General features: G+C 41.0%; 1 protein-coding gene across 3 annotated transcripts; it reads right to left on the reverse strand.

Annotated features, from left to right (window-relative positions):
• Window positions 1-7,916: 7,916 nt before the first annotated feature.
• On the reverse strand, window positions 7,917-16,511 carry LOC108927366 (transcription factor Sp4-like). 3 transcript variants are annotated; one of them, XM_029259790.1, is made up of 7 exons: window positions 15,879-16,511; window positions 15,433-15,518; window positions 14,425-14,796; window positions 13,284-14,184; window positions 11,327-11,531; window positions 10,208-10,407; window positions 7,917-9,888 (listed from the first exon to the last, which is right to left on the reverse strand). In XM_029259790.1, the coding sequence occupies exons 1-7, from the start codon at window positions 15,883-15,885 to the stop codon at window positions 9,644-9,646; spliced, it is 2,016 nt and encodes a 671-aa protein (XP_029115623.1). In that variant the 5' UTR covers window positions 15,886-16,511; the 3' UTR covers window positions 7,917-9,643. The 3 variants fall into 3 exon arrangements, with proteins under 3 accessions (XP_029115623.1, XP_029115621.1, XP_029115622.1); XM_029259788.1 differs by having other exon boundaries at window positions 13,284-14,796; XM_029259789.1 differs by lacking the exon at window positions 15,879-16,511 and adding an exon at window positions 15,730-15,758 and having other exon boundaries at window positions 13,284-14,796.
• Between the last annotated feature and the right edge of the window lie 55,578 nt (window positions 16,512-72,089).

The following is a 72,089-nucleotide window of genomic DNA, read 5'->3' on the forward strand; positions in this document are numbered from 1 at the left end:
GCTTTCCTATACCAGATAATGAACATCGGTTGTTGATTGTTAAGAGACAATCAACATGGAAATTTAAAGTAGATGCAGGACTGCAATGGACTTGGGAAGAGAGTGAAGAGAGAGCAGGAAGGCTTCTACAAGTTGGCTACAGGTTTGGATTAAAATAGTCTTTTTCCATTGTTGGTTTTGGTTATTGATGTTTCTGTTACACTTTTAAGGGTTCATGTCCCTGGTTATTGTTAATAAAAGTCAATAGAAGGTTTTAAGAAAAAAAAACCCTGCTGAGCATTGCTTCTGTACCCCTGTTATGACCATGACTGCCCAAGAATTGGCCAATAATTGGTCACATGTATACACATTTTGTAGGAAATTGAGATGACACTGAGTTAGCATACTTTTATCAAACTTTGGAAGCAGTGCGGTTGAACATTGTAGTCAGTGTACAACGAAATTTATTTGCCTGCTAAATCAAAATTCTGCAGGAATCATATCAAATGTTAGCAAGTAGTTTGATGAACAATGAATTTGTATTACAAATGAGGAGTATTTGATTCATAACCAGGTCAACTGAGCTATACCACCTTATTCTGTCTTGTACTAAACCTCATTGCATTTAAGATGCTTTTAATATATATTTATTTCAAGAAGAATAGGAATCACCTTCAGCTACAGTTTTCAAAATCACTCTTTGCTGTTTGAAGATGCTTGTAACATTAAATTTAGATGGTGGTGTTTTTGAAGTTCATTTTAAAAAGTCTTGTTAAATATTTCCGTGAATCAGGCATGACTGCAATACACATATGAATGGAAAGACCAACAGCCTTATGAGCAAGGAGTGTGGACGCCACATCCCTGGCATGTGTGTCTGTGATGCATATGGTCGTGATCTTCGCTGTATTGCCAGGCAACTGCTCCCCTAGCAACAGACTGATTAGGATGTTCAGCTGACTGATGTAGACAGATAAAACAGAGACATCTGATTGACTAAAAGCCTGAATAATTCCACAAATTCACTCAGAATTTTAAAAAAATCTAATAAAACTGTCTCTGAATTATACATATTGTAATAACATACTCATTTCTGACAGCTGTTGTGGCACTGAAGCCTTGAGAGCTGCACAATGGCTTGTTTCTTATTGTATGAAATGATTTTTAGCGTAGTTCTTGTATTCGAGACATACAGCACATTTAAACTCAATGGAGTCTTTAAGGCTGGTATCATTGCATGTTTATTATGTAATCTCTGGGCTCCGTAATTACCTTTAGGGGTAGCAGGTGGCATAGTGGTTAGAGTTACTGCCTTTTGGCAAGTAGAACCCATGTTCAATTCCCACTTACTGCTGTAGTGCCCTTGAGCCAGGCACCTAACCTGAATTGCCCTGCGGTAAAAATGGGTAAACCATTGTAACTTAAAATTGTGAGTTGGCAAAAAGTGTCAGACAAATGTATTTATTTCTTGCTGGTGCTTCTGAGGGCTATCTTACAAGCCAGGCCCCAGACAGTTTCCACATATCCAGTGATGGCTATTGTCACATGCTAGTCTCTTTGCCTTGATCACAGCTCTACAATTCTGAATTTCTATATATTCCTCCAAGCTACGTACAGATTTAAGCTTTGTTACCTGCTTACGTAGTCTTTCTTGCTTAAAAACTATATAGACATACATATTTTCACAGTACCTGTACAAGATATTCTTTGGGAATATATCATAACATGAAATCTACACAAATCAAGATACAATAGTATAATGAAATGTCCATTCACATACAGGATCCTGCTCTCCAGTGGGTCTGGGGTTTGAGTCCTGCTTGGGGTGCCTTGCGATGGACTGGCATCCCATCCTGGGTGCGTCCCCTCCCCCTCCAGCCTTACGCCCTGTGTTGCCGGATTAGGCTCCGTTTCGCCGCGACCCCGCTTGGGACAAGCGGTTTCAGACAGTGTGTGTGTGTGTGTGTGTGTGTGTGTGCATTCACATACAATACATCAGTCAGTGGGTTTTCCTAGTCTGCTTCTTCTTTACTGTCACTATTCCTCATTGTCAATGAGTTTGATAAGAGAAAAATGAGTCCACTACAATGACATGTGAGTGGAAAGGGACATTTACTGGTTCCTTACCAAGGTTTCCCTTTCTTGCGTTGCTGTTCTCCAGTCCCTCCACCCTCAGATACAGCCAACCTGCGGAAACTGCTAACATCATCATCAGTGAAGGAAGAGTCTTCCTGAGTCCAAAAGCAGTATGTACAACATCAGAGCTCCAACAAACAGAAGACAAAGAAAAAAGTGAGGCCAACGTGGAGCATAAAGAACAGAAGAAATGGAATAGCAATGCCTTTACTCTAGTGGGAGAAAAATTATTGAATGGAAGCTTCATCTTCAGTTAAGTTCAGATAGTAATTTTATACTGCCTAAATTCAACCAGTGATATTCGAATGCCTTTGAGCCATTCAGTCACACATATAAATACTGGGTCAGTAGGAGAACAGTAAAAGTTTAACCATGACCACCAAACAGACAAAAATAGTACAAGGACTGTATTACAATCCGCATTCAATTAATATAGTTCTTACATTTTTGCAGGAGTGAGAAAGCAGTCTATTGTCTTTGTAGCAGTAAAATGTGCTTCATTTGACCATTTGTCAACAGGGCACAGGATGAGAAAAAATGGGTTTATTGTGGAAACTGTACAGAAGTTGCAAGCACTTTATGGTCTCTCTCTCACACACACACACATTGTCTGAAACCACTTGTCCCATACAGGGTCACGGGGAGCTGGAGCCCAACCCAGCAACACATGGCAAAGGGCTGGAGGGGAAGGGGACACACCCAGGACAAGACGCCAGGCTGTAGCAAGGCACCCCACGCGGGACTCAAACCCCAGACCCACCGGAGAGCAGGACCCAGTCCAACCCACTGTGCCACCGCACCCCCCCCCCCCCCCGCTCTATAATCTGACTTTGACAATTTCCCTTCCATAACACTAGAAGTGTATGTAGTATAGTTGGACTGAGGGAAACATTTTGGCCTTTTTGCCTTCCAGACATTTGGCAAATCCAGTCTGAGAAAGGAACAGCATCTCTCAGACAGTTTAAAGTCTGCCATTAGATTTTTTACATATCTTTTTAAAATGTACAAGCCAGATCCTCCAATGTATTAAATACCGCTATGACAGTTTTCCTTTGTGGTACTTTCAAACACCAACTTCCACATAAATCTAAGTCCACATCAAAGATTTAGTTTGAAGGGTATGTGATTCAGGGGAAGGTTGCATGTTGAAGTATGCAGTCATTTCAAATAACAAAAACAGAGACATAGTTAGTTAGGATTACATAAGATTCACATTTCTTGATAATTATGTGATATTTAATTGATATTGAACTATTGGAGCAGCAGGTGGTTATTACTCTGCCTTGTAATTAAAGAACTTGGGTTCAAATTCCACCTCCTGCTGTAGTACCCCTTGAACAAGGTAGTTGACCTGAATTGATCCAGTAAAAGTTACCCAGCTGTATAAACTGGTAGATCATACTAAGTAACTTGTGAATCACTCCAGGTGGCTCTCAGTTCACTGCAGCCACACGTGCAGCAGTCTATTGATCAACGCGCTGTGGTTCTCGCCTTGTCCAGAGGCTTTTGAAGGGAAGTGGCATTTTGTTTGCTTTACAGAATCAGCCACAACTCCAAATAGGAAGGGAAACAAAAGTTGCACCACAGCTGTAAATTAAATCATTTATCTCCCATTTCTCAGACAAGACGAATTTAATGGGGAAGGGGACGATGGCAATAAAAGCAGCATAAACATTGGGAACATGTTTACATTTCAATCGTTTCCAAAATATTCAGAATGTAAGCACTCCAATATCCAATACTGAAACGAGCAATTTCTTGAAATGTAAAAAATTTTGTCCCCTTCTTTGTCATTTTATGCAGAACTACTGTGCTGGAAAAGAACTAGAATGTGGGACGGGGAAAGCTGCTTTGCACAGAGAACCCGTGTAAATACGTTGAGGACTGATCCGGTTTCATACCAGTACATGCAACAGAGGTGAACAATGACAGTTGCAGGAGCACAACGTTCTCTCAGGCACAGTCCCTATCAATCCGAGGCTCAATACAGCTTGTTGACAGATTTCTTTCCCCTGGCGCAATGTGGAGAGACCATCTGGAGAAAGACAACACAGCATTCCTGACCACCTCCCACACACAAACAACATAACTATACTACTTCAAAATGAATTCTGTTTTATTTTAAATAGCGTCATGTGACTGCAGACTTGCTCTCAGTTCTGTAACTCTATGCATGTGGAAGTCTGTAACTTGCAAATAACAGACCCCTTCTTGGCAAGCTTTGGCAGTTGTTTACAAGCGCTGATCTTACTGATCTTTCCTATGCATGAAGATCATAGACATCGTGTGTCCTTAGTGCTCCGGCAGAAAGCAGTAATGCGTTGACTTGAAAAAAGGTTATTCAAAGGTGTGTGTGTGTCTGTCTGCCTGTCTGTCTGTGGTGAAACTAAGAATTTGCACTTGATAATTGTAACTGGTGATCTAGATATTAGGAATTTAATGTAACTGTGATTTACTGTTGCATCTTGTAATTTCTTCTTGTTCCAGGATAACACAGTAACATTCAGATTATAAAATGGAGGGTTCTAGTGGATCAAGCTGAACAGCCATGCCCATGTCTCCAACTCCCTCTGTGGGATCCCCAGCTCTTCCTAGTGCAACTAAGAGATTTAATATTGTCTTGGATCTGCCCCAGGGTCTCTTTCCAGTGGGATGTGCCCAGTATAACTCCAGCAGGACCCTAAAAGGGGCATTCTTATGACATGCATAAACCATCTCAACAGACTCCTTTCAATCTGGAGGAGAAGCAACTCTACACTGAGGCTCTCCCAGATTGCCAGTGTCTTCACCCGTTCATGGGAATTGAACATAGTGATCCTTTGGAGAAACCTCATTTTGGCTACTTTGCATCCATGGTCTTGTTCTTTCAGTCATTAACAGAAACGCTTGACCGTACGTGAAGACGGGGAGGTACACAGCAGTAAACTGACCACTGTGCGATGATTCAGCTCTTGCTTCACCTCCGCAGATCGATACAGGGCCCACAAAACTGTTGAGATCACTCTAGTCTGCCCTTCAATCCCCTGTTTCACCTTTTACTGCAAGTCACTCCTGAGTAGGACCCTAAAATACTTGAACTCCTCCACTTGGAAGTCATTGATTCAGACCAACTGTATCTACTGTTCTCCACGTCCCACACCAGCAGATGTTCCTCACCCTTCAGACAGATGACATTCCATACTCTCAGAGCTGGTTTCCATTGTCAGGGTTACATTCATCCAGGTCCATTAGGATTACCTTAAACCTAACCCTAACCTTAACCTTAACCCTACATTAGCCCATGCCTGCCATCTGATGCCTAATACCTGATCTAGTTAGATTTCACAAGATAAACAGTGTTAGGACTAAACGGTACTTAACTGGATAACAGCCAAGGAATACTAGGTCGCGTAAGCTTTCAGTAACACCACCCTCAGAATAGTATTTTGTATTTCACTTTTTACATTTTTTTATATTTTTACCTAAAAATTTAACTTATTAAACAACAATGAAAACACTTGATATAAGAAGAAATGAATGTGACTGAATCCTAAGCATACTGTAAGGACACAAGTACTGGGTCAAAGTTTTCCTCATGCTTCAGTGATTTCAGAATACAAAAATTATGACTGAAAAAAATTATTGTTCATTGTTATGCCACAGTGATAAGAAACAACTTCATAACCATAGCTGTCAACGGAGATTTTACCTAAGAAAAATCACAAAGCAAAATGTCTGGAAAATGAACATTTCTGACAACATGCAGACATGACAGGATGCAGGTCCTGGACACAAACAAATGCATAATATTACATCTTACTAAAGCCCATCGTCAAATACTAGACAGTAAATCAATGTCAGTTTGTAATAGAAGGACTGGAAACAAGAGACTTAATGGTAGTTCTTTCTCTTGCACCTGGGGGATTGTGTGAAGAAATGATCAAAACCTACAAACTGAAGGAGGGAAATTACAGGGGTGATAATCCCACTCAGAGATAATTACCAAGTTTTTACAGTTTTGTCTGGAAGTTCTTCCTGAAGTGCTTTCAGAAGCCCCAAAGTCTTGGGGGTCAGGTTCTCAGCATCCTCGGTGGAGAAGAAACCTCTTTTGACACACTTTGACTGAAGAGCTCCAGCAACAGTGCGTTTAAGTTGATCTTAAAGGCCACAGTGGATGTAGACCAAGCAGAGGACATAGAAGAGCAGGGCAACAAGGCACTCTATGCAAAGGGACTTCTCCAGCACAACCAGACTTTAGAGGAGAAGCAGGTGGAGTGTGGATTTCCACCTCCTTGGCCTCCTGCAGAGCCACAGCACACTCCAAGCATCAATTATCTAGCACCCTAGCTGTGGAACTAGAATGTCGCACTTTCGTTCTGAATATAATTATTATCATTACAACTTGTACTGCAATCTAATAACCTTAGTAGCGTACAGAAATTTATTTTAAGTCTGGCAATTTTTTAAAGATCAAAAAGGAAGTGAAAACTGTCATTGCACCATGCCATTAACTCCTACTCTTCTCCTACTGCTAGAGAAATCTACACTGCTGTTTCTAAAGCTGGGCACTAGCAGCTCTCAGAAGTCACCCAAAAGTTCCCCATCTGGATTGCAGGACCATATTTTCCACATACATTGCATGCTGTTGCCTTGTATAACACAAATTACGCTATACTCTTTGGCATGATTCTTACATTTTTAACTATTCTGTAAATGCAAGATCATAAATTGTGTGATTGATAAACAGAAGCACACCATGTGAAGTTATATCTTCAGGAAAAAAAAAAAACCATGCCAGTTGTTGCCAACTTTTAGCAGTTGTGCTACTTTGGTAAAAGTGTTTTTTTTTTTCTGCTCAGTAGAAAAGAATTACATCCTTATTTGGAAAGTTTGGGAGGCTGTGTAGCATTATGTATTCATCACCACAATAATGGAACTTTTTCATCACATTATCATTCAGTTCTAGGGCAACCGATTGGAATAAACAAACATTCTGTTCAAGATTGCGATCCTGAAATAATTCAAGTAATTATTGTGATCTGCATTTAAGCATTTTTGTATGTACTCAAATAGATGCACACAAAAAACTATTGAATTAAAAGTAGTATTGAAGTATAAAAGTATTGTAATGTAAAGTATAGCACAGTAACAGCTACTGGACAGGCTAAATATAAAATTGCACACCCTGAAAGACACCTGTATGTCTCTGCTATGGTCTTACATATAATACTCCAACGTTTATATTGCATATGAAAACTGAATCCCAATTCACTATTTTTAACTAGTGGCACATTGTTTCCTTTGTTATGATCCAAGAATAATGGTCTCGTAATGTTTCAAGCTGTGAAAGCCTTCTTGAAACGCACAATTCAGTATGTTCTTAAATTCAAGTGTATGTAGTCGTGACTGAAATAAAGCAAAAAATGTCACTGAAACATCCACATTCCGTAAATATCAAATTAATTCTGTAGTTTCATGATCCAAAAGAATGCTCGGTCTTGGATACATTTCAAACATATTCATTATACAAATAGCAACATACTGAATAAACACCAACAAATATAAGATAGAAAAGAATTAAGTATTTATTCACTTAGTTGCAAATTATGCAGGCAACCTTATTTTTTCATTGACAAAACACTTTTGTACAAATTCATTGGTTTAAAAACGTCAAGAAATTGAAGTTTTTAGGCTTTTCTTGCAAAAAATACATATTAAACATCATGGTGACACAAACGAAAGTTTTTAGAAAAAGATTTACAAATGAGATGTCACTAGAAAATATTAAATGTCACACAAAATGTTACGAAAGCCATCTGAATTATTTTGGTATCAATTTTTTTTCTTTTTACTTTTTAAATGTGTAAGAAAAAGCTTGGATAAACAGATGCTAAGACTACACATACATAAGGATCACAAGGATTAAAATAAATCTTTACAATAAGCAGAAATAAAAACATGCTGCACAATCTCCCGACAACAGCTCACTATACACGGTTTTAAATTTGCAAAGGCAAATCTTAAAAATAAAGATAAATAATAAATTAGCAATGCAAGGTCATCTACTGCTTCCCAAATATGAACAAAAGTAGGAGGAAGATACCGAATATCTAGACAAACACAGAAGCAATTTATAATAATATCAAAGTGGTAAATGGTCCGCTCTACAACAAAGCAAGACAAGTGGCATCAAAATTGCAACAAGAAGAAAGGAACAACAAAAAAGCATTCAAAAGATTTACTTCAACATACAGTACATTATTGCACGCCTATTCCCTTAGGTGCAGCTGCAGCTTCTTCGGTATGGGGTGGTATTATACATCCCTTAGAAGTACACAGCAGTGGATTCAGGCAGTGCCCTCCAGGAATAAAGCTATTCACTGGAGACTACCTCCCACAAGCTCGAGGGCATGACTGAATCTGCAGTATGCGTATTATATTTACATGTGTGTATATATATATAAACATCTATACACACACACACACACACACACACACACACTTACAGTGTGTGCGTACATATATATATTAAGGCATAGTAGTACATACCATGTAATTGAATAGCTCAAAAAAACTGAAAAAATTGACACATACATATACACGCATATGTGGATGTGCCTAGTAACACGTATATCTCAACGCACACATCTTACTCAGCTCAACAGAGCAATGCCTGCTTTTCACATAACAACACAATGCTTTCCACTAATGTAAACATGATTTCAAGATTGTCTTTATAGTATCTCTTGCTAAATCTGTCTCAAGTATGCCATCAAAATATTAAAATGTCCATATTTCCAAAATTTTTTTATTCCAAGTACTTTTTGTTGATTTAATGTGTGCTTTTACTTCATTTTAAACATTATTGTTATACAAAAGGAACTAGTTAACTCTTGATTGAAGAGTTTAAATTACATTTTTTATATTCTCATAATAAGTAATCTATAATGATCAGTTTGTCATAAAGACAAATGTAAGAGCTTTCAATAAAATTTTCTTCTTCAATAAAACATTCAGAGGCCCATATATTTAAGTTACCTCTGTTTTAATACATAACCCACTTGACAGCTGTAAAGATAATTCTATCTGGTGCTTCTGACCTTCAACCTGTAACATGTTAACTGCCTTCTTGTACCTTAAACTCTTTAACCTTTCTGCACCTGAACCATTTAACCTGATTAATGACTGGAACCACATGTGACTCCTTTAAAAAAACTAAAAGGAAAAAAAAAAAAAAAAAAAAAAAAACACACCTCATATACTCAACAAATATTTCAGTCAAAAGCAGAAATACATTCGGTGCATAGAAGTAGATTTTGTTTTCCTACAAAACTGACTATTCATATTGGTATAGCTCTTCACACTTAACCATTCTCTTTGTGCTTATCTTACTCATTAATACAGACATCACTTATCAATATCATTTTAAACTCATAAAATTGTCTGAAATGCATTTCTCTCTTATCTCTAGTCCACTTCATGTGTTGAAAGATATGCAATTACTACGTGCAAAATGGTGAACGGTGCCCTGGGTCAGGACGCGGATTGGCTAGAACTCATCTATGTTATTGGCAGTGTTGGGCGTAGCCGGGTCTGAGTCCTGGGAGAGCGATACGGAGGCCACCATTGCCGGAGAGCCCAGCACCTCATTGACAGTCTCCTCCATGTCCTCTGTAGTGACAATGGCCAATGCTGCACCCCCTTTCTTGTTCTGGTGGGTCTTGATGTGCTTAGACAGGTGGTCACTTCTCATGAACCTCTTGGAACATTCCGGACACTCAAATCTCTTCTCTCCTACACAGCGAGGATAATGAAGTTAAATTAAATCATCATCATACATTTTCTATAGTATGCAATTAAAGTATCAAAAATGTTGTATTCCTTGGCATACAAATACAACTGGGACCAAAAGTCTACTTGTAACTCCATTTTTTGTAAATCCAAAATCACTTACAGTAAAACAAAAAAGTAAAATAGTAAAGATCTCTAAATTAAGCATTACATTCTGTGAAAACATCAAATAAAGCTGTAACTTTTTAAAATACATTTTTAATAAAATAAAAAAACATAAATTGTTCCTACACTCGTGTCTGCGTGTGTGCATCTCCCTTACCAGTGTGCGTCCGACGATGTCGCTGCAGCTCGTCACTCCTGGTGAACCTCTTTCCGCAGAAGATCCAGTTGCAAACAAAGGGCCGCTCACCCGTGTGCCAGCGCAGGTGTGCCCGCAGGTGTGATGTCTTCCCATACACCTTCCCACAGCCTTCCATGTGGCAGATGTGCTGCTTCTTCTTCCCTGGCTCACTGCTGTTTCTGAGGCCAAAAAAAAAAAAAAAAAAAACACACCAGGTGAGCACACCTGATGACCACCTCACTTGAATGGTCATTCTCCTGAACCCTCCATCCATCCATTCATCCATCCCTTATTAATAACCACTTATCCAGCTCAGGACTGCAGTGATGAAGAAACTAACCCAGAAACATAGGGATGTGAGGCATGATGGCACACCCTGGATGGGATACCAGCCCATCAAATGGCAATCTCTCTCATACACATACGCACGTCTTTGGACTGTGGATTTAAAGCAGAGCGCCAAGGAGAAAACCTTTGCAAATATGAGCAAAACATGCAAACGCCACAAAGACTGAGCTGGATTCAAACCCACATCTAAACCCACAGCCCAGAAGCTTGTCATAGATTTTTAAAGATTACTTAGATGCTCGTTTTAAAATTCAATTCAAAATGACCTTTCTGTGAGTACAGACAAACAGGCAGATACATTTTGCCAATAGTGAAATGGAAATACATTTGTCCCTCTGGATAGCACTAATGTATTACTCAAGGCTGACATACTAAGTTACCTTGGTAAAAGATGTCAGTTGGACAGATAATAATAAAATATGTTTTTGTCTGAATTGCAAAACAAGAGGCACAAGACACACAAATACACAATACATGCAGCAAATACAGTTTTATGGACACTATTAACGTTATTTCTCACTACAAAGATTACTTTTTGAATCTGAAATAAAGTGGAAAAAATTCAGCTTTTAAAAAGGCTTTGTGTTCCTCAAACCATCACATTCAGCTACTTTATAAACTCTCGGTAAGAACCTTGTTGTGCTGCACGTGCTTTTCTGTAATTTAATGTAGCGCCTAGCACTGTCCTGATGACAACATCCACACCATAATCACTGCTGCAAATCTAATGTGGGAAAGGAAAGAACTTGCCTCCCCTCTCCATCCCGGCAGTTTGGGCAAGAGCAGGCCACCCGACGGAGCCTCTTGCTGGGCTGCACTTCCTGGTCTGAGGTGGTCTGGTTCTGTTGTATCTGGACTTGGGCGATCTGGTCTGGACTAACAGCGCTCATGTTCCCCATGGCCACCGTCACAGGTGTAGGTTGCACCTTCACGCCATCCTGGCTCTGCTGCTGTCCTGGAACAAGCAAAGCCCACAATGCCTGTACTTAGCATGGAGGTGAACCTGAACTGGTGATTCACACTATCACTCCTAACTTGTGCCTGTAGAAGAGCAGCACTGTAATTACCTTCAACAGACACACTGGAATATTGTCATGTCTCAATCATTTTCATAATAAGGTGGTAGGGGTTAGGAAATGGACATGTGACCTAAAGGCTGATGATTGGAGTCCCGCTCCCTGCTATTGCTGTAGTACTCAGAAGCAATATACACACCCTAAACTGACCCAGTAAAACATCCAGCTATATGAATGTGTTAAATATTGTTAGGTGCAAACTACCTACCAAAATAATAAAAATTACCAATACATTTTTGTCTTGATATGTGTTAACACATTTATATTTTACTTTCACGTGTGAAAATACAATACATGTCTGTCTACTGACATATTATCTTGTTACTGTTTTTGACCATGGAACAATTAAATCTATATGACCACTGGTATTTTTATCTGATGATAGATAGTGAAAGATTTCAAACATTTTAAGAAATGAAACTTAACATTTTTTTTAAATTACACTTAACATACTTCAATATTACATGAATGATACAATAGCCTCAGATCTTCAAGTCCATAATGCTATTTTAGCACAAAGTACAAAATACCCACAATACATAAAGATACTTTGATAATCACCAGCAGTTTTCAGTGAAAATATATTACAGATTTATAAGACTACTTATCTTTCAAAGTAACTGCTACACAAAAATTAAACAATGTAACAGAGAAAGAAAACTGATCAGAAGTGACATGCAAGAAAAACAGAAGATAAATTTATTTTTTAAATCAGCTTTGCTTGGAAGGAATGACAGAAGTTGCAGAGCAGCTTCTGATTGGTCAAGTAAGAGCTATCCAACAGCCAATCAGCTGGCAGTGTGTGCAACAGCGTGCAACATCAAAACATTAACACAAGACCCAAATCTAACAAGCCAATTTCACACATTCCTACCTGAACAAAAGTCCATAAAGGCTATGAGCTTTATGTCTTAGCTGTAATTTGCAAAAAGCTCTGATCACAGTATATTTGTTATCATAAACAATACATTTAGACAATGGATGAAAATCCTATTTTTTATTAACACAAACATACAGTGCTATTCACAAGTACTTTTTACTATTAATCTTTATTTTGCCAATTCAGCTACAATGTGCAACAATGAAGTTTATAACGATTTACCCATTTTTAGAGCAGTTAATTCTTACAGTATACATTTAAAAGAAAGTACATTCATTATATTTATAGGTGCTACTGCAGCAGAGGGATTTGAACCAGAAACCTTTACATTGTAAGACACCAGACCTCACCACTATCCTACCTACTGAATTTAAAATATTGAAAATAACTAGTTACAAACTCTACAAAGCCAGGATCCAGCAACTCAAAACTATCTGCTGTGTCACAAAAAGTTTCTTCAGCTTTACCACCGTAAAAAAAACGGTATACAACACATCAAACAAAAACACAAATTCTGCAATCGCTGACACCAAAAACAACAGCAAATGTATTCTTGCGGAAAACCTAAGCCCCTTTATTCTTGAATAAAAAGCTTCCCTAAGGAATAATCTCATCTTTCCCACTGCGTATAGAAAATCACCTTATTATATAATTCGCAAACGATACCATGTATTAATAGTTCTCCGCATAGCGACATGATAGATAGAAAGGAAGCTGATCTGAAGATTACACCTGTGGGGCGACGTCTTACCTGTGATCGTGACCGGAACTCCCTGAAGCTGCACCCCCGCGGCCCCCAGGTTCGCGATGTTCAGGGTCTGAATATTGGGCACTGAGGTGAGCTGCGCGGCGTTCAGGGTGATGGGAGCGCTGCCGATTGCGAGCGGCGCGATCTGTGCGAACGCGCCGCCGCTCGCGCCCGCCGTCACCGGTGTCAGCGTTAACTGCTGCGGCACCCCGGCGTTCTGCACCTGCACGCTCTGCAGGCCCTGGAGGTTCTGCAGCTGCACCGTCTGCCAGCTGATCTGGCCCGAGGGGGTCAAGGTGGGCGCACGAATGAAGACCTGCGCGGGACTCTGCACCGCCTGCAGCTGCACGTTCTGCAAGGGCTGCGCCTGGATGGTCTGGCCCGGCTGCAGCTGGATGGCCTGCTGCGGGAGTCCCTGGATGAGATGTTGCTGAGGCTGGTGGATTTGGATCTGCTGCAGGACGGGCTGCCCGACGATCTGCACTTGCTGGAGCTGGCCGGCGTGGTCCTGCGCTGGCGCGATCCCGTTCGTCTGCACCTGGCTCGAGCTCTGCGCTTCACAATCAGACGCCTGCTGGTCCTGCGCCTCCTGCTCCACCGCGCTCTCGGCGGCCGACGGCGTCGTATTTAACAGTCCGCCCTCCGCTGAGCAGTCGCTCCTGGCGGCAGCAGCGCTACAGGTGGAGTTGCCGGCGGACTCCGTTGTCGCGGAGACGGATGTGGAGAGGGGCGTGGCCACAAGCTGACTCCCGTTGGACATCCCCCCGTCGGTGGGCTGCACCAGCTGGACCGGCCCACCGCCAGTAGGCACGCTGTTGATCACAGGCAGAGCCAGAGTGACTCCGCCTATGTTAATTGGCAGCGTGGTCACCACCTGAGCCTGGGCGCCCGGGAGCGTCTGCAGCTGAACAGGGAGAGACACGTCGGGACGCAGTTGGAAAGGGATCACCCGGTTCGGAACATTCTGAGAGACGAGGCCGGCCGAAGAAGCGGCCCTTTGAGCAGAGGCGAAGAGCGCCTGGTTACTTCCGGCGAGATGAATCGGCTCCGACTGCAGTGTCAGCTGGCCGTCTACGGCCTGAATCTGCGGAATCACCTCATACTGGATGCTGCCCGAAGCCGAAGGGTTCGGCATGCTCTGTACCTGAATGACCTGTAATTGCTGCTGCTGCTGCTGTCCCGCCGCCGCTGCATGACTAGGGCCGATCGCTTTGCCCTTTCTGCCCGGGGTGCCCTCATTGTTATCCGCGGTGCCACCCGACACCTGCGCGCCAGCCGGGGTTACGGGCTCCTTCGTAATGGCGGGTGACGCGGCCACGATCTGCCAGCCGCTCCCGGCGAGCTGTGCGGTGACGAGCTCCAGCGGCTGGGGCTGGGGCTGCAGCTGCACAAGTCCCTGGCCGGGGTCGATGATAATCTGCTGCGGCTGCCCCCCTCCCGCCTGGCCGTCGCCCGGAGCGCCGCCTATTTTGCTGCATGTGGCGGCGAGCAGAGCCAAGGGGGACGGCTGGGCGTCCTGTACCGACACGGAGGAGACAGAGCGCTCATTGTGGGCGGGATCACCGGACCCGAGTGGGTGTGCATTAAAAAAAAAAAAAAAAAAAAAAAGAGCCTTGCTTTAATTGTACGGATCCTTAATAAACAGTGGTTTTGAACTTGTGTCACATGCAACATCCAGGCCAACGCTTCCGTTTCATAAACATGCACACGCGCTGGGCTCCAAAACGTAGTTTCACTTAAGGTAATTCAAGACGATCATGACGATGGAAAGTTCATATTATGCAAAAATTATTTCGAATTAAAATCTGCTAAGAAAAGGTATATTATTTATTATAACCGCAGAGGCGCCAGTCTTCAATCAAAACGCATTTTTCTTAACTTGTCATGCTGGAGTTTGCGAATTTTATGCTTATCACATATTATATATTTAAACTTAATCAAAAGGTATCACGTGCTCTTCCCTGTAACAGGTTTCTCTTCTCCCGTACACACACACCGCTGGCAGCAAAGCTTTATTTCTTCATCATGAGTGTATAAATGAGCAGAAGTATATTATACCACACCTCTCCGCTCGTGACACGAAAGCAGGAAGTGTTATAAACTGTGCATCTGGGTGGAAACGAAATGCTTTTAATAACACTTGTTTAGCTACCTGTGATCCAGAAGTTTTGCCTTTATTACCATAATCACCAGCAGATGCCTTCCCTCCCTCCGTGGCCATCGCTTCCTTCTTTTGATCTGCGAAAAGAAATAACGTTTCATCTACAGAAACAGTTAAAAAAAAAAAAAAAAAAAAAAACATCAGAGCCCTTCGACGCCGTTTCAAAAAAGTGGGAAAGAAAACTTAGCTAGCGAGAGATTATTTTCACTGGAAATGATCAAAATATTTTAGAAAGGTAGCCGAAGAAACGCAGTTTTTAAACGATTTTAAAGTGGCTAGCTTACATACCACAACGTGTGCATTTCGAGCACGGAAAAAAAGCCCACAAGTCAGTGTGAGAAATAAACAGAAATAATTGTTTTTTTGTGTCAGAATAGTGGCGGAGGGGTGTGCAGGAAAGCGGAGGGGTGGAGACGGGCCGGGGGAGGGCGACGTACCACTCATCCCGCATTAATAAAACCGAGCGGAGAGGAGTTGTTCAAGGAAGAAGGCCGGACGATACGGATTCAGAGGCTGGCTGAAGCCCGCAGAAGGACGGCCTATTTTCCACGAATGGCTGCTGCGGGGCTGTGGCGTCGCTCCTCCGGCCGCTATAATCAGATTCCTGTGTCGCTGCCGAAGGTCCCTCCTGTCAGGAAGGGCGGTACCAAAGCGCCGCGCAACGGCTAGACCCCCCCTCGAGATAAAGGAGCACAAAGCGGGCGCGACCTCCTCGCCTGTCCGCACGGAGCCACGCCGCCTCTACACTTCCGCTAATCTGCGCTAATCCTTTTTACATGAATATAATGCATAAGCGAGCGCCATTTCGACCGCTGCCTCCTCTTGAAGATCCACCTACTCCCGTTGCCTCCACATCGCTAGCTACTACTAGCCTGCTGCTGCACACGAACATCAACACCCATCAAAAAGCCCGTCGAAGATGTCGACTCGGCCAGTCTAAGTTTTTAGGATAGCTGCTTTATCCTTGCAATAAGTAGCATGGAGAACAAAATACTATGCCTAAAGATATATCTGAGTATTTAAGAAATCTATATCTTGACAGAAAGCATTGCTATAATTGTAGAGGGTAGACGTCCCGCCCCCAAGCTCTGATTGGATAAAGGAGTCTTATTTGCGAACGTTGACATGGGAGTTGTATTTTGTCGGGTTCGATGCACTCGCTGGGTTTGAATTGAGAAAAGGACTTCGATTCCCGTGGTGCAATGCAAAGGGAGGCGGTGCCCGAGGATCAAGTTTGATTGAGAGGGAAAATGAAAGGGCGGTATTTCAAATGTAGTGAGGGTTGGGCAAAGAGAAGAAGAGGGAGGAGGAGCAATCTTACTGTACAGAAACCTTGTGCAGAGCAGTGAGCTGCTGAAGATACTCAGTTTTGCTAGTGAGTGTCTGGTTGCTGGTTCTAGTCACCTGGGGTGTGGTGGCACAGTGGTGCAGCGGGCCTGGCTGGGTCCTGCTGTGTAGCAGGTCTGGAGGTCGAGTCCTGCTTGGGGTGCCCTGCGGCGGACTGGCATCCCGTCCGGGGTGTGTCCCCTCCCCCTCCGGCCTTGTGCCCTGTGTTGCTGGGTTAGGTTCCGGTTTGCCGTGACCCCACTCAGGGCGAGTGCTTTCAGACAGTCAGTGTGTGGTTCTGGTCATGGTCACAGTAGTCAGGAGCCTATCCTGGAATCAGTGGGTGCAAGGCTCGGGGGAGGGGGTACACCCTTGACTGGGTGGTAGTCCACCTCAGGTAGCCTTACACATTACATTGACACGCTATGGGTAATTTAGCGTTGCCAGTTCACCTGAACTGGATGTCTTTGAAATGTGGCAGGAAACCAGAGCACGCAAGGAAAAACCCAGAGGGGTGTACATACAAAATCCACACAGACTGAACCAGATTCAAACCTAAGCCTAAACAACCTGGGTGCTGTAAGGCAGTAGCGGCACCCTGGTACACAACTGTGCCACCTTGCTGGAGATAGTAAAATTTTTATGTTTTCTTCACTTTAATGTGATTCCATCTGTTAACTCGATGTTTATTATTGTAGCAAATAAAAGTGGGTTTAATCTTGTTAGCAAGGAGCTCATTAAGGGTATTTTACTTTTAAAAAGAGCTTTATTTGACAGCTGTTTATACTCCTCTTCCTGGTGCTTATTTCTCACTGTGGAGAGCTGCATCAGTTTATTTTTGTATACTTGCATGCACATTTCACACCCACACTTTCTGAACCGCTTGTCCCATATGGGGTTGCGGGGAACCAGAGCCTAACCCAGCAACACAGGGCGTAAGGCCGGAGGGGGAGGGGACACACCCAGGACGGGATGCCAGTCCGTCACAAGGCACCCCAAGCAGGATTCAAACACTAGACCCACCGGAGAACAGGACTGCGGTCCAACCCACTGCACCACCATGTTCCCTTTTGCATGTACATTTGTATTTTTTAAAATATAGTTAATATATGTAACACAAGAACTTTATAAAATATGTGCTTATAATTCAGTCATAAATGTTAAATAGCAAGCAAAAATGTGAACGAATAGAGTTGTATAACTATACTCACAGTAGTTTAGAAAGAAACCAGAAAGGAAATCAGATTGCTCATTTAAAAATCAGTGACTTCTGCAACCCTCCAGGTAAATGTCACTGTGTGTTACGCAATAAAGGATGTAAAATTCACCTGCACACAGACCATAAGAGCCGCAGTTTGCTTTACTGTTTTTATAAGTTTTTCAGGTACCCAACATGAGCCCAACTGATGTTGATTACTCTCATCCCTTATATAATGGGGATTTATACAACAAGAAAAAAAAAAAACTCTCTGCAACAGCTTATGAAAATAAACTCCTTTTTTTACAACAGGGTTATTATTCAGTACAACAACACTTTTGCTCGATTACCTAGTCATTGTATGTGCACAACAGGCTTTTTGTTCACTGCCTTCTGTGTCTTTCACTCTGCAAAGCAGCTCAACACTTTGCATCTTCCATAACAAAACCAAGTAGAGTGAATCAAACTGTAATTCATATCACACTGATGATCTCAAGCAATAACAACACTAGAGTAAATATCACAACTGAAATTTAACACTATGATTATTATTAATTTTTTTAGCTGTCCCTTTTCTTCAAAGTGACTTGCAATGTTTACCTGCTTACAATAATTTACCTGTATATTCACCAGGGTGGTTTTTACTGTGTCAGTTTAGGGTAAGTGTCTTGTGCAAGGGCCCTGCAGCAGGAGAGCAAGGGAAATGTTTATTTTTAACCCTAAACAGCACTTGGTGTTTCCATGCTTTACGGAGTGAGCAGCAGGCAGTGATCTTGTGAACTTTACATCATACATTTCTATACATCATACATGTTTCTGAGCCAAATTATCAAAAGAACTCCATCCAGGGTGTTGAACAAGCAGTTACTGATAATGAATGGATGAATGAACACCATTAAAAGACAATTGCATTAAAATACAAGTTAGCTTTTGTTACAGTTATATTAGTGTTGTCAATGTCATGTATAAAATAACCTTTATTTTGTCATTTAACATTTTTTCTATATGAAGGAACCGTTTTAGACATCCCACAGTGGGAATTTACCTAAAGGGATGATTTGGCAGAATAAATCAACACTGTTATGTGAGTAATGGGTCTGTATGAGACTGAGACTATCTGTGAGGTGACACTATATCCTGCTGGATTTCCTCCCTACAAACTGTGAATCCAGATTTCCACCATGAAGCATCAAAGCTGTTAAGGAAGCAAGCACATTTTTATTACTTTTTTATTTACATTACATTTACATTTATTTATTTAGCAGACACTTTTCTCCAAAGCGACTTCCAATGAACTCTATGTAGTGTTATCAGCCCACACACCTTATTCACCAAGGTAGCTTACACTGCTAGATACACTACTTACACTGGGTCACTCATCCATACATCAGTGGAACACACTCTCTCTGTGTCACTCACACACTATGGGGGAACCTGAACAGCATGTCTTCGGAGTGTGGGAGGAAACCAGAGCACCTGGTGGAAACCCACGCAGACACGAGGAGAACATGCAGACTATTTAAATAAACGCGATGCATTGACGTGTCGTGCAAAGTGTACTCCCCTTGCCTTGCGCCCAGTGATTTCGAGATAGGCTCCAGACCACCGCGACCCTGACCAGGAAAAGCAGTTACTGAAAGTGAGTGAGTGAGAGAGAAATGTAACCTTGATCACACTTTTTCATTTCTTACATGCTTTCTGTCCATGAAGTAATCCAACAGAAGCAGTCTAAATTCTTTTATTGGTAAACCATTTTTAATCATGAGTAAGACGTGTTAAAACTCCTAAACTATAGTTTTGAAAATCAAATTTCTGAAGAAAATAGCTAACGTCAGAAGTCTAATGCTAAAATCCTGGTGTTACAACGATGCCCTCTTGTGGACATTTTGGCACATGGCGCCGTGCTCAAACATCCGGCGTCTCTGTCACTTCACAAAGGTCTGTATTGTACTAAACCGCTACTTTGTTGCTTTTAAAAATAAAATTATTCAAAGGAGAGCAAAAAAATGTTAAGTTTTTTAAAAAATTATTGAAAATAAAAAAGTACGAAAAGATTGTTAAAATAAGCAGAAACACGTTTTGTGAAGAACTTCAAAGCTTATTTTCATGAAAAAAAAAAAAACAAAAGAACAAAGCCTTTGCTTTGTTTTCTGGTTATGTGCAACAGTTTTCGTACAATTGTTATGTGACCAACAAACTGTTTTATTTAACACGACAAGATGAAAGAACACATAAATAGATTTCCCGTTACTGGGATATTTTGCATGGATGGGGATATATGGAGGTAAATGACCTCATAGCGCTTTCAGGTATTTGAGTAGAAGTTCCAAAAGCAGCCTGAAGGGGGCAGAGTCGTGGTCTTTTCGCGCGGAACACGAGCGACTGACTCTCCAAGACACTGGAAAGAAAAAAACAATGGAAGCAGCTGCACGTCAAGCGAAGGATTCTTCCACAATTAGCCAGCTTGACTCTGCTGTTAATGCAACTGGTATTTAAATTGTCCCAGCGCTGGCAGGTGTTTGCATTCGCAGGCCCTTCTGCCAGGCCCAGGACAACTAGTGCCAACTAGTTTTATTTAAATAGAACTTGGAAAGGGACTGAAAATCCAGAAGTGATCCTGGCTAAATCCTTTCTTCTGTGTTCTTTAGCCACTGACACACATGTACGTAGGTAAGGTGTGTCCCTCTTGCTTGGTGGGTTGCATCATTTTGCTTTTTAAATCAATTAATCAATTGATAAATCGATTGCTTGATCAGTCGATTCAAGACATTCCAAGGCGGAACGTGTCAATAACCTGGTATAAGGAACACAATTCTTACATGAGACAACAACGTGCTGGGAGTGCCTTGTGATGGACTGGCGTCCTGTCCCGGGTGTGTCCCTTCCCCCTCCAGCCTTATGCCCTGTGCTGCCGGGTTCGGCTCTGGCCTGCCGTGCCCCTGCTTGGGACAAGCAGCTTCAGCTGGTGTGTGCCTGTTTGTTTTGAGTTTTATTTGAAGTACTGATTCAAGTGCCCAGTGTTGTAGAGTTACTACTCATTTATCCCATATTGCACTAGCTTATATCTCTTTATCTGTTTATGGTTTAAGCAATCACGGTGGTACGGGGGGTTCAGGTGGTGCCCGCTGGGGGGCGGTTCTAGGGTTCGAGCCCTACTTGGGGTGCCTTGAGACGGACAAGCATCCCGTCCTGCGCGTGTCCCCTGAACCCCGTGTTGCCAGGTACAGCTCCAGCTTGGTGCCACCCCGCTCAGGACCAGCGGTCGTTGACGATGGATGGATGGACAACCATACTGATCTGTGGATTTTGCTAATTTTTTTCTAATTGCTATGTGTAATGTCTACCTTTTAGTTTTTTCATCTGTAGCCACATTTCTTTCTGGTAAACCAGTTCATTCATTTCATATGTTGAGCGAGATGTTTATCATCACACTAACAAATCACTGCCAGCATTTTCTGTCATGCTAACATATTTAGTTTTCTATACATACAGTATGACCGGCTGATAGCAGCAAATGGTTCCCCAGCTCATTGATGTGTTATGACTGCAGGACACAATGTGGGGTCTTCTCACATCGCACTGGTTTGAGATAATATGACGTTTCTGCACATGGAAAGTGACAAAGTTGAATGAGCAAATTACTTAGGCCTATAATTAAGGATCTGGTTAACACCCGAAGGCATGTACTGATTGATACAACCTACACCCCAGAGACATGGGATAGATGCTTTTTTCGACAGTTCATTTTAAAACACTGTCCTCCGTTATGTAAGTGTAGCATGTCAACCGCCTTTCTAAGCCACTTAAGAAAATTTCACAAGTTTCATATTGGGTTAAGTTAGACAGGGAAAAGCTACAGAGAAATGCACAATCAGAATCACTTTACTCAGCCTTACAGACAAAAACCTTTAACCACAAATTTAAATTCGACATAACTTGATTCTTAGATGGCTAACTATGAAACACATTTTTGATATTTTGAGTCTCTTAAGGGCTTTTTAATGACACGGTTTTACAAATTTGTGTGAAGCAGCAGTAATGTACCTTTTTTTACGAGCAGGCAACTGTCAGCTTTTCCCGAGGGGGACATAGTGCGAAGTGGCTGAAGTCTTGTCCTAACCCTCATGCCTTAAGGCTCTTATATCACACTGGGTAAACACCCTCATAACCTGGGAGAGAAAAAAAGGTTCATTCACTATTCTACTTTCAACTGACACGATACGTAGTGGCTGTTTTTTTGTAATTGATTTTGTCGTATATTCAATAGTAGTATAAAAATTACAACTTATAGAGACTGAATTACTTCAGTGTTAAGTCAAACAGAATAAACAGTTATTTTTTAAATGGGATAACAGGGATCGAGGTATTCGCCGTGTTTCTTTTTAAGTAAAAACAGCCAGATACAAAAATGTGAAAGTCATATATGTTAAAAGTTCAGCTAAGCAAAGAAGTTGTCATTATAATAATAGTATTGCAAGCTACACCAAATTTACCATAGCTGGGGCAGGGCAGAGTGTACTCTTTGGAGTTTTTAAATAGCACCACAAGTGGAATGCATTTAATGAGGTATTCCACCCACAAACAATGATTTATGTTTTAGCTTTCCAGAGCCCAACGGTGTGGGAGATTGCAGGTGTTCAGGAGGCCTTGTAAAATGCCTTTAATATGCATACACCATGGTCCTGGTCAGAACTGTGTGTATGGGCTACTGGAAACCAAGCGCGGTTCAGTTACTGTGTAAAATGAGTATACGATTATACAGTTATTTTATTCCATGACATATTTTAAACCTAACAAAATTCTCGACTATTGTTATTACAGTTACAGTTTGACTCTCCTCTCATGATATTTTACATTAATAGTGTGATATTAAGATATCTCGAAACAGGTCAGTACAAGGTGCTCTTGGTTTGTGTGCTGAGGAGTATCAACTCCACACTGGTCAATAAAAGCTAGAAATGCTTAAATATGTATGCTGAAGCTGTTCTTATTCAGCTTAATTTATGCAAAGCAGAGAAATACGGTTTGTCTGCCAAATTCAATAATTTCAATATAAAAATGAAATAATTAAGAACTAATGGATTAGTTTTCTGCAGCCATAGTGTTCTAACTTCTGGTTTTTGCATCACCTATATGTAATTATTTAAAAATATTCTTATAGTTTTTATAACTATATGGTTATTTTATACACACACATTTTCTGAACCGCTTGTCCCATACAGGGTCGCGGGGAACCAGAGCCTACCTGGCAACACAGGGCGCAAGGGACACACAGAGGACAGGACGCCAGTCTGTCACAAGGCACCCCAAGCGGGACTTGAACCCCAGACCCACTGGAGAGCAGGACCCGGTCTAACCCACTGTGCCACTGTGCCTCCTAGTTATTTTATAACTTCAAGCAAAATAAAAAAGAAAAATTTCAGATACTAAGGCCACAGTAAAGGTTGTGGAAAGTTACAGAAAACTGTAGTTAACATTCCTTACTTTAGGCTCCACAGATGAACGTTAGGAAACACAGGACCGCTGGATTACAGGGTTCGAGGCAGCAAGTTTGGTCAGGTTCAAACGGGAGCAGTGTGCAGAAACACAGCCCTGGGCACGGCCACATCTGTGCAGATGCCACACCAATACACCCGCTCCCTGGAGTGACTTAATATACAGAGACAGGAAGACAAAATAATCCGTTTACCTCAATTGCTTTTTACAGTATATTACATTGGCCATTAAGAGACAGAACACCATTCATTGCTATGACATGTAAGTTTTGTGAGGTGTAAAAGGGGTACGTACACACACATACAAGCACACTTACTTCCAGTACCAGCGCCAGAATACGGACAAACAGATGGAATAGCAAAAGCACAGTGGTCAAGAGTTCAACATCTGTGGGAACCGATGCAGAAAAGCTGGGAAGACATGAACCCTTATTTCCTCATCAAAGTTGTTAACCAAATGCCTTGCGACAAAAATCAGTGTCCTGCAAGTTTACTCTAACATTTTGCCGGTGCAGTATATGCAGCGTATGCAAAAGGACAGCAGGCACCGCAGCAGTTAGATCTGCTCTCTTTAGGCCTGAAGGTTTCTGCTTCGAAATCCACCGACTGTTGGAGCGTTGTCGATCGAGGTGCTTGTGAAATGCAAATTGCTCAAGGATTGCGCAGCCGTACAGATGGGTAAATTGGGGGAAAATGTCGGCTAAATACATGTATACTTCAAAGTTGGGTGCTGAACAGCAATATCAAGCAGCACTTTTATTCATGTCAATAAATCAGGTATGAAATGAAAAGTAAAACAGTTTCATCGTTTTCTACCTGCATCTCTTTTTCAGCAAACAATGTATTTAATAAGATTTCTTTGTTTCTGCACAAAAATGGATGAAAGTGCAGAATTATCCTTAAGATCTTAATTTTGGTGTGAAAACTCACCTCTTCCAAACTCACTTTGCCCATGATCTCTTAAGTTTACATAAGCTGTTAATGTTCATGCACCAGGGGTGCGGTGGTGCAGTGGGTTGGACCACAGTCCTGCTGTCTGGTGGGTCTGGGGTTCGAGTCCCGCTTAGGGTGCCTTGTGATGGACTGGCGTCCCATCCTGGGTGTGTCCCCTCCAGCCTTATGCCCTGTGTTGCCGGGTAGGCTCCGGTTCCCCGTGACCCCATATGGGACAAGCGGCTCTGAAGGTGTGTGTGTTCATGCACCATATCTTTATGATCATGCCCAGATAACCCTTTACACAGCCACTACTCCTGTATAGTACATAAATGTTTGTGTATCTCAAAAAAAAAAAAAAAAAATAGTAGGAAGGTGATCAAGGATCGTCGATATTCTGAGTTTTATGCAGCTACTCGTGCGATGAACACTGGTGCATGTAGTGGAAAGAAACAAACTGTACTTAAGAATCAGACGTCTGCAACTATGTCTCTTTCTCCTAATGTAATGCACACGTGGTATTTTCTATGAGATGCACGTCGCTTCGGAGGAAAGCATCTACTAAATAAATATATGTGAATGTAATCGTGGGAATTAGGGGGTGCGGTGGCGCAGTGGGTTGGACTGCAGTCCTGCTCTCTGGTGGGTCTGGGGTTCGAGTCCTGCTTGGGGTGCCTTGCGGCGGACTGGCGTCCCGTCCTGGGTGCATCCCCTTCCCCCTCCGGCCTTATGCCCTATGTTGCTGGGTAGGCTCCGGTTCCCCGTGACCCCGTAAGGGACAAGCGGTTCTGAAAATGTGTGTGTAATCGTGGGAGAAATATTGGACTGCCTCTTCCAGCTTTCTTGTAAAACTTGTGGAGCGGCACTGATTGATTCCTGCCCCAGAACTTTACGCTACCTTTACGGTGCACACGTTTTTGGCTGGCAGTGGGATTAACAGTTAACCGTATTCATTCAGTTCCTTACCGCTGACTGTAGTGACTTGTTGAATGAGTCCCGTGTAGCGAAACCACAGAGGTGTTCTCTGGGCAGCAGCCTCATTTGAAGAAACAAAATGTTCGACACGCGTGAAAAGATAAGTGCTTGGAAGACGGAACCCCGGGCCTTCCACAGAAATGTGATACGGCGGCAAATTATCACCTTGTAATGCAAAGCCAGTAAATCTTCCTTGTACGCTCACAAAGGAACACGCCAGCTTGTCAGTTTACCAATTAATTCTCCAGTGAAATGTCAGCAGAGCCTGGCAGCTCTTCTCATTCTGTCGCTTCAACTGACAACGCCTTCAACAATACATTTTTTGTTCGGTTTGAATGGCAACATGACTACTGTGAAAACTGGTATCGATATGAGTTTAGATATGAACTGAGAACAGTTTGGAGTCTCAGCGAAGAGCGGTTTGTTTCTGGCTGCTTCAACCACCGTCTTGGGGAGAGAAGTGTTGTAACAATGGAGGTAAAAACCAAATGAGCTCAAGAAATAAATGAGACGAATTCGTCGATCAAGTGAACATGCGTGTTTTTTGCTGTGTGATCTGATGCGCCGAAAACCCGTCTGCTGTGATCTGACGGAAATGACCGTTGCGTTAATTCCTCTCCCTGCCTGTCGCCTCTTTGCTAGTGGAGAGATTACTGTAAACTGCATCAATTTACCTGGGCCCAATGTGATCGTAATGGATGCATTACAGCTTTCCTTTTCCCTCGCATCTCTACCGCAAGGTCACAGCGGTCACCCGTGTTTCTCCGCTCTTGTAGCAGTTTCCTGCGTTGTTCTGGATGCTTCCATAACCAGCTTCTTTTGTTTTAAATGTGTTCCACTACCTTAGTTTTCTGTGTTAAAAATAAGTTTGTCACATCATAATATACTGTAGTAAGCGACTGTAAGCTGTTTACTTCAGTGTTCTTACTCTACCGCGATGACATTTTGTTCGTAATTAGAATACGTAAACAATAAACCCATCATTCCAGTCATTCTAGGCTCCCTAAACCAAACAGTACAAAGCAGAGCAGAAATGCAGCATCGGATGTAATTCTGGGCATGGTGAAAGATTGAATTACTGTTTTCTTTTTTGTTGCTGGTACACCATTAAAACTCTGAATAAAATTATGCCAGAATCCCTGTTACAGCAATTAAATACCATTCTTAAAATTCCATTTGAAGTTCTCAGCTACGCCACATTCATTCATGCCCTTTCAATAGGGAATAAGGGTTAAAATCCTATGCATTAATTTGACTGAAAGGTTTGGCCCCTTTGGGAGCATTATTTAAACAGCATGCTTGTTATCACCGCTCATTATAGTAATACATTTAGAGCTTATCAGGAACAAAGCAGGGCAGGATTTTGACAGCTCTGTAACAGGAGCGCAATCTTTCACTGCGTGTAGCTGAAAAGCAAATACAGTCAGACATTCTCCGTGCCCCTCAGCCTGTGGAAATGTATCCTTCAGCACTTTATGGATTATGCTTTGACCCGTGTAATCATTCATGCTAAGTCTGCAATCTGAACATTAGTCCATACCTGTCAGAAATGGCAGTCTACGAGATGTCGGGGGAAATGAGGACAAAAATAGCTGACTTCTTTCAATAGTAATATTAAACTTTAATTATTGTTATTATTATTAGGTTTTTGTGGTCTCCGCACGTATTCGGCACAATCACGGTGCCCCGACGGTGGGAAATTTCCCATTTAGCCCCTGCGCACCACCCTCCCTCTGCCTCCTCTTCTTTTCTTTCCAGGTCCATTAAACCTCGCAGACTAATCGAGCAGCACCAATTGCTCCTGCGGTGAGATCATTAAGTAAATTATTTTAAGATCAAACGGCCGTCGGCCACAATGAAGTCCTATGTAATGGAAAAGCTTCAAAGGGGGCCCCCCTCTCAAATTAAGGCTGGACAGCCAGCTTTCTGCACCTCTCAGGTGGATGCCCCACCATTAGATGCCTTTTAGCTGCAGGCTAAGGTAAGGCCCGCTAATTGGCCTCTGGAACAAAACTCACCCACCGACAGGATCAGACCTGCTTATGGCTTGAAGTGGAAGAACATACTCAAGGCGTATTATGGCTTTGCCCTCAGAGGTGAAAGGCAAGTGGACTGCTGGTCTTTCAGATAGAGAGCAATGCGACTATGCAGTCAGGTTCTGTACAGCACAGGCAAGACAATGTTCAGGTCTGTAATGCTGGGACACACTGGGGCCAGGGGCTAATTTACGCTTCAAATGCAACATCATGCCACAAACGTGCACCACCTGCTATGGTAGAAAGGATTTCGCGAGATTAAACTTCCTGCGAGAGTTGACCAACTGCATGCCATACATTAAGTTTATAGACTACGGTAATTACATTTGAAAATGTACAAATAAACAGAAAGGTAGACTTAGTGCAAGGTGGCACAGCAGGTAGCGCTGGTGCCTCACACCTCCCAGTCTTAGCAGCGTGAATCCAGTAGAGTCTCTGAGGAGTTTGCATGTTCTGCCAGCATTTCCTCCAGGTGCTGTGAGAGTTTACATTTTACATTTACATTTATTTATTTAGCAGACGCTTTTCTCCAAAGCGACCTCCAACGCACTCTGTGTAGTGTTATCAGCCACACACCTTATTCACCGCGGTGATTTACACTGCTAGATACACTACTTACACTGGGTCACTCATCCATACATCAGTGGAACACACTCTCTGTGTGTCACTCACACACAAGGAGTGAGTTCTAAGATGTGCTTCAGGTAAAGTGATAACATTAAATTGGCCAAAGTGTGTGTGTGTGTGTGTGTGTGTGTGTGTGTGTGTGTGTGTGTGTGTGTGTGTGTGTGTGAGTGTGTTTCATTACTCTGTTGTACATGTGACTGTAGCAAGTTTAGTGCATTTTGCATTGTAAATGAACTTGGAATAACATTAGCTAAACTCCAGTTAATTGCTTAACGGTTGCTTTCCAATGAAGTGTCTGCGAAATGAATAAATGTCCATATATAACTGTAAATGCACAATAAGCTCAAATCATGCAGTGAACAGTTTTACTATATACTGGATCAAGATACAAACATACTTGAGGCTGGAAGCTCGTTTGTAACTTTTTTGTAAATCCAGCTTTTTTCACTGTTAAGTCACAGTCATTAAAGCTGATGCAACTAATGTTAAAATCCCTTGATTTATTTAAAAAAAAAAGTATGTATAAAACTGTATTTAAAAATATCTGCGGGACTTACTTCTTTATGCTTAACTTCAAATAGCAGTAAAATGGAAGCTAATTTAAAATTAGAGGAAGTAAAAAATACTTTCTTTCCACAATCTGGTAATCAGTCCCGACACTTGACCAGTTTATTGCATAAATCTGTGCAGTGCACTCTGTCTTGTAACTGATTATGGACACTCTATACAGCATGGCCGTTTGAAGTAGGTCAGTCTCACACTCCTGTTGTTTGAGTGAGTTTTCCTGCTAACCAGCAGCAGGCCACGGAAATGCGGGCTTTGCTCCAGAACGAATGGAATATTTTGAAATAAAAAGGCGAACAAAACGCAGTTACAGAACAAAAATAAAAAGAGGATCTGAAAAAAGTTTGTATCTCCAAAATTCGTACCTCAAACATTCGTAACATAAGCAGCCAGTGTGTGAGACTCAAGTTCTTGTAAATCCACCAAATTGGAAAGTCATCTCATCCACAGCAAAAGAACAAATGAATGGCGGTAACACATCTGACGTATTAATGCTGTTCCCCATGGAGTTGCACATTCTGCAGCATGATTGTCATCGTGCAGCTGATTTTTATGTCAGCATTAACATGGGTTAAATGTTAAAATTCTGCATGTGTGACTCAATGCACAATTGTGCACTAAATATCCGCCAGCCTCTTGAAATGTTGAGATATGGAAGACATTGTGAAAATGACTTCATGTAACCTGTGTTGACCTGTGTTGACCCAAAAATAACATAATTTATCCCAGTTAAGTGGATGGGGCAATTAGAGGAGCAGATCATTGTAACATGTACAAGAAAAATAGGAAAATAATATTCCCATTGTGACTGTCCCTTAAGTTAAATAGAGAGGAGCACAAAATATTTTGAAAACAGATTTTATTTATTGATTCACATCATTAGAAACAGGGTTTGCGCACAGGAATATTTTAAAGCCTTAAACTTTTTCCTTTTTTAATGTTTAAATGCTAAGATGCTCCCCGATGCTTCCATTCTTTCTAATCTGCTTTAGAAATGATATTTATTAATTTTTGAATGTTTCTGACTATGTATTTTCTTAACAATAACTTGCCAGAGTTGTGTAGCAGTTTGTAATCTTTCTTTTGGTATCAAGTGAAATGTTTATTTATAAGGCAGGTACTGTGGATCGATAGAGGATTTAAAGGCTTCTCAATAAGTGGTGTGAGAAGTTCACAAACTGAGTTGGTCTGGAATGAAGCGGCACACACCAACTCATACACAAATGCAAAAATTCCACTTCATCATAAGGCAGAGTGCAGCATTAAAATATCAGGGTTCCCCCCCCCCCCCCCCAAGGTTCTCATTTGATTTCCATTTTCCCGAATCGCTATCAGAAAACAATTTGCAGAGCTCTCGTCTCACCATAATAGCGCTTCATCTTCATCCTGTTTTGATGTCAGAGACAGAGGAGACACAGAGAAGCACGTCTGTAATTAAGGAGAAAGCTGCAGGTACAGAGCGCGAGTGAGACGGCACTCTGGCGGTGTCTGGGCCACGGGTCAGCTCACCAACCATTAGACTGTGATTATAGACAAAAAGTGCTTTGAAAGCTTGCCTTTTTAGGGGCCCGCATGAAGAGCACGGCGCGTATTAAGTACATCTCGCAACTTAACACAAGCAACGTAAGTGCGCTGTCTAATCATCACCGAAGCCCTGATTTATACAAATCACTGTGAAATTAACAGAATAAACACATTAACACAAGTGCCACCTTATCTGGCCAGGTGATTCCTCTCAATTTAATGAAATTAATAAAAACGTGCAAGTAAGGACCTGTATTTACTGATAGAACAAAAGTGCACCTAGGTCCTGTAAAATGTGTAATTACACTTATCACATGTAAATTATATTAAAACAAACAATTGGGCCGATGTTTCCTCTTTAGACCTGGCTACTTATTATCAAGAATTTTACACAAAAGCAAGGAGAAAAGCTGGATCTGATTAGTGTGTTTGTGCACTTTTTGTGATGCAGCCATTTGTAAATTTTTTTAAAAAATAAAAAAGGTGTAAGACATGAAATCATAGCTAAAATGTTATTGCAGTAGTTATTGTCTGTATAAAATTTTTCAGAGATGAAATATCTAAATAATCTACAGCTGACAAAACAACAGTTTAAAACTCTGTTTATAAAAATGTAAGTAGTTAACAGAAAATAAGATTTTTTTGGTTTGTTACGGTTTCTCACAATGATTTTCAAATTTTTGTCGACATCTACCCTCGTAAAGTTTCTCTAAATTTAGCGTCAACATCTGAAGAGAACAATATCAAGACGACATGTTCTTGTCATGACATTAGATTTATCTTCATTTGAAATTAATATTTACTGCAATCACTAAGAAGTGAAGAGCTCTGACATGCTTCATGCATTCCTAACAGCAATCACTTATGGAGCCAACTCTCTAGATTTATTTTGTCACATCACTGAAAACTGCAGTTTTACTTTTGAAATCCAAATCCAGATTTTGGACAATTGTTTTAAGTCTACTGCTCGCGGTAATTGCAGTTTTCAGTTTTGCAATCTGACAGCTCGCAATCAGTTTGCAAAGACATCAAAGCTCTTAGAAAGAATGAGTTTTCAGAGCGCAATAATATTTTATAAGAAGTCAGCTTTCATGAATGCATGCAGGACTGAGGTGACTAAAGTCTAGAACGACTTTTCATAAACATATGCTAATACTGCTTTTAAGCAATAGTGACTGACAGTGCAGTGATTTTATATGGTCTTCAGGTAATAAAAGTTGCACAAAGCTTGAGCTCTTACAATACTGGCATAGAAAAGGAAGTTAAGGCATCTGATATAAAAAATAAATCATACAGAAATAAAAAAATACAGAAATGCATAAATATAGTTTTGTTAAAAATCAGATGGTTATTGCTCCTCTGTCTCTTGGATCATAAATTGCAACTCTTAATTGCTTTAGTACCATCATGTCACTGTCAGTTCAGGAGAACTCAATATGGTCTGTAAACAGTGAGAACTAAAACATGCTATCCATCCATCGTCAACAACTGCTGGGGTCGCAGTGAGCCGGAGCCTTACCCAGCAACGCACGGCGCAAAACTGGAGTGGGGGGGGGGGGGACACACCCAGGGCGGGATGCCAGTCTGTTGGAAAGCACTCCAAGAAGGGCCACACAGGGGGCACTGGCTGAACCCACCGCACCACCATGCCCCCGTGAAAAGTACTAGTGACGCAATAAAAACTGGGCGCACTGCTCATTTTTAACATCTTCACAGTGTAATCACCTTATATACCGATAACTATGTTTGTTAGATATGTTGCTATATTTCCAGTGACTTCAGTGGAATGTATATGTAGGCAGGAAATGCCCCAAGTCTAGTTTTATGACCTGGGAGAGGACAGAAAACAGTAATATTTATCACTAGAAATGTTTTTGACCATTCACTCTATGACATTCGTTTGAGGTATTGGTGACCTTTGCAAATTTCTGCACAGGCTTTGCCTGTTAATGCAAAACTGATTATAAATGATGACCTTTCTCACGATTCATTTTTTGCACTCAGCGCTCTTGTAGTCTTTCTACATACTTTGGTTGGCCCTGATCTCGTCTGAAAAGTTGTTGACCTTTTATTGTCCTCTCGCCTTCAGTCACCGAACAACCAGTTGACTTTTATCTGACATATATATGTACCCATCTGCAGCTGGCAAAAGGTCTTACTTTGAACACAGTGGTACCAACACTTTGAAAAGAATGTCTTAAAATCCTTAAATGGGGTGGCAGTCTAGATGTGACCAATTTATAAGATTTAATGCATTTAATTAAAAGGGGTGTCAAGTGCCCTGTCAAAAAATGACATACAGCACATACAAATTAGAGACTATATGCAAGGAGTCCCATTACGGACTGCTCAGGTATCATAGGGTACTCTCCAAGTTTCCTCAGTCATATACTGTATGTTGAGTCATTTGCCATATTTCACAAACAATGCAAATAAAGGCTGTCAGGAGAACACATCTGTCAACTGTCTGGGCTACACAGCAAAGACCCCATAACAGGCAACTTTGTGTTCAAGCAAAGAATATGACCGTTCCTGCAATGGAAGAGCAGTAGCGTGAAGTCGGCTGGGTTTTAAGCTGTTTTGCAAAATTGAAAAGAACTCACTAAAGTAGAGTAGAATTACTTTGAAATTCATAATATGCCTAAATGACAGGTGACGTTCTGATTGTGGCTTTGACTCTTTATTGTGCGATAATTAATCAAGCTTTATAGATTTTTAACCCCAAAATGATTTCAAGGATTCTAGTCCTGATGTCTTTTGTAAAATTTATAATTTTATGTGAAGTCTAATATTATAATATTATAATCAATTTTTACTATTTACTAAATATATTTACTATTATCAAAAATATTTACTAAATTGAGAAATAACTATTTCACATTAGAATAAATATATATTAATAATAATTTCACCCTCACATTATCCATCCATCCATCCATCCATCCATCCAATTTCAATAAGTGCTTTTCCTGAGCAGGGCTGGGGTGATCTGGGGCTTATCCAGAACCAGTGGGTGGAGCTACTCTGGCTGGGATATCCATATAGTCCATGTCACACATGCACAGTCACCCACCCATTCATGCACTAAAGGCATAGCATCACCAAATCACCTGCATTGCATCTCTTTGGACTGCCCTCACATTATATATTATATATCACATTATATTACAGTAAATTAATTGTAATAAGGGGGGTGCGGTGGCGCAGTGGGTTGGACCACAGTCCTGCTCTCCAGTGGGTCTGGGGTTCGAGTCCCGCTTGGGGTGCCTTGCGGCGGACTGGCGTCCCGTCCTGGGTGTGTCCCCTTCCCCCTCCGGCCTTACGCCCTGTGTTGCCGGGTAGGCTCCGGTTCCCCGTGACCCCGTATGGGACGAGCGGTTCTGAAATGTGTAATTGTAATAACAGTATCCACTTAGTGAGGAGTTAGAAAGGAAGAGGGTTTGTGAATAGATGCACAGTATATATACATACAAACTGTCAGCATTTTTGTTCATTATAAGTACAATGTCTTGCCTCACCTGTTTATTCATTTAATTCATTAAAAAAAAATACAAGTGTCACACAAAACAATTCTTAGCATCATTCAGCAAACAAATGATTAATTTTAATGAATAAGTTGCACTCTTGTTTTCTTCTCGTTGGAAGACTTTGCTCATATCAAAAAGACATGCTAACAGAAATAGAAACTTGGAAGAAATGTGAAAGAAAAAGAACTTTAGAAAGCAAAGTACCCATTCAAATAGAGAAGAGGGAGGTGCATAATTATATAGCCTTGAAAAGACATTTGAAAGCCTTTATTTTCCTAGGTGTGATAGAAAAAGCTAAACTGTGGTGTGGTATTTTACACACTGATCATCTGTTTCACACCGTAGGGGGAGACACACATTAGAAACCCTCACTGGCTCAAAGCAACATTCAGAGTGTGACTGGTTCTTATTGCTCTTTCAGTGCACATCACCAGTTTCCAAAGTCAGCTGGACTGACAAGCCCCTTCTAAAGAACTGTAAGGCAGTCCATGTGCAGAAAAAGTCTTTTTTTAGCAACGGAACCAGATGAATGTGTTGTCTTCTCCACCTTGCTGTGAGAAACACTATGATTTGAAGACCATTTCTTCAGTACGGAGTTGTGGCTAACACATTCTTCTGCTTTGTCTTTAAAAAAATCCAGTAATGTCTATTAGTGGGTTATAAATCCTGGAATACAGCTTGTTCAGCAGACTGTGATGGGAATCCATGTTTTAACAAGCCTAAAATTCATTCCTTTAGGCAAATGGTACAGTCATCCTCTTATGTTACACTTTTTGTCCCATAAATAACACAGCAAAATTTTGTCGTCTTTAATCCACGCTATCAGTAACTACTGGGGATTTCCATGACATTTGAATCCATGTATTAGTTTTTCAACACAGCAGGAATATAACATACTTTACCTTATTATTTTCATTGCAATGTTTTTGTCTTATGATTGTTGTTATAAATCCTTCAAAAATAAAACACATAGCAACAAACAAACAAGTCAACAAACACTCTTAATAGATAACCTTATCAGAGTGTATATATGCACACCATAAAAATAAAAATTCCCAGTTTTGTAAGGTATTCATTATCATTTTTTAAAATTAGATGAGCTATATTCTGAGTCGCAAAACCTCTAAAAATGAGTAAACCTGTTTTTTAGAGTGCTGTTAAATTTGTACATTATTTCTCATTTTGCACATATAAGTAAAATCAAAAGATAGTTTGAATGATTCAGATGCAATAATACAGAACGCTTAGTTGGTCTGTATTCCCATCATCTCTCTCAGTCTGACACATGGCCTTTGTGGGCATCAGTTAAAAGCCAAAGAAGGAAAATATCCTTAAACAATGATTTAAAATACACATTACCTTCTAAACCCCCATAAACACAGCCCACCTGAGGGTATGACCACCACAACTAATGAATTAATTTGTACAGTCACTGAAATTCCCTTGGAAACCTAGTTTTCCATGGTGTGCACAGGCCATCCAAAACGTCCTACCAGCATGGAAAAAATTGGACACGTGTAGCACAAAACTTTTGAAGATAAAATTTTCAAAATGATCATGCATTATTTAATATGAAAGATGTTATAATCTTGAATGTTTGCTGATATATATACAGACATATGTGTGTATGTATGTATGTATGTAGATAGATAGATAGATAGATAGCATTCTTTGGGATGATGTAATTTAAGTATCACAGTCTCTAAAGTTCATTCTCCTACTTCATATCACATTTACAAAAAATCCATAGCAGAAAGAGTTCGAAGTGTTCAAATTCAAACAGGGAGCACAGTTGTACTTGAATGAAAGGCGGTGAATGACATCATGCAGCCACTGTGCAAGCAATTCAGAAAAACTCTGAGGATGTGTCACACCAGCTGTCAGCTTAGTCTGAGCTAGAAAAATGTCGCTTCACATGTTGGCGTACAAGAAAATCACCACCACACACTCACTGCCAGAAATGAAAAGCTAGTTTATTCCGCACTTAAAACACACTTTATACCAATTCACTGGAACAGTTAAATACATTTTAAAGTTCTACTTCTTCACTGTGAATTAAAATGAGGTTTGGCTGAAATCAGTGCAGAGCTGCTTTGCCATTAAGAATTGAGACGATAAGTCCTTGCTATATGTCTCGCTGATTATGGAATATAACTCTTGAAATGTACAGGTATATGGGCTCTTCACTCAAGAACTACTCTTATTTATTGTCATTCTTGTCCATGTTTTTATTATACATTCAGGTCAAGTAAAACTGAAAGAAACAAGGTCAGAAACCATAGTTCATGAATGAAAATGACAGGCAAAATATCCATTTTAGATTTTAGCTTAATCCCTTAAAAAGAATATGCGCTCAGTGAAGCAAAAGTAGATCTTTTCTGTTTAGTAAGACTATTTAATCCTACAAAATCTCACATGTAAAGGTACTTAAGGTAATAACTGCATTATATTAACAAATTGTGGCTTTCCCTAGTATATAGTTTCATTATGTTTTTATTATGTCTATAATATATATGTCTTATTTTATTGCATTACAATCTGTACATCACTTTATTTAAATTGTAGGAGTCAAAGACATCTTCAAGAGTGCAGGCTTCTGCTTATCCCACACCTCATACTAGGCAACAGCATCTGTGCCATGCTGGACATCTGCTGACATATGGAATCTCTTGATTCTTTCAGAACATTTCTTGTATACAGTTCTTTTTCTTTTAAGGTAATGCATAAATTGTACTTTTGCTGAGATGTATGTCGCTTTGCACAAAAGTGTCTGCTAAATGAATAAATGTAAATGTAATGTAAATTATAGTGTGCAAAATATGGTTTTAATGTTGTATTAATTATTTAATTTCTCTAGAGTTCTGACAGTTAGGATGAAGTAATTTCACTATTTACAATTATTTTGCGCTGAAAAATGTTTCGCAAGTTAATAATTCCTAAAATAACTAGACATAATTAGTAGCAATTAGCACAAAGGCCTCGGAAACAATGGGATAATTACTCCTGTGCAGGTAATTAAGGGCTCATTACGTTGCCTTAAGTGACATGTGGAGATTGAAGGGTGTGAGACCTAAATGAAAAATAAGACTAAATAAAAAATAACACTCTCCACATGTATTTATAAGCTACGGTGCTGCCACCATGTGGAGTGGAGGACTTTCTTAATGAAAAAACTATTGAAAAGTAGTTCAGCGCATGATGCTTTTATTCTGATTTTTAAATTCTTTTTCTCATATGAAGTGTTTTAGAGTCTAGCCACTTCATGTACTGGAAAGGTTTCAGCATATGTGAATCATAACAGTGCCTCATCATGTTAAAATTGATATTCTTTTTTAAATCCTGTAAATGTAAAGTGAGTAAAAGAAGTTACTACCTTAACGTTTGACAAGCTGTTCAAATGATTTGTAACATGGAGACATGCATACTCATACAAAGTCTTAAAGAATTATACTAAATACAATCGCTCCACTTTTACAGTGTCTGGTTTTGAAGTAAATAGTGGAGCAGGATTTCAGTGGAGTGCGGGGGTGCGGTGGCACAGTGGGTTGGACCACAGTCCTGCTCTCCAGTGGGTCTGGGGTTCGAGTCCCGCTTGGGGTGCCTTGCGACGGACTGGCGTCCTGTCCTGGGTGTGTGTCCCCTCCCCCTCTGGCCTTGCGCCCTGTGTTGCCAGGTAGGCTCCGGTTCCCCCGTGACCCCGTATGAGACAAGTGGTTCTGAAAATGTGTGTGTGATTTCAGTGGATTAAAGGAAGCGGTGTTGGAAATACAGGTGGAGATGTGATCAGGAGCAGTGGGGTTCTGCTTCCTCTTGTGAGTCATCATAATTTTGAAATAATATGCCTCAGTTTAGTTTTTTCTGCATTTCCCCTGTTGTAAAACATTGTCTATAGTGAGGTTCTGAAGGACTTCTTTTTTAGAAAAAATATAGAAATTACATGCTATCTTTCTCCAACCACCTACCTCTACCCTGTGAGAAATGACCAAGGATGTAAACGAACAACAGTATGTTCAAACGAAAAAAATCAACACAACACAAAGCAAGCTTCAATTTCTAGTTGCTAAGCAACTTGGACGAGAAAGGTCCAGAGCATAAACAGCACCGGCTTGTAATTTAACACTTTGTGTCCAATCAGAATCATCGATGCGATGTAAAGCATTTTCACAATCAGAGCATTTCAATGTATTGTATTTAGGGATTTCACGTGTGCACCACTTACCAGGAGCACAGCCATGCCATCATTTCGCTCCCATCATAACTTGAAATGACTTCCGAAAGCATATTTGTTAAAAAGTGTATAGCAAAAATCCAGCTTGAACTCACTTTTTTTTCTGAACTTTGAAAGGTATGCCATTCATGTTTCCAACAGTCAGGTTGTATACACAATTTTTAAAAAAACTTCTTTAAATAATTTTCATTTCAGAAAAAATCTTGCTCTGTGATCAAGACTGATATTCTTTTCATTCAGTTAAAGGGATTTTCCACAGTAACCTCTACACACAATTAATGCTTTAACTTCATTAAACTGTTAATACCATGTGGTAATTAGGCTTGTACTAGAAATTTAAATAAAAGTTACATTCATTAGCAAACTCACAAATCTCCTTGTGTGACTTGAAACGAAAAACGGTGTATTTTTTGTTCACCATTAACAAAAAGTGTAATGAAACAACACACCAAACCACATGAAAATTCTCTGAAATATATCAAATAATTTTTTTTTTTTTAACATATCTTTGGAAGACAGTAGAAATAAAGAATAACCATTTTAAAGCTTTTCTAAAATTCCATATTTCTCATTATTCCTTGCTTTTTATTTCAATGTGTGACTGAGTTATCATCTTAATTACTAAACAATCATTGAAAGTGAATGTTTTTTCCACATTTCTTTGTTTATAAAATTATCCTTTGTAATTGTGAACAATAAAATATGCCAGAAATTTCCCTTCACAACCCAAAGAAAAGTCCAATCTGAAAAGTTTGCAATCATGGCCTTTCACTTTTTTCCCTACAGAAATTCATTATCTGGTGTCTTCACCAAGCATCTGATGGCTTGTGTTGATTGACTTAGATCAAGACGGATTTTACTGTGTGAGTCTGCCTTCGAACATTACAAAGTATGCAAGATACAGAGGTAGTTTGAGATACAGGTTGCACCTACTGTTTAAGAGTTCACGATCCACACAAAATTTGCCAAAGTGAAAAAAATAGTAGCACAGCATGTCAAAAAAGATAGCATGCATACAAAGATGTTTAATAACTAACAGAAAAAAAAAGATAATGCAAACAATTGCATTTTGAACTTCAAAATTATTTCTGAAAATTTATTTACAGCAAGTACATTTATTATATGAGCACTCTGATTAGTCGATATAGTAAAATACATAATCTTTACACATTAAAAATAAACGACACATTTACACAGCAAGCTTCATGATTAAGTAGTGATCCTTTTACACTTAACAGACTCTTAAGAAATTGTGCTACTTAAATGGAGGTTAAAAAACAACATAGTTAATAGCCAATGCTAACTCTTACTCAGGCAACAAGATGAAATTTACAGAGGTTTAAGTGATGGGTAGCTTATATCAGTTTAAAAAAAAAAAAAAGAAAAAAACACTGATAGAGCACAAGAATCAGCTTGTAACTCGAGTCCACATCTGTGTAAAGAGAATAAACATGACGCCAGTTACTCTACTTTCTGTCTGGGTTTATCACTAGAGAGTCATCTACTCAACGTTACTGTGTAGCCAAGGGCTGTTTTCTCTTTACTGCCTACTGAAATGAGTGGGTATTTGCTGGTGGAAATGACAGCCATAAAATAAACCATGTCTAGATCTACTCCTTTTGATATTCTGAACTGCTTTTGAATCTTTCTGAGAAACTAACTGGTTTGCTTCTATTTATACCTTTTGCATGCGACTTTCAGAGAAGTTAGCGCCGCTAGAATTGTCGTTCATAAAAACGCCGTGCCCTTCGCAACACTGCATAATTTACTGTTGCATTACAAACACAGAACATGGTTTGGTTAAACTGAGAACACTGAATTTCAGTAAATTTTAGGGGGCAGATTTCACAGATCTTGGGATATAGTCATCACAGTGAAGAATGTGCGGTAGACACCCTCAGACAGAAACCGTAGAGAGGGAAGGGCACAGTTACTCTGTTCTGTCCAGACTTTACAAAGATGAATAGGGAATAAATATGGGTGTGACAGCTAGATTCTGTATGAATAGTCCCAAAACCAGCAGTGAAGGACAGCAGACCAGCCGCTCATGAGTGGAGAAGAAATTCAATACCTACCAAAAATCACTGTGAAATCATTTACAATCATGTCACTTTAAGCCTCACTATTCTCAGATGAAGGGCCTCCCCAAAGTTGACCCGAAGTCGGGCCTGTGTCACACAGAGAAGACTATATTAAAATGCTTGTCTGGACCATTTTTGGCTCGGAACAGAATGAGCCACATGGACACATGAAGTGTTGTGGACAGCTGGCGTTCTGAACTTAGTGGTGTCATACTGGGCTAAAAATGCAGGTATTACTTTGGTTGAGAAACTGCGGTCATGGCTGTTATACTGTACAAAATTTTATTAACACATCTGAAGTCCTTCAGCAAGGAAATCCTTCTCGTTTCTATATGTGTGTAATTTACAACAGAATTTTAAGCTGTATAAACCTCTTTGGCTCTTTGACAGCATGCATTTAACAGTATGGTACTGGCCTAGCCTTGAAGTAATGCTCCACATAGGAAGCCGTTCACAGTGGTCGTTTCTTTGTCCACCTGTTTGTTCATGTAAGCTGCTGTACCTCAGCACAATGTTTAATACAACTATTTCTCACAGGTATAACCCTTTTATAAGCAAATCTTCTTAAGCAGTCAATTTGGGACTTGTGCATTAAGGGGTTTCAAGGGAAATTATTCCCAGGTGACAAAATTCACACTTCAGGCACAAGGTGAGAAGCAATTACCTAGTGTGAAAACTGTCACGTTATTAATGGCATGTGATTTTAAGAAATATATTTATTATTACATTTACTTAGCAAGGCAATTCACAATGTGAGGTTACTTTCAATGATTTGCCCATTTATAAAGCGGGAAAATTTTTACTGTACAAATTCCTGGTAAGAACTTGTCTGAAAGACACTACGGAAGGAAGTCGAATTCAAAATTAGATCCTTCAGGTGGAAAGCGGCAGCTCTAACCACTTTTCTGTCATACACAAAGAGTGCTTTATCAGTGACAGATTTCTTATCTTTCATATTATGTTTAAGCCTTAAGATAAGGTCATAAAACTTATAACAAATCTTGACTTTTTCATTAACTAATTTCAGACTTCACTTCAATTTTATCTTAAAGGTTGAAGGCAACAGAAATACAAACAGATAGTAGAATGTTGCATTTTCATTCATATTAGAAATTGCATTAATTTTCATATATTGCCAGGCAGCATCTGGAGTACATTAACAATGAATAAATTCTCCCCTACTTTCTTTTTTGCAAGATAGGCCTAAATGTTTGGTGTTCAGTAAAATGTCACAGAAATTAAAAACAGAGCAAGTCAGTAAAAGAACGATTCATAAGGTTGGATAAATGGGTTTGCAGAACGGATGGATCCCGGCGCTGAGAAATCCATGCTGACCCCTTCCCCACCTGCACATTTATCTCCCGCTACTGTCCACTGATAGATATCCCCTCGGTGATTTATAGTAGAACAAATGTCACAGTGGAATAAGCTTTTGACAAAATTGTTTGAGAGCTTCTGGGTAATAAATTCTGATCCTTACATCCAGGTTTGAGGCTACTTCTACATTCTTCCACCATCGATAAGAACTGCCACACGTGACAGCTAATCCATAACTTTACAGTACATCGGGTGATTTCAGGAAATAGTTACATTTAAATTTAACATTAAAAACAACTTTTTTCATTGTTTTGATGTGATACAAAAATGCAGTGTTTAAACTTCAAGTGGAAATAAATCATCTTGTTTTGTGGTCCAGTTAGACTGAAATCTTATCTTCGGGAATTTGCGGTTTTTTTTGGTTTCCTGGGGTCAAACCACTAACTGTACAATTGAAGAATGTAAGGTGTCAATATACTGTACAATTTTCAGTATCTAATAATATACAAAAATGAACTGAAATTTTATAACTGAATAATTGTGGTTAACTGAGGACTGCATAACTGGATATATACGGTAACTCATTGAGCTGGTAAGTAGCTAGTGTTATGGTTCAAGCTATAGGCTTGTGATGGAAGGACCAGGTCTGATGTAAATGACTAAGCAGTTTAGTTTAAAACCTAAAACTGTGAACTGCTTTGGAGAAACGAGAAATAAGAGAGACATTGTTTTCTAGTATGAAAAAAGAAAGACATTGTTCTCTGTTATGAATAAGATGAAATATCTTTATACAGCATGCAAAACATATAGAAAAGTACAAAAGATGCTTTATCTTTTTTCTTGCGTATATGAAATTAACACCCACGTCGCATTGATATAAATCTTATCATCTGCTTCGGGTTTGAAAGTTACTTTGGGTGAAAAATGTTCTCTCATTTCATAGTTGATGTTACAAAGATCATTTAACGCTGCAGATTAAAATGATAATCACTATTTCTGTATACAGAAAGATCCATTTTCTCCACACTAACATTCTACATTTAGATTTTATTAGGCAAATGTAGCATTGAAATACCATTCAGTTTCAGCTATACTGACTGTTTCCCAAATGTTTTGCATAATTGGAACTTTGTTTATCACTTTGTGAATGTTTTACACACAAACTCTATACAGTAGTTAAATGCTCACAGCTTTTAAATGAGTAATGTACACTTTCAAAACTGCTTGTGATGTGTGTGCAGTCAACCAGTCCTCAATGTGGAAGTAATTCATGGAGACAGAGACTCCTATGCTGTGGAATCTAGTGTTCGACACATAGCTGGAGCAGCGTTTTTGCGGAACTACAGACACAGTTCGGCGCCGGGGTGCCATGAGTCATTCTTCTAAGCTGCTCTGCTCAGCTCACTGCTGTTACCCTTCTCATCTCTGAGCACCCGGTTATTGCATGTGCTGGGCTGAAACAACAATCCCCATGCTCCGTTTTTTTTTTTTTTTGCCACTTGTGGCAGATTTATAAACAGATACTGTAAAATTCCACAGAGGCAGTGGTTCTCATACAGAACAATATGATCGCTCAGTTATGGGGTCCTCTCTATAGCTTCCAGTGAGGAGAACCGTATTAACGACTGTGACGTCTTTAATTACAAAAATGTAATATCAATCTTTTCATAGACAAAACAATGCAGAATAATTATAGATATTATTTAAATGTGCCAATAATAAACTATCTTCTGAAGAAATCGCACATAAAAAACTGTTCTCATACGAAAAACACAGCCCATATGCCAGAGTGACTTGATAGTGAGGCTGTTCCGGAAAACAATTTAGAAGGTGAGCTTGGAGAAGCACACGTCTGAAAAAAATATGGAAAACAGTCAAAGCAGGAAGTGATGAATAGAGATCACTGCATGGCAGCCAAATAGCGCCATGTGGTAGGATGTGACTGTAAACGAACACAAGCTCTTGGAGAAGATAAACAGAAAACAAAGTACTGGCCCTGTGAGAGGCAGACGTGGTTTGTGCTTCAGATTAACAAACCCCCCGTTAATGCCGCGGGTGAGAGCAGGACAAAGACGAGGCGAACAGGAAGAGGAAATTAAAAGTATACGGCAAGTGTGTTTGAAAGGCCAGAGACAACACTGATCGCAATTCAGCGTCAACAAGGGCCGTGCGAGGGAGCATCTATTACACAATCACCACGGGTGAAGGAGATAAAACCTTCAAGGAGCTGGGACGAGAAACGGGAAACAGGAAGAAGGGTGCGCATGGAGAGAACTTTGACTTGTCCCCTGTTACCAACCTTCTAACGCTGCATCGCAACATCAAATTTTTTTGGTGATTTCGAAAAGTTCCCGAACTAGTACGATCCGAAACTCGTTGTTCTGCTCGATCAGTTTCAGAAACAGCTGAACAAATCGTTGCCCGTTTCAAGTTGCAAAGCAAGCAGGGAAGAACGAGGGACATATGAAAAATGGCTTTCTGGCCGCAACATCACGCATGCGTTCTAATTGGACGTTTTGGTAAATCCTGATTTCAGGTGCTCATTTGACCTTCCCTCCCAGCAGCAGGAAACGGCAGCGTGAGCGCACTTGTTCCTGTCTCCGTAATCATAGCGTGGGAGCAGGGGCCAGCCGTCCCCAGAGCCCATCTCTCCCCGCTAACCTCTCATTTCATAGCCCATCTCTCCACACCAAACGGCACAAATGGCCCCATTTGCATGACAGGATTTGTAACGGGGCGAACCAGGTGTCAGACTCGATTAAACATTACACCGGCACGGCATCATAATCAAGCGTCTAATGAGCACGGGCCACAGGGGCGTGTGTGGGGGTGGCGGGGGGGCATCGGTGCACTAGCGGCGGTTAGAGTGGATGGGGGGTGGCACTATAGGAAGACAGCTGGGAGGGGGTGAAAAAGAAGATGGGTGCTTTCTTCTGTGGCACAACTAGGCCACAGTGCGGGCATCGCTTTTATGTGACAGAGAGAAATTCAGCAACAGTCAGCATGTGAGGATTTGTCCTTTCCTCTGCTGCAAGTGAGATGGACCCCATCATAGTAGAGCAGGCCTGCCAAAATGAGCCTGGATTTGACCCAGAACGGGCCTGATCTGCTTATTCTGATGGGTCATTATGGCCTCCATAATGATGTCCTCGTCACATGCGACAACACTTCCGAAGGATTATTAGCAGCCGCATAAAAGTTAATTGTGACAAACATTTGCATGTAAAATCTGTCAGGCAATGTCCACCACGTTCTTGCCAAAGAATGCTTGTACCAGCAGGAACTCTGCATGAACACCCCAAATGAACTGTCAAGAAATGTTATGGTGTATACATTTTTTCTAATTTATTTGCCAGATATATAATATATCTTAAAAGAAGAAAAATAAACAATCAGAAATGATGGGCGGTAGGTAGCGTGTTGGAACCCAGTGGACCCAGGTTTGAATAGCACCTCCTACTGTAATATTGTTGAGAAAAATGCTTACTGAGAAGCGTCGGTACCTTAACGTGTTGAGTCACTCCGGAGAAAAACATCAACTACATGAATATAGCTGAACACACAGAAGGCCTTGGCCCAGTGCCTCCAGGATAGGCTGCACGGCACTGCAGCCCTGACCGAGACGAACGGTTAAGGACAGCGAGCAAGAAAAAGTAACGAACCACAAAAAACTTGGCCTAAAATCCTGTGTAAAATCTGCACGACATCAATATCTCCGCTGTGCCATACCGCTTGTGAGGCTATACCTGGGCGCTCGAACTATAGAGCCCGTTGCTTTTCCCCACGATCTCCTCCTCATTCCCCGCACTTCCTCTGTATGGTCCGTCACCTCGCGGAGGGGCGTTCGTGTACAGTACGTCCCACTCCATTGTCTACGCGCCATCGGTGGGTGGTGAATATACACTGACCCTAATTCAGGTTTGTCCCCTGTCCCCAGGCTGAGATGCAGCAGGAGGCCTGTAGATACCCCAAGTCCCCTCCCCCCAGGCAGAGCACAGAGGGTCCCCCCTCATCCCACAGGCTGTCAGTGGCCTCCCTCCTTCTCTTGAGCCCAACTCACAATAGAGAAAGAGCCCTGGCTGGGGAGTTCAGCGGCCATTAACCCCCACCAGCTGTTCCTGCTGGGGGTGCTCTGCGGCTCAATGCACGTCCCAGAGGAGGCCCTCACGTCCACTAATCTAGCCATTGTTGGCCAGGGATTTTGACAGAAGAAAAGATTTTTTCCCCCTTTTCTTGTGCTCATGCAAGCGTGTGCATCCATGTGTGAGAGCAGGAAAACGCAGGGCTAATTTCTATAGTTGCGAGTGAGGGAAGGGACCATGGAGAATAGCCCATTTAGCTGCTTGACAAAGTTCTTTCTGCTCATAAAGTGGGCAGGGATTGGTGGTATCTAACCCCCCACCTCCACCCTGCCAAAGATTATTTTTACCATTTAATTTTAGACAGTTTAGACCTTTCTTGGTCAGCAAAAGTGAGCTAGTTAGCAGAAACAGGACATTTAAAGAACGGTTTCAGTTCGGAGATTCCCCTCCTATGCAAACTGCTAAAATCTGCTTCAGCGGGAGAAGCGGATCGCTTGAACGTGTTCAAACACGCATAGCAACGCAGAACTTTAATAAGCAGTGAATCGAGAAAAACGTGGTTTACCTGAGCGATATTTTTAAGCGATTGTCTGTGCTTATTTTGAAACTAAGCCCATAAATAAAAACGAACACGTTAACACCATTCTTGAAATACTTTTGAAAGGCATCGAATACACAATAAAAAATGTAGAAGCCATTTCGCTGAGGTGCTCTCAGAATATATTAACAATTAGTCCATTTAGATTAACATAAAAATTAAAGCAGCATTTTCCAGTCAATTTAACCATGAGGCAGTTAGGCTGCCATTAGCCTCGGTTCAGACCTGAGCTTCTGTTGTATGTGAAACATTGCCGCTGGGGAGGAGAAAATTCAACACCGAAGCAGAAGACACCAAATGTTGCGCATTCGTGAAAAAAGTGCCGTTTGCTAAATGACAGAAAATTTTTCAAGGTGGCCAGACTGTGCTGTTTTCACTTCTGTATATTCGAATAGCTGTTTAAACTCAATATTCATTCGTAGCCATTGTTTCCCGTACCGATAAGACATGAGAAAGCTGATGTTTGTTGCTGAAAACGAATAGCGGTTAGTGAAAATGAACAGTTTAAATTTAAAAAAAAAGAACTTCCGGAGAAACGCGTGAACAGAGCCGCCGAAAGGGCGACGCAGAAACAAGGTGCGTTCACGGCATGTGCCGCGTTCTCGGAAAACAGAAACGCGGAGAGAGCGGCTGGATTCGAAAAACGCAGCCGGTTTCATCGCGAGCGACGATACAGTTGTGTGTAATATTAACTATGCGTTAATGAAATCGTGCGGACCCCAGAATCGCCATTCAAGACTTCTAAAGGAAACCCCTCCTCCGGCTCCAGTCTCAATAAAACGGGAAGTGTGGCTCAGAAAGCCGTCGAGGCAGCAAATGAGATCTCCAATTTACAAGTTCAAAGAAGGGGAGAAGGGAAGCGCCGGTGAAAAGTTTTAAGACGTGTTTTTTAAAAAGTGTTTTCCGTGCATGCGGCGGTGGCTCGGCTGTGTTGTGACAGCCGGGGGAATCTGCGTCAGTCAATTATCCGTCCCCGCAGACCCTCGTACTAATGAGCTCCCTGAGCCGTCGGCGGACTTCCCCTGTCGCGCGGAAAAGATCACTTTCATTGCTTGCAGAACTAATTCGGGACACAAAAAGTGGAAGCCTCGCCGAGGCGGCCTTCTTTTTACCGCCTCCCTTTTGTGGGGCCTTCGGAAAGGGGTCGGCGAAGGGACGAGCTCATGATCGGGCCTCTTCATCTCCACTCCATTGCCTACCATTAACATACATATCCATATGAAAAGTGGGGCAAGGCCCCGGACAGCTGTCGGGTGAAGGGCCCGCAGAAAAAGGCACCGATTCCCTTCTCAGAAAAACGCTGACAGACGCCTTTAGCCTCTTTAGCCAATAATAAACCAGACCATTTAAACAGCCTTTGAGGGAGTGAAAGAGTGCAGGGGGTATAATGCTACATTCAGAGCGGCCGGTGGGGGCTCCTCCGCTTTGCCGAAGTCCCTGGCCGTTTTCATGGAAGTCAAGGGACGACCGGAGGGAGAGTGGAAAAAAAATTTCATATTATCATTTTCCTGAGAAAAATATGCCCTAATTATAATTACAGCCTTTCTGTTGCCCACTGCTTTGAAATGATGGCTATATTATTAGATATTCTATTGCTGACAATGGATATTGTTGAACACCGGACCTGTAGCCGAGAAAAACAATTCATCGTTGCACTACAGCACAAATATGTTCTCTGTGGGTTTTTCAAAAATACGAAGAGCAGTCGGACTGAATTTCCGTTCACGGTTCTGATGAAAAAAATGTAAAAAGTGTGCTGAACTCCTCTAACGCTACAGGAGACCTTGGATGACTGCGAAGTGTGAGCACGCAGTTCCCTCCTGTAAAGGTGGGTGGCGACTGTGCACAGCGAGGTTAAGTGGCCTGCCCCGGGTCAGATGGAGCGCCATTTAAAGGGAGGACGATTTGTGTGCCAACATTCCCGAATCACTCGCAGGTTCCCGCCGCCCTCGTACCCTCTGGGGACGTTTCCAAACCTTCCACTTGAGACTCACCCTGTGCACCCCAGGGCCTGCTAATCCCTTTGCCACAAACCAAAGTAGGGGGAGTGGGTGGGGTGTCTTGATACAGTCAAACAAATCTACCATTCTTCTGGAACATGGACCAAATGCAAGGATGGTGCTCTTTCCTCGAGATCTTTAAAGATCACCATCGCTACTGTTACGATTGCTTTCACTCCAGTATGTCACTGCTGGAAATTTGCTGGAATTTTCATATTTATACCTAACCCACGGAAAACATCTAAAAATGGTTCCACGTTTGTTAACTTAGCTGACACGTTTATCCAAAGCAACTCACAATGTTAAGCTGCTCAGAATTATTTACTAATTTATAGAGCTGGGTAATTTTTCTTCAAGCAATTTAGGGCAAGTACCTTGCACAAGGGTACTGCAGCTGGAGGTAACATTCAGACCTGGGATCTTTGAGTCCAAAGGCAGAGGCTCTAACCACTACACTGCCTCTAGTATGTATGTGTGTGTTACATTCTTCTGGTGTTCAGATGAGTGAGTGATTGCAGAGAATTTACTGTAGTGTGTTATGAATTCATAAGTCAGCAGAATCAAGGTGCCCGCTAAATATTATGTAACATGTTGTAAGTCATTTTGGTGAAAAGAGTCTGCTAAATTAATAAATGTGCTGTAAATGCATATAATGACATAATGAGCATCCTAATCACTGTTAATTACTAACAGTTAATTAAAAAAAAAGACAATTATGTTGCATTTTTTGCAACGCGGCTTAAAAATATACAATATGTGCTCCGAAAACTGTAAAATAAATGGGGCTAATTAGACTGTCTAAATTTTAAAGTAAAAGGTTTAGCTGTAAAAGGGGGCGCGGTGGCGCAGTGGGTTGACCGGGTCCTACTCTCCAGTGGGTTTGGGGTTCGAGTCCCGCTTGGGGTGCCTTGCGACGGACTGGCGTCCCGTCCTGGGTGTGTCCCCTCCCCCTCCGGCCTTACGCCCTGTGTTGCCGGGTAGGCTCCGGTTCCCCGTGACCCCGTATGGGACAAGCGGTTCAGAAAGTAGGTAGGTAGGTAGGTTTAGCTGTGAGTGTCACGTATGATTTCCCTGGTGCAAAGAAATATCCAGTCATGCTTTATAAACTCGAAGCCAAATACCGTAGGCTTGGCTCAGCTCAACTTGGCATTAGGCTCAGAAAAAAGGTACGTCATTAAATATCTATATCAATGGGTTATGTCAGAAGAATGCGACATGCCTATAAAAGCAATCCATCAAGAAAGAGAGCAATGCTTGAAGAAAAACCAGGAAAAGCATGCACCAGAAGTTAGCAGGCTGAAATCCCAAATGGGAGTCTACTGTTGCACCTTAGATTAAGCTGCTGCATCATCCTCGCGCATTGCTGAAATAGGTCTCTATTATTATTTTAAAATTAAATTTTGTGTCAATATCAATGCAGAAAAGAGTTTTGAACATCTAAGAAAAGCAGGGAAAGGGGGCTGACTGTGGCGCACACACTCTGTCTGCTGTGATCGGCCTTCTTTCCCCGGTTAAAGGAGGCGAGGTAGCACCAGAGTCTGGATCTGATGAATGAGCAAAGCCCCCCGTCCGAGGGGGGCACTGCTCTGCATCTCTGCGGATTGCTTTTTATTCAGCCTCAGGAAAAAGCTCGGTTGATTGATAAATCCTTCCCCGGCCAGCACCCCCCCCAGAGTCCGTGACCCGGGAGTCACAGCGTACAATACGCCGCACCTTAAGTTTCTAAATCTCCGTTTGAGAGACAGGATGGGCGAATTTGTGGCCATTATGGTCGCTTTGACGCGCATTTACCAGGGTTATTATAACGACCTGCAGGCCCAGCGGGTTACCAGCCGCTAACTGCGCTAAGTTTTTATTCCCCAATTGACCCTCCCCCCCATGCATCAACAGCCTGTGCAGCATCAAAACACTTCTCCAACCCCACATGATGCGTGCTTTATACTCCTGCTTTACACCACTGGCCAACGGAAGTGTCTCTCAATGCATCGCTCACCAATATCCTTAGCTCCTACCCTTTGTCCCCACCCCCGAAGCCCTCATTTATTATAAGGCCCTGTTTGTTGTCTTTTCTGGAACTCCACAATTCATTAAGAAAAGGAAAAGGGGAAAGGAGCGACCGGGAGAGGAGGGCAGCTTGGAGTGGGGGGAGGGGTGCGGGATGACTTTTAAACACATTTTCTTCTTTTTGGTGCAATTAAACAAAGTAGGCCTGTGATTAGCCCAGCGCGGGGGGAAAGAAAAAGACACCCTTGAATCCGAAAGGAATGGGGTACTGGGGGGAGGGGGGCAGCCCGACGGAGTATTATTGCCTGACAATGGTGGAGTTTATTGGTGAAACCTTCTTACCCTCCTGCACGGCACTCCATGGGAACTCCAGTCGGGCGGAAACTCCTCGCTTTTTCTCCAGCTCTTCCTAGCCTGTCTCCCGTGACGGTGGAGGCCCTTGAGCGGAGCGCAGGCGGCTAAAGCCACTGAAATCCCTCCTCGTAACTGAGACGTTTCAGATAATCTCCCAGAGTTTTTTCTTTTTTTTTTTTTTTTTTTTGCATGAGCTTGCGCTTGTCTGCTGTTGTTAGAATGCAGTTAATGATGAGCTTCCTCTGTTTTTTTTTTTTCCCGTGTCCCTTCTTCCCCTCCTCCTCCTCCTCCTCCTCCTCCTCTTCTCCTCTCTTTTGCTTTTCTTATTTGAAGCTAAGCGCCTGTTTAAGTGGAGGGCCTCCTCCCTCCAGCCCTTGGGAAATCTCTCAAGGGGGTTCGGCTTGGCTCTGTGTTCACGGCACATAATGAAAACAATTTTACGCTGCAGAGGGAAGTATCGGGCAATTACGGATGTGACAGCCACCTGCAGAAGCCCCCCTATCCCACCCCCTGCCAAGCAACAGATTCCCGCCCCCCCTACAGGCAGCTTCATGAATATTTGGTGGTGGGATGTTATTATGAATGGATGAGGCAGGTGATCTGGGGTGGGGCAGCAGGAGGGGAGGGGGGCGGGGTAATAAATCGCTCAGCTGGAGGTGGTGTTACAGCCCTGTCGCCCTGTGGCAGTCCTTACAGACACCCCGCTGGGAACGGTGACCCTGGAGCAGGGCGCGGGGCACTAAGAGTGGGGAGGGGGGTATGATGTGACAGGGACTCGCAAGGCACTGTCCCAAATCTCTTGTTGGCCAATTTTACACATGACGCCCGACCCAAAAGCCCGACTGGCGGGCCTGTCAATCCTCCGATTTTACTCGATATCGCCCCGTATTCAAAAAGAATTAAAAGAGTATTTCACTTACAAATGATTCTTCCCACCCCCTCTTGGGCTCCTGAAAACGCTCGGCCCTGTGTTTTGCTGAAGTATTGGTCTTTATTCATTCCAAACTTTAACTCCGATCAATTTCAAGATTCAATTTATCAGTGAAACATCAACTTTTCTATGAAGGTGGTTTTCTTAACTTATAACAACATGTCAGCACTTAAAATACATTAAATTAGGTTTAATTAAATTAAACGAACAAACAAAAAACAAACAAAATACAGAAATGACATTAATAATATTTAGAAGCAAAAACTTTTCAATGATAGTTGTTTCCAACAATAATGAATCATTATGTGCGTCAGGAAAAAGTTGCATATCACACTCCAGATGCTTCTAACTTCTTTAGCTTCTCACACAATGGATTGTGTTGCACTTGTGAGACTTGCAGCCTTAGGCTGGAGAACAAACTTCTAGACATCAGAAGAAAAAGAAAACAAACTCACAACCAGAACTGTAAAAAATATTTGACCTCAACAACTTTGCCTGAAACTGTTTTAATTACACACCCAAGGAAAAAATGCTTTAGAACCCCCTTTCAGTATAGAAGCAGTAATTTTATTGGAGCACTCTTCTATTTGACTTGGATAAATTGTTATCAATATTTCATAATTAAATTTCACATTGATTTCCGAAGAGATACAGAATACATAAAACTACTAATTCGTGAAGTGTGCCAGGAGAGTTATGTTTAAATGTAAGGTTCACATTTTTTAACATGAAACAAATTTAATTATAATACCATGACACTAATATGAAGGCAAAATTAATAAGGTTTAATTATCATTCATGAAAAATGAAAGCATGTTTTAATCTTTGAGTCTCTTGATAGTTTGAAGTTTTACAAAAAATGAAATAAAAATAAAGATTTCCCACTCTTGTGTAACCAAATCAGATAAATTTACTTTTAATGAGAAAATGAAGATGAAGCTTAAGAGTGATTTGTAAAATAATACAAATGATTCAGCTACAGAAAACAACTGAAACTGTTAATCAAATGCAAACAATAAATGGGATGAAATTCTTTTCTAAGAAACAAGTGGTCCACAGAAGGATGATAATAACAGTTATTATACTTGTTTGATTCCTGAAATGATTAGCAGGGATAACTGGTGTTTTTGGCTAAAAATCTGTTGCGATTCCCTTTTGACAAACCCTGTGGATGCTCCTTTGGGTCCAGGCTAGATCCTCCTGGGAAGATTGTGGTAAAATATCTTTCTTTATGGGTCTAAAGACCATGAGAATAAGATGCAGCTTTGTATAAACACCATGGGAATTCAGATGACTGTTTTTAATCAACAATATGTATTTTTTGTCATTATAAGAAATTATATTTGCTGTACTAATTCGAGTGAAATTTTGATATACAAGTATGACTTTGTTATTGTAACCAGAACTCCTTAAATTGTTACTTTCGAAGATGCTACAGTGTTTTCACTGTACTTGAGCATGATTCTGAGTTGCATCAGTCAACGTGGCTGCGTTTTTACTGAGAACTCCCTCTTCGGTGTTATATGGAAGGATCTTCCTGAGCCTTTTGTGGGACAGAAACACAACATGAACAAAGTGCTTAAAGCCCTTTGTTGGCTTTCTGGGCTCATGTTCAAGGGTTTTAATTCCATAGTGTAAAACTGGCTCATCCGGAGTTTGCTCATTACTCGGGCGCGCTGCCGTGCCCTCCATCTGAGGTGTGAGAAATGCTCACTGAATGGGACGCCTGTATCTGCTGATGGAATTCACGAGGTGAGAGGCTGCGGTCTTCCAGCCAAGAGGCGTCACGTCGCTCTGAAGAAAAAAAAATCCCAGCAAGCGGCAGGAGCAGACAAGGCTCAGATAGACAGAACCGATCCAGAGTCTGTTCAAAGCGAAACCACCAGTTACTCTGTGTTTAATGACTCCTCGGCCTATTAAGATAAAATCCCACTTCCACTCAGCTGCCCCCGGGCAAGTATGGAAAAAGTCAATTACCAAGGAAAAGCTTGGCGCTCTTCTTTAGAGAATCTTGATGTTTCCTTAATGGCTCCTGTAGGATGAGGAGACAGCAGTCTGATAAGTGGTTTTGTGGAACAACTGCCACACCATCACAGCTTATGGGACAAGCTGGGAGTCTATTAGAAGCAAGACTGAACACACACACACACACACACACAGACACAGACACACACAGACAAAGGTCTAACTGTAACTAGAGATCACATGTAACACTCATCAAATGCAACACAGGAGGGCTGTCGGTGAAAAATGGTTTCTGTGAAGTTAAGATTATTCCACAGCATTATCGACCATCAATCCAAGATGGCCGTGGAGACAAAATTCACTCCTGAGGCAAAATGAGCTGAGTATAATATAACAGATGAGGAGACCAAGGTTAAACAGCAACACATAAGTGAAAACAGCAAGTCTAAGCATGAAAAATATCAAAGGAGACACACAAGACAGAAAATTGAGAAGGTGGGAGATGAAAAGTAGTAAATGAATCTTCACGCAATATCTCGCAGAAGGATAAAAAGAGTGCTGGTCTTTATTTCTTGTAACACCTCGAGAAAAATGAGCATGGCCGGTATATTACTTAGTTCTGATAAAGGATGTACAAGAAAGACAATGGCTCTCAATATTGAATTTAATCAGCCACTCTAAGGTGATGTATTTCTCAAAATAATACAATTGATTAGTCAAGAATCTAAGCAGTGGAAGTAGAGGAAAAATTGCTTCCCCTCTCCTGATGGAAATGAAGCACGTGTAACGCGGTAAAGCGGCTCTGCTGTCAACCACTTCCCCACCAGAGCAAGCCCTCGTGAGACCTGGAGGCTCATTCTAAAGAGTCCTGGCCTTTTCCCTGCATGCTCTTCCCCAAAAACCGCCTGCGTCCTCATCCGTTTCAGGGTTGGTGATCGGTCAGCCTCACCTTGACGTACTTGTGCTTTCGGCAGCCGTGGAGCTGCTAAGGGGGGTGGTGTTTATGCTCCTAGGACACCACCGCAGTCTGAACATGTTGATCTATTTGAAAGGTGATGGCTTGGGGGGGACATTCCCTCCCTATTGCAAGGTATCCAGACCTGCAACGGGGGTCTTCAACTACACCTCTCCTGGGGTCCCTGTGATTCAAACCTCTGTAGAGGAATGTTGAACTCTGGATCCCAGGGGTCCATGTGCCCAGTTAGTTCAATGTATGCACTTAAGTATCGAGGTGAAAAAAGACATACATATATAATTAATATACTTCAATAGACTTGCTGAGTGAAAATCAACAAAAATTCACAATGACATTAAATGTAAAGGTCAGAATGAAAAAACAAAACTAAGGAAATACTTAAAAACAACGGGGGTGCGGTGGCGCAGTGGGTTGGACCGGGTCCTGCTCTCTGGTGGGTCTGGGGTTCGAGTCCCGCTTGGGGTGCCTTGCGACGGACTGGCGTCCCGTCCTGGGTGTGTCCCCTCCCCCTTCGGCCTTATGCCCTGAGCTGCCGGGTGGGCTCTGGTTCCCTGCGACCCCCTAGGGGACAAGCGGTTCAGAAAATGTGTGTGTACTTAAAAACATATTTTAAGTTAACTACATTTTCTTATGTATTTAGGTTGGAGAAATATTCAAATTAAGAAGTAACAAGTCAAATCTACTTACAAAGCTCAATAAAATTTTGTCCGATGTATTTGTTTTTTTGCTTTACGCCTGTGCCAAAGCGCTCTGTGTCACTGCATGACAGGGTGCTTTATAAAATGAATTGAGTCGAACTGAATTGAGTAAAAAGCTGTAGCTCCCTTAAACAGATTTTTTCTTTTTATTTTCTCTTTAAACAGATTGTTATTCCTCCTTGCCAGAGCCTTTCCTCCATTCCAGCACAGCTGGTCTGAGCAGGTACAAAATTGCAAGGCTTCGAGTAGCCTGAGGCCTCTAATTTAAATAATGATTACTTTTCAAGCTTTAACCTACACAAAAGCAGGCAAAGTCGCCTACTCCCCTTCAGGTACAGCATTCTTACTCAACACCTTCTTTACGCAGTTAACAGCAGCATTTAGAAGGAAAATCAGCGTGAGCGTGATGTTGTGTATTACATGTGTGCAGGCCATCATTTACAGTATGCGCTTACAAAAGTGGCGAGCGGAACGAATAATAAACCGTGAGATGCCAGAAAAGTCCTCTATGAGTCCTGTAAAGAGAAGAACAAGGGCACCAGCCTCTGTTCATGGCATCCCCCGGTCCCGCTCGTGTGGTGACATTAGCGGCCTGCCAACAGTGCAAGGACGCCAGTTGTATGGAAAGGCTCCGCCGCCACGCCGTCCCTCCACAGGCGCAGCAAGTCAGAGTGCTGCGATGCTACCTGGCAGAAGCCGGACACATTATCCCACCCCATTACCTCACACCCACGCCGTCTGCTCTAATTGTGGGTTAATTTTGTCGGAGCTACTCGGATGTTTGCGCTAATAGCATGGAGAAAAAGGGACTGAGATGGACGTGTCGCAACCGTCTCCGTTTGCCACAAACGTAGAAGCAGGTGGCATCTCTCCTGTCCTTTAGCGAAGATTTTCTCATGTTGCCGCTGCAACACGGTACTGATGACCACAGAATCTCTAAACCCACCCAAGTGTTAAAATCAATCTTCTCGGTAGAAGCAACATATACTTGGCTTCTCACTTAAAAAGATAACATGCATCTTAAAATAGTAACACCTACCTCAAGAGTTTTGAGAAGAATCAGAAAGGTGTTTACTGTTTTTGAGCAAGAATGAGTTCCATACTGCGCACGAGAAGATCTGATTTATTGTATTCATAATGCAAGGTATATGCAACGCCAGCTCTTATTTCTGTTGGTTGCAGTGAATTCAGGCTTTTAAAAGAATTTATTTCCTTGTTAATTCTCATTCATTTTAATAAAAGTGTAAATGGTGAAAAAAATTAAAAGCTGTATGCTGTATAATTACACACAGATTTGTTCAATACAATAAGACTGAACTTTTTGCGGGGGGTGCGGTGGTGCAGTGGGTTGGACCAGGTCCTGCTCTCCGGTGGGTCTGGGGTTCGAGTCCTACTTGGGGTGCCTTGCGACAGACTGGCGTCCTGTCCTGGGTGTGCCCCCTCCCCCTCCAGCCTTATGCCCTGTGTTGCCAGGTTAGGCTCTGGCTCCCCGTATGGGACAAGCGGTTCTGGAAATGTGTGTGTGTGAACTTTTTCGTATTTCTATGAAGTTTGTTTTGCATGACATTACACATCAGAAGCAAAATGCATAAAAAAGCAAACAATAAATTTCAAATGGACATACAATGTCATACCAATAATTTGAAAATTAACTCAAAAGATCATAATACATACATGTATACTTATAGTGTATATTGCGCATAATTTTCATAACTTGAATCAATTGCAATTCTTTTACTTTATGTGGCATCATTGTAAACTAACTGAAATGATATTTGTTTTACTTTCCTTTTTTTTCGTCTGTGGGGGCAACTGCATATATTTGCAGCCAGTCAAAATAAGACTTCTTCTGGCAGATGGTTACTACCGTAGCTGTTACAATAAGCCGAATAATAGCAATAAATACACACCAGACAGCGTTGGTTCCTTGCTTTTGACGGGTTGACAAAATATTTTTCCTGTCACATTCCTAATTGGTCACTCACGCGAGAAAGACACTTTACACAAGTGCTGACAGTAGTAACAGGCAAATGGGGCATGGCTGCAGGACGCACGGTCTCTCTGACAACTGGCTCCATGAGAAGCCACCAACGCAGGACAACATGCCAGACAAATTACATTTTTTCAACTGATTTTTTTTTTTTTTTTTTTTTTTTAAATCGGTGAAATCAGAAAGTTCATTTACAAAGGACTTGCCTTCGCAATCACATCAATAATGTAGTAGTGGGGAGAGAAAAAAAAAGGGGGGTAATTGGTTTTGTAAAGATCACTTTCCATCACACCATAAAGATCTAAACAATAGAAAAGGTCGCCAATTAAGCAATCATGAATACCAAGTACCATGGCTGATGAAAACAGGCCAGTGGTTTAAATAGATTTGCAAGCAATTTACCTTTTTCACAATGTTGGCAATCTGATGCAATTTGCTTGCAATTTTGTCTGCTTTCAGTAACACACCGAGCTGACACTACACAGACCAAATGGCACCGAGGACCACACGGAAAATGTAAAACTATCTCGGCCACATCAAGGTAGCTGGAATGGCGCTTCATCAGGAAAATTACAACAATTAGCATAAGTGCTGAAAAATCAACACTCTAAATGTCAGTAGCGAAGGTTCAGGCAGGGCCGGGCGCGGGTGCGAAATGTCCCCGTGGATGGACTCCGGCGAAACGCGAAGCAATCACCCGCCATCCTTGGTCTGCTGATGGTTTCACAATTGCTGTGACATTCTCTGACTCGCCAGCCTGTCATTCTCTCCCACAAACTACACTTTGTCTTCCCACTCCTGATTTTCCCTCTCCACAATCTCGACATTCCCTACAACAAAGAAATACGTTTTACTTTCTTTTTTTCTAATAAAGCATTTTTCCGTCTCATAACTCCAACAGGCATGGTATCATAACACATTCTAAACTTGCTTGCCTTTCCAGTAAAAATAACACATTATTTCAATATTGAACACTGTAATGACAAATATTTAAAACCACAACAAAATATACATCTCGTAGTTCAGACACTGATTGACTCTTACATTTATGAACATGAACATAACATATAAAAATGTCATATTTTGACTTTCATAACTGTAGGTGATATTAATTTTTTATTACGTTGTACAACTGAAGAAAGGAAACAAATAATCAGGTGCTATCACGATCTAGCGTCTTTGCAAAAGGTTGTCGTGGATGGATGAAATGTTAAGCACTGGTCAGCTGGAATGAAAATTGTCAGACAGAACGCTACTAACTTCTAAGAGCGACTTAACACGAATCTTAGTATTAATAGTACTTCCTTGGCAGCATTTGAACCCTGAGCAATCTATGAAAGGTCTAAGGACATAACATTTTCCTTTGCCAGTGTCGCAGTCGCTATGTTGAAACTAACTTCATCTCTAGAATTAGAGATACCCCTCCCACTCATTCCCAAAATACCGTGCGCTTCTAACCAGAAACAGGCTCTTAAACAAAACAGGAATTTCCTCTCCTTGGAGGAGGTGGCATGGTTGCGGCTGGAATGTATTCACTCTCAGATGGGGTAAGGAACCTAGGATGTTGGTGGCATTGGTATATTCAAGCTCCGGACATTCCCTCCCACCCGCCGTCGGTGCTCCAGAGCGTCGGCCCCGAAGGGGGGTACAGATGGAACTGGGTCCGACACCAGCCTGCCCCTTTGTATCCAGCATGGTCTCTAATTACAGCTGAGGGGGAGATGGAGACAGAAAGAGGTGACTGGGAGGAGGGGGCGGGGGGCTGGGACGACGGACAGGTGACGGGATGGGAGAGGAACCTGTGGCGGACCCCGGCGCCATCAGGCGGTCCGCGGCGCAGCCTGACAGCTAATTAGGAAAGACACGGATTTCTCCCAGTGTAACAGATGTTCCCTAATCAGTCCAGCTTGGGAGGACCCCGAGCCAGCAACATTTCATGCACAATTTAACTATCTAAAAGGAGAAAACACTTAATGCATTGTAAGGCCCTCGCAGCTGTTTCCCTCATCTGAAAGTCTTGCAGTCAGAAATGTACGTTTTATGTAACTCTAACAGGGTGTTTATAATGCATTAATAGCTGCGCAAAAAACTGCCATGCATCTGCCAGCACTTCGAGCCCTGAGCTTGCGTGGATGAAGCACAAATTCAAATTTGGGTTTTCAGACAGCCAGGTTTAATAAGTTGTTAACAGCATAGTTCAAAAACACAGAGCGAATATATTCCCTTCGGTGTCTCTGTATCTCAGTCTCCCATTGTTAAACTGAATGATTGTACTTTCCGGCGGTGCCATAACTAACTAAAGACCATAGCTAAAAGCATCGGGAATTTAAATCATCAGAAATGGTGTGATAACACTAAGAGGAGAAAAACTGTGAACTTTTCTCACATTAAAAGTGCTGCTCCACATGGCTGTTTATAGTGAGACCGTGTATCACGTCTCCTGCCACGTCCACCGTGAGACACACGGCATCACAGCGATTCTCAGTCGGTACGACACAAGATTACAAGTGCACTACTTTGACACAAGTAAATTCCCATCTTTCCAAAGTCTTTCAAATGTTGTTTTTTTTTTTCTTTCCCATGCTATTTCGGAGGCACAAACAACTCATTGTTCCATTTTAATCTTTTGAGATCAAACAGCAGCATACAGTATGTAATCCAACATATGCAAAACCTGCTAAATGGCAAACTGTCCTCAGTAAACATGAGATAAGATAAAAGCCAGCTCCCTGTCGGCCTCCGTCTCTTCAGTCCCTCAACAGACCTTTCCCACTCACCTATCAGCACTGAGAGCGGGGGGCTGCTCTCCAGTGCGCCCGGTTTATCTGATGCTCTGGATGACAGGTAATCTAGCTGAAAGTTCCTACAATTGCACCCGCAGATAAAAAAAGAAGAAAAAAGTGCCAGCTGATGAAATCTGAGCAGTTATCACGCTAACCATTACCTGTCAAGTCCCCCCGCTTCAATTTAAGGGTGCATCAATTTTCTGAAGAGGAAATCAAGGGCGAGGAAGAAAAAAGCTGGGCCGATAAACAGTGACAAAGGCGCTCTTTCCCGCTCGTTTTATTTATGATGGGATGTCGTTGCACTGGGGACCCAGGTGAGGGCTCTATCAGACAAACAGATACACCGGCGATAGCTGGCAAGTCCTCACCTTTGATGAAGTGTCACGTTTGCCAGGGACAGTTCCCTCAAAGTCCCCTGAGGGATCGGGAATCCCCGCAAGACAAGGAACTTCACGTAAATTGACAGACCAAGCTAAAGTAGGCACTTTTCTCTTCCCTTCTGTTCAGTCGAAACAAAGAAGTAAATGATTAAGACTCTTGCTGAACGCACGGTGATGGTTTAGTTCACATCTGACCCCCTCTGCATGTTTTGCTGTAAAGAGAGCAAAAAAACGGTGAAAAAAAGGGCTGTGATAAAAACGGCCAAGTAAAAAGAGAAGTTCTCACCTTTAACGCACCTACCTACTTGGAATTTGTCATTAAATAAACCCTTGTTACCGATGGTCTTTGTACAACTGTTGACAAAAACTGAAAGGTTTGACTGAGCGTCAAATGGCATCCATGAGAAGCAGGGTGAGACCAGACCATGACAGAAAAAACTGGGTCCAGCAGTGCTACCAAACCAGCACATCCTTGTAAATGTGTTAAGCAAAGACCTTGGAGCTGTAAGAGTTCCCGGAATCCTTGTAATTAGTTTACGTGAACATTTGTGGAATAGCAATGGGCTTTGTATCACATTATGCCACACTCCTTAGCTCCTTGCCAGTTGTCCCGTGTCTTTGATGCACTACAAAAAATGCTGGACGTGTTATATATACAGATTACTCATAACAGGTTGCATAATTGCTGCTTTTTGAAGTTCCTTCTATCAATTTTTGACCATTTGGAATTCACAAAGCATCATCGTTCACATGACTTGAGGGTTCAACTTTGAATAGGGTCATTGGTTACTTTACTTTACATTACTTGAGGAAAGGACTTAATCTAACTTGCTATAGTAAATATTAATATAACCTATTATAGGAGATATTCATTTTTATCAACTTCTTCTGAAAATTAACTATTCCAAAGCAGTCTTTCAACAAAGATGTTGTCTTGCATACTGTATGAAATATGAAATACGGTATATTGTGTCCATTTTTACTGATACAAAAAGTGTTCCTGTTTATTTTCTAAGGTTGTTGCCATGCACCATAAAAGTGGTGTCAGTTCACCTTCACATTGTTCCTGATCACACTCACATGCAATTTGTCAGCTTTTGTTCACCGATGTTGGCATTTGACCTTCTTCTTCAGTACTTTGGTTCCATTCAGAGTCACTAATTGTTTTTTTGTTTGTCATAATTGCTCCAGTGATGCCTGGAGAGATAGGCTTGCATTGATTCACTAACAAAAACAGGAAATTGCTCAGTGCATGGATACCATGAAATAGTGCTTTGTCTTAACTTTAAATCCGGCAGTTGAATTTAATACAAAGTTCAATTCGAAGCTGAATTTAGTTAAAAAGTGCTTTTAGAGAGAATGCGGTGCAATCAAATATGCTTATCTTCAATTATATAGCTAAAATAAGTACACAAAGTACAGCACTTTCAATGAGACAAAGCTTTCACAATAATGTGGAATGAAACAAGTGTAATTTTCATTTTTCTAGCTTATTTCTGCCTTTGTTCTTCCACACGTACAGTGCGTGTATAGGAATGTAAATAAATCTTCCTACACACCAAGGTGCCTGGTGCTGTATTCATCTCATATCAAATTCACTGAAAATGAATCTAATCAGTGCATATAACCTAAAAAGAATGTCTATTTTTTCCTAGCTTAGAAATTGCTTGGTAAGATTTTTAGAATATGATTTACTTAGGAACAGTGAAACATTTTAGTGCATTATGTCTGTAAATTCTTCTTAGTCAGATTCACTGATGTGGATTTGCTTGGAAAAATAAAAGATTTTTGGCTCAGTTAAATGGAAGTACCAGTATAGTTAGCATTTGCAGGTTATTCCATTACTAAAATGCCTTTAAATTGTGTTAGTGTGTGGCAGGATGTGCAATTTTTCCCCATTCCAGACATCAGTGTGGGACTGAGCTGAGATATCTGTGAGATGTTCTGGCTCCTTAACCCTCCAAGTAGGAGGCAAGCTGGAGGAATCACACTTAAAGAGATTATCCCTGCTGGCCTTTAACATGCCTAATATCCACTACAGGCCCCACTGGGTAGAATTAGCATCATTGTCTCAGAGACCATCATGTTGCAGTAGACATATGCGCCGTTGATCTATGTTTACATCACATCTGCTTTGTAATGACTTCAAAAATTTTTTCCGATCATTTACATGCTGCAACAAACTTGGAAGCACAATGTGAAAAACAGTTGCTGTCAGATCAGTGAAAGGATGCAGAGCTCCAGCAAATACTCCGCACTGCAACCATCAGGATTCCGTAATATGCAAGGATGAGTCCTTGAAAAGCAAATATGTGCCACTGCTTGAACTCACCTGCTTTGTGTAGCAGTAGTTTATGACTGTTGAAATGTAAAATGGAAAAAGACAGAGGAGAACCATTATTATGAGGATACCCTTGTTGCAAAAAAAAAATTGCTGTACATGAAGCAATTCGTTCAGCCGGACAAACCTCAAGTGATCTTCTAAGCATAATTTTTATGCACTTTGTGATGATTGATTATGTCCAAACTGAGACAGCGAGGGAGGTTTAAAGACTTGTTTCACACCCTCCCTCCCCCTTTTCTTTTCTTCCCCCAGGCCCTACGGATTACCCTTACATAAGTTTCTGTGACATGAAAAAGGAAGTTCCCTGCCGAGCCCATGAAGAGCAGAACGGGAGACAATGGCAGGGTTGGACTGAGCTAGTCTTCTAACAGCATGGGAATGACAATGGATTAAAAAAAAATTAAAAAACATGAATGTCCTGCCTACACAGGATATAATATAAGTGGCCGTCACAGGGTCTGAAAAGGCTGACAGAGCAGTGGAGTGGAGGGAAAGCACAAAGACCTGGTGATAAAGGAGATTCCTGCGGGCAGCAGTGCATTGCATTCTACGTGGCCCCCAGCGAGGTCCCAACAGACTGGGGGCCACTCCAGAGGAGCTGCATCGAGAGAAGCTGCCATCGTATTGAAACACATCCCACGGGAGGGTTAGCAGATGCATCCCTCTCCTAAGCCATACGCTCACTGAGATCATGGGTGGCATCCATCAGAACTCTGGCCTACCTTTTAATCACCAAGAGCAAGGCCCGTCCAAGGCCTGCCGATACTCAGTCAAACTTCCTCTCTTCTGGGTTTTCACTGCCGATTTTTGGAATGCATCTGCCTAATTTAGTCATTATCGTTTTACTGTAAACATGTACTTTAGTTATCTCCTATAAAAATTATGCAAAAATCAGTTTTAAAGAAGTAAAAGGAACAAAAAGTGCATCAAACTGAATTGTCAGGTTAAAGATGCTTCCTTCGAGAAACAAAACACCAATGCTAATAGTTTACCAAGAAATTCACTTCACCCGAAACGGGAAGGATTAACAAAGCATAATTGCGGACACAAATTCCTGAGTATCGAATGGCACATGTTCGTGTCTAAGGGTGACATCAACATCTTTAGTCGTTGGTTCCTTTCTCGCCTGACTGACGCAGTGTGTGCTAGGTAAAATTCCAATTATAAAGCTTTTAGAGCAGCCTATTAATGTGACATAATCTGAGAATTTTGCATTGGGAGTCGGGAGGTCAGCAGATTTTGGAAGCAATATCAGTTTAACCGTTTTAAAAAATAAATAGATTCACGTATGACCAAGTGTGGGAACTGACACACGGAAGACAGCACTAAGCATGCAAAATGATTATTCCGATCCCAAGACCTTGCTGAATGACAGGCAACGAATAAACAGGAAAAGAGAACTGTTTCTATAGCCCCGCTCCCCACAGACAAACTGGACTCTTAATCAGATTAAAGCAAATAAATGTATACATGCTGATCACCTAAGTGACAATACACTGCAGAGAAAGCTAATTTGCTTTCTTGCAGTCCTTCCAAGAACAGATAATACAATTTTATTGCACAAAGGTCACTAGGGAAATTAACTTCTCATCCAGCAAATAAAAAAAAAAAAAAAACGCTACCAGGATTACATTCAATCAAGAGGCTCCCAGTAGGATAGGATACTGACCTTTCCTCCAGCTCCAAAAGAAATAAGTCATGCAAAAGCTGGCTAGCCTTCCCCAGCAAAGTGCTTATATTAGACTGTAGCATTAACAGGGAAAGACATTGCTCTGGTCACCTGTTTAAAAGTGAGACATTAGGATAATGAAAAAAAATTGACATTTTAAGTTTAGTTACCAAGAGCTATGAATTAGATATGTGAACTGTCATGGAATATACAAAAAGTATTTTATTTTCCCGAAGACATTTTCCCAAAGACACAACCCAAAATCAAAATTCAATAGGTTTGCAGCTTTGACACTCATGTGGTGGAATGAGCTCCCTCTCTCCCTCAGAACTGCTAAATCCTTTCCATAATTTAACAAGGGTCTCAGAATACATCTCCTTTTCAGCTATTTCTCTTCTGGTCTCCTTACAGCTACTTAAACTGACATTGGTGCCGCATGTGCTTCGGTACACCCCGAGTTGTACATCACTTCAGATGAAAGCATCCTCTCAACAAATAAATGTAAATGTATTTAATATTCCTGGATTACTTTCGTCATCGTCATCTTCATTAACTAAACTATTTGTTTATAAGCTTTTTCCATATTAATATAATAATGACTTCTCTCTTAGCTGCATGGTGCTTTGAGATTTCATTTTATTTTGTTCTCGTTCATTACAAGCATAGATTTTTCTGGTCTTAGCCAGCATTTCTAGGGTTTCTCATTCTTTTCCAATGACTATGATAGGTTCAAAAATTAAGCGGTTGTACTTGCTGAAACCCTCAAAACACAGAGAGCTGTTGCATTGCAACAAGGTACATTTGTGTAGAAGACACAGAAATGCTTGAAAGACTGCCATGTTTCAGTTAAAGAAGGGTCCTGTAAATAAAAGCTAGACCCAAAAAACACTTTTCTCAACCTAGACCTTTCCATACAAAAAGCAATGGCTGCAAAAGGCAATGCTTGCAGACATCAACAAAATCAATGAAACTCATCCTTTCAATAGCATCCAATTATCAGGACAAAGTGATGGCAGTCTTCCTTCATAAATCAGAAAACTTCATTGAAAACAGACATGAGAAGACAAATGTTAATTAAAATGCAAATAATGCTTGATGCTGCACTAAACCAGTCCCAGTGGAATCCGTGGCATACAATATAACATTCACCTAAACATGCACACAGCCTTACTTTCTCAGTACAGATGGTTATGCTAAATGTTTGTGGAAATACAATAAATTTAATTTGTGAAAAGGCAACAAGTGTGACATTGACATGAATGAATCGTGATCTTCAACAAAAACCATTTTTTTCTGGAAATTTCTGTTGCTCACAAAACAAATCCATGTTGTCATATGATCAGTGCTGTTGGTCATCTTCCCTGATTTACCTGTTAGCCAACAAGTACCAAAAAGAATAATGTAAAACTCTATGCTCTTATATTACTGGCAGTGTTATAATACTGAGTCTCTTGCTAAATTTGGATACTTTTAGTTTTGTCAGACTGTATAAAACTCCTCTGAATAAATTGCTCTGTTAATTTGTAAGCTTAAGAAATAAATCCTCTTAAATCTCCACCTTAGAAAAGCCTATTACTCTCACTAGCATACAAGACTAATGGAAAAAAGACATTTATGTTACTTTTATAGATGTCATTTTGACATTTACTGTTAAACCAGAGATAAGCGTAACTATTTTCATAGAAAGGAAAGACACATATTTAAAAACTATCACAAAATGATTGAAATACATTCTCGTATTGCAAGATGCATTATTCTGCTATTGTTATTATTGCATATTTTCAGCCACATGTTAGTGCATTTGTGACTTTTTTCCAGTAGGCCGATAGTAAATATGTCTTTTACTTTTCTTCTGTAGCTGTAGTGTATCTTTTGCTTCTGTATAATTTCATTACTAAGAATGTGCCACTAATTTTAATTTTTTCAAGTGGGAATGTTTTTTAAGACCTTCACACATGCCTTTGTTTCTTAAAAGCACTTTGAAATGCTTCATTTCTCAAGTTTCATTGATTCCTCAAGGAGAATGTCATTCATTTTTACTGTCTTTCAGCTCCTCCATATTCCTTCTGGGTAGAGACAGCAGACAGGTTTATGTACTGTCTGACATTGTGGAAAGTTGCTGTAACACGAGGCAAATTATTTTTAAATGTCTCCACTTGTTCTCCAGGGCCGCAGCGCTCCACAAACACCACGCACAGTGCACATGAGTGGCTGGCCTTCGCACGTTGGTCGTAGTGCAGAGCGCACAAAAATCAGATTAAACAATTAGTGTCAATTAGCCACAGCAAAATCATTCTATAAACAATTGGTCTCCAGTGCCCTGCTTAATTACGGGTGACTTTCAGCTCCTTATCAAGTGACTCTCTGGCTGTGATTCATGTCCGACTCCACGCTGTCCCACAGGCGCCATCAATTATCCCTCAGTAAACAAATCCTTGATAATAAATGACACCAGTAGCCAGCCATTATTAGCAGAGACTTATTTATGCATGTCTGATGCTACAGAACTTCAAGTGATCAAAAACCGGTGTGATCGGAGGCCGGATGTTGGAATGATTGGGAAGGAGATAAAAAGAAACAGAAAATCAATTAGTCAGACCAGGCAGAAGGGTAAAGAAAACGAGAACAGAACCATATCTCAAAAATTGTCACAGGGTATTAAAAATCATACTTTTCATAACATGCATGAAGAGACAGCACGTTAAATAAAATAATCATTGTATCACTTTAACATGGGAGTGTCCAACAAACAAAATCATATCTTATATATGTGATGTCACGTAGATTATCCTCTCACAACTTTAGCATGACTAAAAGAATAGTGAAGCAGTGCGACTGGACTTCTGTCATGTAATCCCAGGTATGTACAGTGAAAAGCTGAAATGAATTAAGTTCATATTTTTAACACAGTGAAGAAATGACTGATAATGGTAAAATAGTATGTGCAAGTAAAGGTGGGGGCACGTTAAACTCTTAATTTATTGGACGGGATGGGAATTTCTAGCGTAATATACAGGTTCGGTAAAGAGGGTATTTGTGACTGCGGAGGGGGTACCTCTCTCTCCCTCTCTGTCTCACACACACATAGATACACACGCGCACATGTTGGACGAGATACAGCAGACATGATGACATGCTGAATTACCATTGTGATGTATGGCTTAATGAACCCCTGGTGTTGATCACGCTCTGCATTAATCAACAGCCATGGGCACGTTCCCTTATTTTCTCAATGCTTCCCTGATAAACTGCAATTTCATTTAACCTTGGAACAGGAACTTTAATAGCTTCCACAGGACAACTGTCAATACTTCCCCTGGGTGTACGGTGATTAAATTGCAAGGCGACGTATGTGTTGCAAGCATACACTTTGCATCCACAACAAGCAAAGCCCCAAATCAACCTTTCAGTGCTGGACAGTTGTTTCTTATGGGGGTTGTTCACACTAGGTGAGGGGTATCTTGATAATATTTTGCATGCCTTTGAGACATACTACATATGATAATATTTTATAAAATCTGTGAAATGTAAAGTAAAATGAAATGTGAGTTAAAAAAAAAAAAAATCTCAGCCTCTGATGACAATACTCTCATATTTGTTTGGGTGAAAAGGGATAAAAGTGTCTTAGCATGTGCATCCTGAAAGAACACCATACAGCAACTGATCTCAGCAACAACAGCTTTCAGTGGCCTAGGAGCAGTATTTCTTACTTACTTGGATATTAACTTGATTTCTATTACATTTAATACTTCATCTGTCAAAGAGGACAATGTCTGATTAAAAACAATAATCAAATAAAATGGAAAATAAGAAATAGTTTCCATTCTCCATTTAAAGACATAATTGAAGAAAATACAGAAAATTGTAGTTGAAAAGTACTGTTGTATTTTCATATTTATGTATTTAATTTTGCCATAACTAAGAGAAAGCAAAACCAAAAATGACACAATTGTTTTGATTTGTTATGCAGAATTGAAGAAATCAGTGGCGACATTCTAACATTTCTTAATTCAAGGTCTGAAATATAATATCAGTTCTTTTTATATCAGAAACACAGCAAAATACTGTTTGCCAAGTGTCCATTTGTTTCTTCTTTCTGTTTCTCAGCTATTCCCTGAATAACAATGAAAGCAGCCATTCTGCACCAATTTGCCTCCTGCTAACTCCCTCCACGTACACTTGAGTGCTGACAGGCAGACCCCAACTTCCACCATTATCCTAGATGGACAAAATGACTTCAAGAGGATAATTACGAGAGGCTCGAAAAACAGAGTAATCTGAAGTACTTAACTTTATGTGGTGACTTCACTTGTCTTTAAGATTGTCTACCATACTTACAGGGTGCGAGACATACTTCTCAGAGTGGGTCAATAGAAAAACACCAGACCGGATGTACTGGAGTAAATCTGGTTGAAATGTTTGTTTGGAATTTAGCTTCAAACTGACGTTAAACACAATTAGAGAAAATTTCTAAAATTTCACCTATATATCACCTTATAGCAGAATATAGCTATACAATATGTAGATGCACACTGAGATGTGCTTTAGAGACATTTCTTATCTGATGTAGTTGACGTGTCTACACAATTATCAATTGTACTCTCGGTGTCAGAAAAAAGCTTTTAAGATAGACTTGTTTACAAGCCAGAAGGGCAAACCTCCACTGACAATCTCAGTAACAGCTGGCTGATCAATTCCGACGAGAAACACGACGGTTAGGACAGCGAGCAAACTGTTGACTGTTTATGGATTGAGGCACACTTTTATTACAAACTTATGTTTCCACTTTTATCCTTGAATTATTTCAGGGATCACAATTTATTTTTAAAAATCTCACTCCTTTAAAAATTTGTCTCAGCCTTCAGATATTCTCGGAAAGATAGGGTAAACTGAGATATGTACATAGAATAACAAATTATTTTTGTATTTCTTCAATTGGAGTGATTTACCGCCAATAAAAACAGTACCCTAAAATTTGTCATATAGATTAATTTTTCAAGTGACAAAAGTAGAAAAATAAACAGAATGTTATAAACTTGATTTATAAATAGCAATATTTTAAAGGAGCATTATTATTGTTGCTAATTATCATATAAATGTATAGGAAACGGTTGACCTATGATACTTCATAAAGTAAGAGATTACGAATAACAATCATTCATGGAACAACATAATAAAACTGCAGAGGACATAATCACCATCTCCTCCCTGCTTTAATGAATAAAGTTATTACCGACAAATGAATGTACATGTAAGAACCGAAACAAAATTTACCAAGTGTAATTCAGTTATCATTATACTTGTTAAAGTTCGTAACGTAGAACAGATTAAACGGATGCATATCACATTTTAATAATCTACTGAGGGGATATAACTAGTCAAAATAAGTTACACTCTCACGCAACACTCTCTTAAACTCTATGCACAAATTCAAAAGTCAACATGCAATGCTTGGAAATAGAAAGCCTAAGTACTGGTAGGGATAGCTGGCATTTAAGTCATTTAAAAAACACAACCTGCTTCAACCTTCTTTGCTGCAGAGTAAATTCATTTATTAAACAAGCGTATGTATTTAAGCTCTGTCTATTTGCTTATGTGTGTCTGGGCATGTGCTAAATGTCTCCAACTAGACCTAAAACCCATCTTGGACCCCCCCCCCCCCCCCCCCAAAAAACCCCTACTCTGCATGACCGTTACTCCCAATCTCACCCCCCCAGTTGCTGGCAGGGCAGCATCCCTCGGTGGGACTCACCCAGGCGTAGAGAGGCTTCCTGCATGTCCTTTGTCACACCATTTGGGTCGCCACGTCTGTGGCACTATTTCTGCAGGCTCACTTGGCAGTTTGCTGCTCAGACGGACATCTGCTCCCTTCGACCTCCGCCCATCAAAGGGACACAACCGTGACAAGAGCACAGCGGCCACCTAGAACGGTTTGATCTTCACCTTCTTGCAGATCCAGTACTCCCATGTAAAAAAGAGTAGTTAAAATAATCAAACTGTATCCTTCATCAATCACTCACCGCACTGTAAATAAATACATGCGCTGTAATAAAACTAAGTCAGACTACAGCATGAAATGCATAAGTACTGCACCTATGCTATAAAATGGGATTGCGTAGTATGGGATTTATATGTTACTCCACATAAAACAGTCAGAATGACATGTACAGGTCAATTCACAGTTGTTTTCATGTGGAAAATATCAGTTTTTGCACAATTACAAAGTATATCGCTATCCAGTGGTCCAGGGGACAAACAATGGTGAAAAAGGAGGAGTCACAGTTCAACATCCCTCCTAGTGGGGGACTCACAAACAGAAGGCATCACTTTCAGAAAAGTACTGGTCCTGAAACAATTACTCGGGCCTTATTTGCATGAAAATACATTAAAAATCATCCTAGAAGACCATTGTTTTTCTTTTTTTTCTGCAACAAGTTGGAGTCTAGTCAGGCTGGGTTAGAGTTTTACTGTATTTAGAAACAAGACTTAGACCAGAAGAAGCATTATGGTTTTATTCCTCAGAGCAAACAGCGAGTTTACATTATGATCTAGGATTGATCCTCTTGCAGGTTTTTGTTCATATTATGTAGATTTTTGTACTTAGCAGAAACTACTGGCGAGAACATAAATTTAATATACTGACAGAGGCAAGCAAACAAAAGAAATGTGAAAAAGGTTAAATGTATACCACGGTTACCTTCTGCAGCACTGGTGCTGTCATCTGTAAACCACAGGGGACCCGCTGAAGGAGTTGTTATTGTGACTCTGTTGTCCTCTGTGGGTCCAGGGGATGTGGACACTGCTAATCCCCACATCATCTGTCTGTGGACATCCACCTCTCAACACAGAACCACTTTAAGGCTCAAGGGTCCATTCGGGCTTGGTTTGCACATGGAGAAGCCTTTTGTCAGGATGATACAGCTGAGACTATAGGACCATCATTTAGGGTGACAGATAGCATTGACCCCAGGGAGCCGCAGGACATCTGTTAAGTAATAATGATAAGGAACTAAATGCGATCCGGAAAGTAACTGTAACATAAACTGTTTGCCTAAATTCGCGCATTGCCTCATTTAAATACGGTTACCTTAAACAGGTCTGGCATCCAATTATATCACCAAAAAGGGAAAAAAAAAAAAAAAGTCTTTTTTTTTTTTTCTGGCGAACTTCCAGTTACTTCGGCTGATCAATTTTTTAAAGCAGCTTCATTAGTCAAATAGAAATGAACACAGGAAAGCGTTCAATAAACTTTGAGTTAGCTATTATTATTTTTGAATTGATGCACATCCGTTCATCCATTTTTAATGGACAAAAACTGTTTATGATGGCAGTGTGGTATTTCTATTATATATAATCCACATACGGATAAACCCAGGTATAACTGTTTATTTATGCATTCAAGCTTATTTTCTATTTTGTGTTCGTATTTACCGTTTAATAACCTATATATGACGGGCAGGTTCATAACACTCACATAATTGATTTAAAGAGAAAAAGTGGCAAAACGCTTGTCCAACTAAAAGACAAGCGCTCCGTAAATGCACATTATTAGATTACAACAAATAACAAATACTTGCAAGTGGCGTGAATGATTTCAAAACTAATTCAAAGTAAACAGAGAAAAGCGGCTACGATACGAAATTTCACTCGAAAAGCACCTACACACCATCATGTGATTAATACATTCTCTAATAATTGTTCTCAATGGGAAACCGCAAAAAAAGCCAAGTGTTTAAACGATCTTTCCCCCCAAATTATGTGAGTGATTTTAAATGTAAGATTGCCCAGTAGATGTTCGAAATGCTAGTAGTGTATCAACTATCAGAACTTTGAATCCAGTTTTGAAAAAGCGCCCTTGTTCAACAGCGCAACCTGCTCATCCTACCAGTTCTGTGCTGCTGATCCATAAGCGTTTAAAAAGACAGCGATGAACTAGAGCGAATAGTTAGTAGTCAGTAGTTAATCTGTGTCGTTTGCTGTGATATGACATATGATATGATTTGATATACTACTAGTGGCCGAAAAACGGAACGATCCTTC

This window comes from Scleropages formosus, chromosome 18, assembly GCF_900964775.1.
Source record: "Scleropages formosus chromosome 18, fSclFor1.1, whole genome shotgun sequence".
In the NCBI taxonomy this organism is placed as follows: Eukaryota; Metazoa; Chordata; class Actinopteri; order Osteoglossiformes; family Osteoglossidae; genus Scleropages; species Scleropages formosus.

Coding starts and splice junctions, on each gene's coding strand:
- LOC108927366 (XM_029259788.1), bottom strand. Junction 10,408..11,326: donor TGCCGGGATGGAGAGGGGAG/GCAAGTTCTTTC, acceptor TTTTGGCCTCAG/AAACAGCAGTGAGCCAGGGA. Junction 9,889..10,207: donor ACATCGTCGGACGCACACTG/GTAAGGGAGATG, acceptor CTCGCTGTGTAG/GAGAGAAGAGATTTGAGTGT.